The following is a 72,089-nucleotide window of genomic DNA, read 5'->3' as shown; positions in this document are numbered from 1 at the left end:
TAATGGATAGAGGATCGGTTAACGGACAGAAAATAGAATAAGGATAAACGGGTCATTTTCAGGTTGGCAGGCTGTAACGAATGAGGTCCCTGATGAATCGGTGATTGGGCCTCAGCTATTTATAATCTATATCAATGACTTCGATGAAGGGACTGAGTGTATTGTATCGACTTTGCTGATGATACAAAGCTGCGTGGGAAAGTAAGCTGTGAAGAGGATACAAAGAGTCAGCAAAGGGATATAGACAGGCTAAGTGAATGGTCAAGAAGGTGGCAGGTGGACTATAATGTGGGGAAAGGTGAGGTTATTCACTTCGGTAGGAAGAATAGAAAATCAGAATGTTTTCATATGGTGAGAAACTATTAAATGTTGGTGTTCAGAGAAAATTGGGTGTCCTGGAACAAGAAACACAAAAAAGTGAGTGTGCAGGTGCAGCAAGCAATTCGGAAGGCAAATTGTATGTTGCCGTTTATTGCAAGGGGGTTGGAGTACAACAGTAAAGAAGTCTTACTACAGTTGTACGGGACATTGGTGAGACCTCACCTGGAGTACTGCGAAAGTTTTGGTCTCCTTATCTAAGGAAGGATATACTTGCCTTAGAGGCGGTGTATGAAGGTTCACCAGATTAATTTCTGGGATGAGAGGATTCTCCTGTGAGGAGAGATTCAGTAGAATGGGACTATACTCTGGATTTTATAAGAATGTGAGGTGATTTCATTGAAACATATAACATTCTGAGGTTGCTAGACAGGGTTGATGCTGAGAGGCTGTTTTCCCCACTGGAGAGTCTGGAACGAGGGAGCATAGTCTCAGGGTAAGGGGTTGGCCATTCAAGACTGAGATCAGGAGGAATTTCTTCACTCGGAGGGTTGTGAACCTTTGGAATTCTTTACCCTAGAGGTCTTTCTGGATGCTGATTCATTCAATATATTCAAGACTGAGATCGATCGATTTTTGGACTGTCGGGGAATCAAGGGATATGGGGATCGGGCGGGAAAGTGGCGTTGAGGTCGAATGTCAGCCATGATATTATTGAATGGCGGAGCAGGCTCGAGGTGCCGGATGGCTTACTCCTGCTCCTGTTTCTTATGTTCCTATGTTGTTCGATACTCTATTTTTCAAATGTTAAAGAAGGGTGTTATTTCCCAAACAGAATTAAAACGATGGGATTCTTGACATTCTCCAGTAATTTGAACCGGCCATTCCATATCCAGCCCCAGTGCTACCATGAGGCTATCAATGTGTGTTCATGGATTTCCAAGTGTCTTATCTTTAATTCGAGTTGGAGAGAATGGTTCTGTTACCTTTTCAGCATTGAAATCTGTTTATTCAGAGAGAGAAATCCATGTGGGACACCGGGATTCAATTCCCCGACGGGGAGGTTACGCTTTTGCTGCCTTTAAAAGTTTCACTTTCATTTCTCTTGCAATTTATCTGCAATATTGGATGCGGAAAATACACTGAAAGACAAACTCGGACCATCCCACTTTCCACAATTTAATTTCACTGATATTCCAGCGATTTTAAAAGCTGCTCTCTGCCTCACCCTTCACCTCGATATCAGAACCAACAGTTCATCTGTTTTTTGGTGGTATTGTTTGAGGAAAGATTATCGTCCAGGTTTCCAGCCATGCGCACAGCAAGGTCCCACAAACCGCAATGACAAAGTAACAGGTACATAATGCAGATGGGAAACGAGTGGAACTGAGCAGTATGAAAGTGTATCGGGATTAAATTAAAGAGCTGCCTGGAGTGGGGTTCACCCTGGTGTCACATAATTGGATCTTAAGTCCTTAACCACTCGGTCTGGTGCTTCATGACATTTTATTAAACTTTCCACGGGCCACTGGTGAAAGAAGACTGAGCGACCACTTTTCCATCTCTTTGTTGGACCATGTCCAGAGTAAAATTATGTGAGGAACGCGGGAGAGAGTGAGGGAGAGAAAGAAAGAGACAGAAACCCATTCAGAAAAACGGAGAAAATGTGAGGCCCACACACACACGGACAGACACACATCGAGTGACTCAAACAGACAGAGAGAGACAGACGATCGATCATTTGGCACTTTTTTTTCTATTTCTATCGTAGATTCCGTGAAATCTTGCAGATCAATTCCAATGAGTATAAATTTCGAGGTGTTAAAAGCCATGCATTTTTAATTCACGAAAGAATGAGTAATTCTACAAGAAGTTTGCTGCATGTTGAAACGCAGATAATGGGATCCGCAGTCGGCAGGTTCCGAACCTGCGCGGAGAGATCCCAATAGATTTTTAGTCCATCGCCTGAACCACTCGGGGACACTCACGATTCCGTCAACTCAACGGGTAGAATGGCCGCGTGGTCAAGGCATTGGATTCAAAATCCATCTGTTTCTGTAACGGGAAGGTTTCAAATCCCATTTCTGGTAAATGTTATTTTCGTCACATTTTGATACAGCTCATTGACACTCTTGTTCCATCTGCCTCATGCACCTGTCACTCTGTCATTGCTGTTTGTGTGAACTTGCTTTCCTCAAATTTCGAAACCTGGACGATAATCAACACCACCAAAAAGCAGATGAACTGGTCATCCTTTTCATTGCTGCATGTGAGATCTTTCTGATAAACCTCCTCTGCGCCCTTTCCGATGCCTGACTCTCTCTGTCCCTCAACACTACACGAACGGGTGTCCGAATAACAGGCGAGGAGACTCACCACGATACAAACGAGGAGCTGGTGTCGTCTGGTGATGAACACACTCCACAGGTGGCGTTGGACATTCTTCGAATTTCAGTGAATCTGTTTTCAGCATTTATTTGATGACAAAGAAAAGCGTAGTAGAAGTGACACTCAAGTACATTACACATAAGACGCACGTCTGGAGGGACCAGGATGGCCGATTGGTTAAGGCGTTGGATTTAAAATCCAATGGGTTTATACCCGCGTGGGTTCAAACACCACTCCTGGTAGCTGTTTTTCCCGTGACATTTTTTTTGCCGCTCATTGACTCTCCTTCCATTTGCATCACAGAATCATGGAAAGGTTGCAGCCCGGAAGGAGGCCTTGCGGCACATCGAGTCTCTCAGGATCAGTCTTTGCCTCTCTCTCCCTCTGTCTCTCCCTCTCTCCCTCCCTCTGCCTCTCTCTCCGTCTCAACCTCTGTCTCTCTCTCTCTCTCTCTCTGTCTGTTTGTCTCTCCCCCTCCCTCTCTCTAATACCCGCAGAGCTGAGAATCTCAGGGTCAAAGAAGGAAACAGATCGGAACACATTTGTGCTCTGCAACAGACGGGCCCCAAGAATTCAGTCCCCAAACAGTCTCCGCTCAATAATATTCTGAAAGTGACAATCACCTGTTTCATTCTTTTTCTGTTCTATTTTTCTCTCTCGTTTTTGAAGAAGAAGCGAGGCAAAGAAGTAAAATTTGTAGTTGACGTCTTAAAAATGCTTCCTCCCCGTCGGGGAATTAAATCCCTGGCTGAGGGGGGATATCTCACCACGATGGAGAATATCCAATTGGAAATGATTTTTCCGAAGCCTTTTCAATCGCCCCACGTCCCCGTGTCTCGCCATCTCAGGGAGGAGGTCAAACTCGCCGGAAAAACTTTGACCATTTAACGATTCTAGCGGAGCCGTTTTCCTGGGAGTCGGTTTTGAAACAGGACACAGGCTCAATTTTCTCCAATCTGTTTCCTTCTTTGACCCTGTGATTCTCAAATCTGCGGGTATTGGACAGATGGAGGGAGAGAGACTGACACAGACTCAGACAGACCGAGAGAGTCTCTTTCTGTCCCAGTGTCTCTCTCTCTTTCTGAGTGTCTCTCTTTATCACTCTTTTCCTCGCACCCTACTTCACTTTATTCTGGATCTTAACTAACAGAGAGATGGAAATGTGAACAGTGAGTCGTCTTTCAACAGTGGCCCGTGGAAAGTTCAACAAACTGTTGTCAAATAGGTCATTTCATGAAAAATTGAAGCCGTCACGGACGGGGATCGCACGGACAGACACATCACACACTCACACATAGAGGTGTCCGTGGTTGTGTGTGTGTGTGTGTGTGTGTCATGTGTCAGAGCGTGTGTGTCACTTCTTCAACGCTTCTCAGAGTTTCTCTCTGTCACACTTTCCCCGCTCCACACATCATTTCATCCTGGACTTTGACTGACAATGAAAATGAAGCAGTGAGACTCAAGTATATTACACACCAAACCAAAACGCAAAAAGACCAGGATGGCCGAGTGGTTAAGGCGTTGGACTTAAGATCCAATGGGTTTATACCCGCGTGGGTTCGAACCCCACTCCTGGTAGTTGTTGCATTTTGATACTGCTCATTTTCACTCTTCCATTTGAATGAGAGAAACATGGAAAGGTGACAGCACGGAAGGAGGCGATTCGGCCATTCGGTCCGTGCCGGCTCCATGCAAGAGCATTCCAGTTATTCCCACTCCCCCGTCCTATCCCTGTAGCCCTCCAATCTTTATCCTTTCAAGTACTTATCCAGTTCCCTTTTGAAAGCCATGATTGAATCTGCCTCCACCACCCCCTCGGGCAGTGCACTCCAGATCACAACCACTCTGTGCAAAAAAGTTTTTCCTCGTGTCACCTTTGGTTATTTTGCCAATCACCTTAAATCTATGTCCTCAGATTCTTGACCCTTCGCCAATGGGAACACTTTCTCTCTATCGACTCTGACTGGACCCTTCATTATTTTGAATTCCTCTATCGAATCTCCTCTCAACCGTCTCTGTTCCAAGGAGAGCAATCCCAGCTCCCCCAGTCTATCCACATAACTAAAGTCCCTGATCCCTGGAATCATTCCAATAAATCTCTTCTGCACCCTCTCTAAGGCCTTCACATCTTTCCTAAAGTGCGGTGCCCAGAACTGGAAACATTACTCCAGTTGAGGCCGAACCAGTGTTTAAAAAAGCTTTATCATGACTTCCATACTTTTGTTCTCCATGCCTCTATTTTAAAGCCAAAGACCCAGGATGCTTTTCTAACCACTTTCTCAACCTGCCCTGCCACCTTCAACGATTTGTGCGCATACACCCCCAGATCTCTCTGCTCCTGCACCCCTTTAGACTTTTGCCCTCTAGTTTATATTGCCTCATCTCATTCTTCCTCCCAAAATGTATGACTTCGTATTATTTTGCGTTAAATTTCACCTGCCATGTATCCGCCCATTCCACCAGCCAGTCCATATTCCCTTGAAGTCTATCACTATCCTCCTCACTCTTTACGACTCCTTCAAGTTTTGTGTTATCTGAAAATTTAGAAATTGTGCCCTGGAAATCCAAGTCCAAGTCATTAATATATATCAAGAAAAGAAGTGGTCCCAGCACCGACCCCTGGGGAACACCACTGTACACCTCCTTCCAGTGTGAAAAACAACCGTTCACCAGTTATCTCTCTTTGCTGTCCCTTAGTCAATTCTGTATCCATGTTGCTACTGCCCTCTTCATTCCAGGGGCCGCAATCTTGATGATAAGCCTACCGGCAATTTATCAAAAGCCTTTTGAAAGTCCATACGCACCACACCAACTGCATTGGTATGGGAAGAGATATCTGTGTGGAGACTTCGTTTTTGCAAGGAGGCAATCGGCCGCCTCTGTGAGATGTTACAAGAGGAGCTTCAGCCACCTTCTACTTCCTGCAGGGCCTCGTCAGTGGCATGTGGGTCAATTAAGTCACGCCCTGGTGACATGTGCAACATCACCCAGAGCCATGTGAGAGTCTGAATTCATCAGGTCACAGATACACCATTACCCAGAGCCCTGCGGGAGTCTGAATTGATCAGGTCACAGATACACCATTAGCCAGAGCCCTGCGGGAGTCTGTATTCATCAGGTCACAGATACACAATCACCCAGAGCCCTGCGAGAGTGGATTCATGAGGTCACGGGCGCGATATTCCGCGCGGTTTCCCAGTTGATCAAACTTGACATGTCCCCAGCGCGGTAAAGGGAGAGGTCGACCGTGTTCCACAGGATCGCTGGATTCCCCAATGGGAGATGTCTACCGCGTTCCACACGATCGCTGGATTCCCCAAAGGGAGAGATCTACCGTGTTCCACAGGATCGCTGATTTCCCCAAAGGGAGAGATCTACCGCGTTCCACAGGATCGCTGGATTCCCTAAAGGGAGAGGTCTACCGTGTTCCACAGGATCGCTGGATTCCCAGATTACAGGGGGCTGTCGACGGATTCCATGTGACGTTCAAGGCACCCAATGAGGCACCTGTCACTAACAACAACACGAAGGGGTTTAATTGGTTAAATGTGAGAATCCTTTGCGATGCCGACCTGTGGATCATGAGTGTAAATACAGATCACAAGGGAAGTGCCCATGATGCCTCCGTCCTTCGCCACTCAGACTTGCAATGATACCTTCACCGGAGAGCAGCAAGGATCTGGATGGATATCAGGTGACAAGGGCTACCCGCTGAAGCCGTGGCTGATGACACCCTACCACAGGACCAATAGTCCAGCTCAGGAGAGGAACAACCGTGCCCACGTGTGCTCGCGCCAAGTTGTGGAGAGGAGAATCGGGGAGCTGAAATCACGCTTTCGATACTTGGACAGGTCGGGGGATCTTTGCCGTACTCACCTGTCAAGGTGTCCAGGGTTGTGGTTGTCTGATGCGCATTGCACAACTTTACCCTGCGGGAAGGACTGACCTTTGACCAGGAAGACGAGATGCCTCTGGGAATGGATGAGATGCATGATGGCAACCCGGATGTTGCTGGGGCCATTGTTGGTCCCCCCACCCCCACCCCCGAGGAAGCCGTGGCTGCAGGAGACAGGGCAGCGAGAGAGCACCCAGTGGCTGATGCTTGCAGACATCGATGAAAATGGGTAATTGCCTCCTCGCCCCCTCCCAGGAAAGCAGATAACAGGACAAGCGAGATTGAAAGTGAAACAGTGAGCTTTAATTGCAGCATCAAAAAATTAGTGCAAAACTTTACATTAACATTTTGAGGCAGTTAATTATTGTAAAACTTTATTGTGAACATTGAGGTGTGTAGTGAAAAACTTTAAATACAAATTACGTTAACTCATTAATTTTCTTGTTTGAAAGCAATTGTGATGTTAACATGGTTTATATTCAGAAAATCTTCGAACAATTACAAATGATTTCTGATTAAGTCTGAAGGGCAGCAGCAGCAACAAAAATTATCAGACAAACAATCAGGAGAGATTCAATACATCACAAAATATCAACAAGCGAATAAAAACAAACAAACAAAACACCAACCGAACAAACAGCAATAAGATTTACAGACGCCCCCTTGCGGCATGCTCGAGGGTCGCTGTGACACTCTGAACAAGATGAGGCGAACTCTGTCCTCGAGGAGCATCCTATTTCCTCCTGGCCCCCATCCCACCCTGATATCGAGCCCCTCTTGAGCCAAGGGCACGAAATCTGTGCCTTACAAAATGGCTGTAATCAGGGAGTTCGGAGCTGGAGTGCTGCTGTTCCACGGGGACATGAATAAAAGTAGCGTCAGGTGCAGGCATACTCTGTCTGCGGCAGGAAGTGGCACGGGGTGTGTCACGGGCTTCGGGTGCAGCACAGCCGTACTCGCATTCAACTCCATGAAATGTACGAGAGCCTGGTGAATATTTGTCAGGTGGGCAATGTTCTGTCTAGTATGGGCCAGCTGGGCAATGTTCTGTCCAGTATGGGCCAGCTGGGCAATGTTCTATCCAGTATGGACCAGCTGGGCAATGTTCTGTCCAGTATGGGCATGCTGGGCAATGTTCAGTCCAGTATGGGCCAGCTTGGCGCGAATGTTGTGTCCAGCATCCTTGATCTCCTGTCTCATGGAGATGAAACAGTCACGGCACTTGTCGCTCTCATCAGCCTTCAATCGTCTCACTTGTTGACCGTTGATGTCCTCTCCCAATTCATCATCCACATGGGGGGCGAGGGGGGATGACGTCAACGTCGACTCACGGGGGACTGGGGCGCATCTACCCCAACTCGCATCGGTGCCTCACACCCCGACAGGTCGGACTCAGGGATTGTGTGTGTCTCGCACAGAGCCAGAGGAGCCTGGAGTTGGAGAGGCGGTGAGGTGAGGCTCCTCATAGTAAAGCACTCCCCCCACATCAACACCCTGAGGGTGGCAGGTGGAGTCAGGAGCTGAAACACCATCACCCTCTGCAGCCCAAACACCATCACTCTCTGCAGCACAAACACCATCACCCTCTGCAGTACAAACACCATCACTCTCTGCAGCACAAACACCATCACTCTCTGCAGCACAAACACCATCACTCTCTGCAGCACAAACACCATCACTCTCTGCAGCACAAACACCATCACCCTCTGAAGACCAAACACCATCACCCTCTGCAGCACAAACACCATCACCCTCTGCAGCACAAACACCATCACCCTCTGCAGCACAAACACCATCACCCTCTGCAGCACAAACACCAGCACCCTCTGCAGCACAAACTCCATCACGCTCTGCAGCCGCCGATTCACCACCTTCTGCAGCCCGAGTGTCCTCAGACGGCTGTGCACCTGTGGGAAGGAAGAACAAAATGTTCCACTGGTGAAGCATGTTCATCGGTCACATCACAGACGCCCACACGCTGCACGACCATGGTTAGACTCGAATCTCCTTTTCCCATCCTTCAGGCAACACGCAGGTTTTAAACATCAAGCTGGCCAATAGAGGAATGTGAAACTCACCTTTCCTCGCTCCAGTGTCTGATCGGACACCAGGCACTAAACTGGAAGTGTTGCCCTGCAGCTGAGTGGCCCTTTCTTCATTCTCGGTCATCTCCCTCATAAAGGCTGAACCGCCGCCGGTCTTCGACCTCTCACGGTTGTGAAAAGCCATTTTACTCTCCAGGATATTTAACAATAAAAATCAGTTTGTGCTTGTTTGTGAGAGAGATAAGTTGGGGGTTTGGAGACAGGGTCTAATTCACTAATTGTAATTTAACACCTCAAATCTCTGTAGTAGGGATAAAAGATCTCTAAAAGCATTTAGTGAGGCCCGTCCACAATGGCAACTGAGTTTTACGACCAGTTGCCATTAGATTGAACCTTGACCACACCACCCAGAAACAACCTGTGTTTATGCATTAGTTAAACTCAGCACATTTAAATCTGAACTTTTGAATTTCAAAAACTCTCTATACATCCTGGCCGACTGCATTAAATCATTGATTTTTTGCGGCCCTGTTCCGCTCTCCGTGACACGGTGCTGTTCGTGCTCAGAACCTGTGCCACCTCCTTCCACACCAACACGCTAACTTTCTGTGCCGCCCGAGACTTCCGTTCCCCAGAAGCCCCGAAGCCTCACCTCAACCTCATTGAGGAGTGTGGAGAGGTCTTCATCACAACATTTGTTTCACCTCTTCTCATTCATCTTTTGCTGTTCCATCATTTTTCTCAGTGTAAAAACAGCCTTTTCAAAAATAGTTCATTTTATTTTACACTCCTTTTTAAAGACTGTTTATTTAAGTTTCTACTGCTTTTTAAAAATGCATTTAAATTCGGCTTTTTATAAAAAACTTTGTTTTGAATTAACAATTACATGCTGAACACTAACTTTCAATGAGAAGTCTGTTCACCTCTTTGAGCAATGAAGGCTGGAGCTGTGGGCGTGACTTCACTTCCTGACAGATTTTGTGGGCGTGTCTTCTCCTCTCACAGACATTTCCAGCCGCGGCAACCAACGCTGCTCAGAGGCTCGGGGGACAGAGCAGGATTGGATTCATGGTCCAATTCAAACAATTCGACGCCGAAAAGCCCGCTGGAAGGAATTTCGTTAATTTAAATCGAAGGAGCGGCAATGATCGTCGATTCGACGCTCCGAGCGATTTCTGGCAAGATCTGCCTCATGGATCCTTCCTGACAATTGTATTATCAGACCCCATGTATCCTTACTGACCATTGTATTATCAGCCCCTATATATCCTTACTGACCATTGTATTATCAGCCCCCATGTATCCTTACTGACCATTGTATTATCAGCCCCAGTGTATCCTGACTGACCATTGTAATATCAGTCCCCATGTGTCCTTCCTGACCATTGTATTATCAGTCAACATGTGTCCTTACTGACCATTGTATTATCAGTCCCCATGTATCCTCACTGACCATTGTATTATCAGTCCCCATGTGCCCTGACTGATCATTGTATCATCAGTCCACATGTATCCTTACTGATCATTGTATCATCAGTCCACATGTATCCTTACTGACCATTGTATTATCAGCCACCATGTATCCTTACTGACCATTGAATTATCAGCCCCCATATATCCTTACTGACCATTGTATTATCGTAAACAATTTTACAACACCAAGTTATAGTCCAGCAATTTTATTTTAAATTCACAAGCTTTCGGAGATTCTCTCCTTCCTCAGGTAAATGTTTAAAATAAAATTGCTGGACTATAACTTGGTGTTGTAAAATTGTTTACAATTGTCAACCCCAGTCCATCACCGGCATCTCCACATCATTGTATTATCAGTCGCCATGTGTCCTTAATGATCATTGTATTATCAGTCCGCATGTACACCGACTGACCATTGTATTATCCGCCGCAGTGTATACTTACTGACCATTCTATTGTCACTCCCATGTATACTTAATGACCATTGCATTGTCAGCCCCCGTTTATACTTACTGACCATTGTATTATCAGCCCCTGTATACTTACTGACCATTGTATTATCAGCCCCTGTATACTTACTGACCATTGTATTATCAGCCCCTGTATACTTACTGCCTGTTGTATTATCGCTCCCATATATTCTGACTGACTGTTGCATTACCACCTTCATATCTTCTTACTGACCATTACATTATCTTTCCCATGTATTCTTACTCAGCATTGTATCAGCACACCACATATATCCTTACTGACAATTGTTTGTATTCTTACTGACCATTTTATTTTCATCCACATACATTCTCACTGACAACTGTATTATCTTCATCCAAGTATCTTTACTGACCATTGCACTGACACATCCCAGGTACTCTTCCTGACCATTGTATTATCCCACCACATGTATTCCTACTGACCATTGCATTATCACACAATATGTGTCCACACTGACCATTCTGTGATCACCCCATTTTTACTGACTGACCATTGTATTATCAGCCCCCATGTATCCTGACTGACCATTGTATTATCACTCCCCGTGTATCCTGACTGACCATTGTATTATCACTCCCCGTGTATCCTTACTGACCAACGGATTATCAATCCCATGTATTCTGACTGGCCATTCTATTATGAACCTTCATGTATTCTTAATGACCATTGCATTATCACTCACATGTATTCGTACTGACAATTGTAATATCTGTGTCCAAGTACCTTTACTGACCATTGTATTACCACCACCATGTGTTCTTACAGACCACTCTATTATCAGCCCCCAAATATCCTTACTGACCATTGTATTATTTGCCTAAAGTATCCTAAATAAGCATGTAAATGGCAGATCCTATGTATTCTTACTGACCATTAAATTAACGGCCCCGTGTATCCTTAATGAATATTGTATTATCAGCCCCGTGTATTTTTACTGATCATTGCATTATTACCACCGATGTATCCTTACTGCCATTGCATTATCACACCCCATGTATAATTACTGACCATTGTATTATCAATCCCATCTCTCCTTACTGACCATTACATTATCAGCCCCCAAGTATCCTTACTGCCCATTGTATTATAACCCCCATGTATCATAATTGACCATTGTATCATCTGCATCCAAGTATCCTGATCGACCATTGCATTATCACATCTCAAGTATCCGGACTCACCATTGTATTATCACCCCTACACATTATTGGTGACCATTATATTATCTGCCCCATTTACAGTTACTGACCATGGCAGTATCACACCCCATGTATCCTTACTGACCATTGTAGTATAAACCCAGGTATTCTTACTGACTACTGTATTATCATTCCGCTGTGTTCTTACTGACCATTACATTATCACACAAATGTGTTCTTCTGACCATTGCATGAGCAAACCCCGCTAATGATCATTGCATTATCTGCATTCAAGAATCCTTACAAAACATTCAGTTGTCACCCACATGTATCCGTAAAGGACATTGCATTTACACCAAATGTGTTCTTACTGACCATTGTATCATCAGCCCCCGTGTATCCTTACTGACCATTGTATTATCAGTCCCCGTGTATCCTTTCTGACCATTGTATTATCAGCCCCCATGTATCCTTGCTGACCATTGTATTATCATCCCCCATGTCTCCTTACTGACCATTGTATTATCCGCCCCCGTGTATCCTTACTGACCATTGTATTATCAGCCCAATGTATCCTTGCTGACTATTATATTTTCAGTCCCCATGTATCCTTACTGACCACTATATTATCAGTCCCAATATATACTGACTGACCATTACTTTAATCTATCCTTGTTGTCTTTTGCACTTTTGTTAACTCCACCCCAGAAAACGTATTTGAAAAATTCTGAAATTGCCGGCTGAATTCACAGAAATAATCTGAACTCTGTCAGTGAAGCTGCTCTCTCTTCACATCAGTACTGTCAGACTGCGGGATTCATATTTTCTTTTTTTACATAATTTTCTTTAAGTAATATTCAGAACTTTCGGTAGCTTCACTTCACATCAGTAAAATGCTTGTTTACCTGTAATTTTCAATATGGAGTGACGGTGTTAAGGGATTTACCTAACCTGTTTGTTTACTGACCTCAATTAATGTCAATGTGTCGTTTAATTGTCTCACTGGAGAGTTCCCTCAGGCCATAAATAGGGACTGTTTTCAAGGCGTCACATCAGAGTGTTTGATGCAGCTTTGCCTCCAGTACAAACAGTGATCATTGGATCTCAGAGATAATGAAAGAATGTTCTGTTATATTCCAATTCAGCTTCGGATTCTGTGGGCAATTATTGATGTGCAACTGATTTACTATCCGCTCCTCGCTGCTGTTGGCGTTCCTGGTAAGTCATTATTTCAGCAGTTTATTCTGTAAACCATGTTAAATTGTATTTACTGTCCTTGTCCTTTAGACCCGGTTATTAATTGTATTCAGTGTAATCCTCTTGTTCAGTGTCTGGTAATGCACCTTGTTTCCTTCATTTAACATGTGAACAGTTGCCGATTCACTGCCCCAGTTCGATGAACACCATTATCTTTTCATAACTTTCTTCAACTGATGGTCATTTTTTAGGATTTGCCTGTTATTTGAGTCTCGTACACAAGGAATGTTGGTGGAGGATTCTCTTTATTGAACAGTTTGCCGTCTGCTCTCTGCACTGAACCCTAGTATCGGATCAGAAATATGTGTTCATAGAGTAAGACAGCTGCCTGGAGCTGAATCATTGTTGGATATTGTCCAATATTACAGAGTGCATTGGTGACCTATCTGTCAGCGCTGGTTTCCACAGATCAGTGTCATTAACTATAACCAGCAGACCTTAAAACTCCTGTTACCTGTGAACAAGTAACTTGAATTGTCTTTCCCAAGGGTTTCTAACTGTTTCAGCATTGTTTTTTCCAAGTTGTTTTCTGTTGAGGTTCTGATCAGTTGTTTTGAGAACCGAAATCCAGTTCGAAGCTTTTCGAAGCTTCTGCTCATCGTTGCTTTCATTCAGATCAGTTGTTGTTGAAAGCTGAAGCTTCTCAAAGTTTCTGCACATTGCTGCCTTTGCAGTTTAAACTTACAATGTCCAAATGCAATGTCCAAAGGGGCAAAGTTAACTCTTTCATTCACGGTTCTCTCTCGTCTCCTCTTCAAATCTGCCGTCATCACCCCATCCTCAAAAATAATCCATGACCCCTCGGTCCTTGTAAATTACGGCCCCCATCTCCAACCTCCCTTTCCTCTCCTTCAACGTGTTGTCGTTTCCAAAATCTGTGCCCATCTTTCCTGCAAATGCATTAGAAACCTCTCCAATCAGGTTTCCACCGCTGCCACTGCACTGAGACGGCCCGAATCAAAGTCACAAAAGACATCCCATGTGCCTGACCGTGGAAAACTATCCCTCCTCTTCCTTCTCGGCCTGTCTGCAGCCTTTGACACCGGTGCCCACACCATCTATCTCCAACGCCTCTCGTCCGTTGTCCAACTGGGTGAGACTGCCCTCGCCTGGTTCCATTCCTATCAATCCAGGCTGAGCCAGAGAATCTCCTGCAATGATTTATCTTCCCGCCCCCGCACCGTTATCTCTGGTGTCCCAAAAGGAACAATCCTTGACCTCCTCCTATTTCACATATTCAAGCTTCCCCTCGGTGACATCATCCGAAAACACAAAGTCAGATTCCACATGTAAATGACACCCAGCTGTTTCTCACCACCGCCTCTCTCAACCCCTTCACTGCGAATCCAACAACCAGTCCTGGATGAGCAGAAATTTCATCCATTTAAACATTAGAAAGACTGAAGCCATTGTCTTCAGCCCCTATCACAAATTCCGTTCATTCACAACTGATTCCATCCCCCTCCCTGGTCACAGTCTGAGGCTGAACCGGACTAGTAGGCGTTCTATTTGACCCTGAGCTGAGCTTCTGTCCCCATGTCCTCTCCATCACCAAGATCGCCGACTTCCACCTCCCTAACATCATCGTCTCTGCCCCAGCCTCAGCCCATCTTCTGCTGAAATCCTGATCCGCGGTTTTGTTACCTCCGGACTCGACTATTCCAATGCTCTTCTCGCCGGTCTTCCCACCACGCTCCATAAACTTGAGCTCATCCAAAACTCCGCTGCCCGCATCCAAACTCGCACCTCGTCCCGTTCACCCATCACCCCTCTGCTTGCTGACCTACATTGGCTCCCGGTCGAGCGAAGCCTCAATTTAAAAATTCCTAAACTCGGGTTACATAGAATTACATAGAATTTACAGCTCACAAACAGGCCATTCGGCCCAACTGGTCCATGCCGGTGTTTACGCTCCACACGAGCCTCCTCCCATTCTACTTCATCTCACCCTATCAGCATATTCTTCCATTCCTTTCTCCCTCTTGTACTTCGTGAACTTCTCCTTAAATGCATCTATTCTATTCGCCTCAACTATTCCTTGTGGTAGCGAGCTCTACATTCTAACCAGTCCATGGGTAACTCAGTCTCTCCTGAACTGCTTATTGGATTTGTTGGTCATTATCTTATATTTATGACCACGAGTTTTGTCCCTCCACTCCACCACAAGTGAAAAAAAGGAGAGAAAAGAGTCCCAGCCTGTTCAGCCTCTCCTGATAAGTATATCCTCTCAGTTCTGGTATCATCATTGTAAATCTGTTTTGCACTCACTCCAGTGCCTTTAAACCATTGTTATTAATGGAGATCACAACGGTGCACAATACTCCAAGAGTGGACTAACCACTGGTTATAAATCACTGGTCAGGCCTCAGCTGTCCAATTTTCTCCAATTATGGGCATCACACTTCAGGAAGGATTTCAAGGCCTTGGAGAGGGTGCAGAGGAGATTTAGTAGAATGTTCCCAGGGATGAGCGACCAGGCTGCTGCTTTTACTCTCAGTCTGATGTACAATTCTCTGTTTTTCTCTTCCTTACAGTGAACTTAGTAACGATTGTGATCCTGTCTCGAGGAAGGTGCGGTCTCTCCAAATGTGTCACTCGTTACCTGGTGTCCATGGCAGCGGCGGATCTACTGGTCGTTATCACTGATCTGATATTCAGGCAAATTCCTATTCTTTATTGGACTCAGTTTCAGTTCATTTGGGGCTTTAAAGTGTGTAATATCCACGCCGTCCTGCTTTACGCAGCCACTGACTGTTGTGTCTGGTTCACAGTCACTTTCACCTTTGATCGATTTGTGGCTATTTGTTGCCAGAAGCTGAAAACAAAATATTGCACCGAGAAAACGGCGGCTGTGGTTCTGGGAACAGTGAGTGTGCTGTTCTGTGTGAAGAACACTTTCTGGTACTTTATGCTTGGAGGTGAATATTGGATTAGTAATTCTCCCTGGTTTTGTTTTGCATCAGATTATGTTCGTTATTCACAGGTGTGGACAGCAATTGAATTCCTTCATTATATTGTAACCCCATTTGTTCCATTTGTTCTGATTCTGCTGCTCAATGCTTTCACCGTCAGACACATTTTAGTGTCGAGCAGAGTCCGCAGGAAACTCCGGGCCCACAGCAGTGGGGAGAGTCCCAGTGACCCAGAGATGGAGAAGAGAAGGAAATCCATCATTTTACTGTTTGTTATATCGGGGAATTTTATCCTGTTATGGGCGGTGTTTCTGTTGTTTTCTGTATGGAAACGATTATATGTGTTCGACTTTATTCCTGTGATTCTACCTAAATTTGTACAAGAACTGGGATTTATGCTCCAACTCCTGAGTTGCTGCACCAACACGTGTATTTATGCCGTGACCCAGACTAAATTCAGAGAGGAGTTGAAGAATGTGGTGAAATATCCCTTTACTGGAATTGTTAAATTCATTAAATAATGAGAAGACTTTCCATCATCACAAGGTGTTGGTCTGGTGTTCTGCCCAATCCCCTCATCTCTGTGATCCAAACACAGTGCGGCAGGTTTTCATCTTTCACCGCCCTGATTTAGTGACGAACAGGGACGGTGGAGGTGGGGAAGTCCGCGGAGATCAGTCCCGCTTGATTCCTGCTGGTTTTTAGCCCCGTTAAGTCCTCTGGTGCGGCCTGGGGCGGGTGGATGAAGCTCCCTTCCGCCAGGCTCTTGTTTCATGTGTTTACACAAAGCGGGCGGGCGGGGCACACATGCAGCCCGTGGTGTGAGGACCAGAGAATCATATTTTAAGAATAATATTACTTCACCTTTGGAACAGAGGAACAGGAGTCGGCCATTGAAACCCTCGAGCGTGTTCCCCCATTCTATTCGATCAAGTTCGATCTGTATATTAACTCAATTTACCCACCTTGGATTTGTAACACTTAATACCCTCGACTAACAAAAATCGATCAATCTCAGTTTTGAAATTTTCAATTGATCCCCAGCCTCAACAGCTTTTTGGAGGAGAGGGTTCCAGATTTCCACTGCCCTTTGTGTGAAGAAATGCTTTCTGACATCACCCCTGAACGGACTGCCTTTAATTTTAAGGTTATGCCCCCTTGTTCTGGACTCCCCCACCAGAGGAAATAGTTTCTCTCCATCAAATCCTTTAATCATCTTAAATACGACCATTAGATCAGGCCTTATTCTTCTATATCAAGGGAATACAAGCCTGGTCTGTGCAGTCTGTCCTCATAATTTAATCTTTTTATCCCCGGTATCATTCTGATGAATCTTTGCTGTACCCCCTCCAAGGCCCATACATCCTTCCTGACGTGCGCTGCCCAGAAGTGAATTCAGTCTCCAGATGGGGTCGAACCAAAGCTCAGCACAGCTTTAACATAACTTCCACCCTTTGTGTTCCAGCCCTTTTTGATCAGGCTCAAAGTTCCATTCGATTTTCAATTATTTTTTGTACCTGTCCTTCAGCTTTTCGTGATTTCTGGACTTGGACCCTGCAATCTCTCTGCTCCTCCACAGTCCCGAGCATCTCACCATTTCGAAACCCTGATCTATCTTTCTGAGGTCGAAAGCGGATGACCTCACACTTTTCCACATTGAACTCCATCTGCCACAGTTTTGCCCGTTCATTTAATCTTTCAACGTCCCTTTGCAACTATCTGCTCCCATCTACAATATTTATTGTGCTTCCTAACTTACTGTCGTCAGAAAACTTAGATATCCGGCTCTCTATTCCTTCATCCAAGTCATTGAAAAACATAGTAAAAAGCTGAATCCCCAGTACAGATCCCTGGGGACACCACTAGTCACATCCTGCTGATTTGAGTCCATATCCATTATCCCCACACTCTGTCTCCTACCTCCTAACCAATTCCCTGTCCAAGCCAATGGGTTGTCTCCAATTCCATGCACTCTCGATTTTGTCAACAGACTCTTTTCTGGAACCTTGTCGAACGCCTTCTGGAAGTTCATATAAATAACATCCATAGACACTCCTAATCTACCACATTAATTAGCTCCTCAATAAAATCAACTAGCTTCGTTAGACATGGTAGCAGGAGAGGTCGATAAGGTGGTTGAGAAGGCAGATGGAATGCTTTTCTTTTGTTAGCTGAGGCATGGAACATGAAAGCAGGGATGTTATGCTGGAACTGTATAAAACACTAGTTAGGCCATAGCTTGAGTACTGCGCACAGTTCTGGTCAACACATTACAGGAAGGATGTAATTGCACTAGAGAGGGTGCAGAGGAGATTTACAAGGTTGTTGCCAGGATTGGAGAATTTTAGCTGTGATGACAGATTGGATAGTCTGTGGTTGTTTTCCTTGAAACAGAGGAGGCTGAGGGGTGATTTGATTGAGGTGTACAAAATTATGTAGGGCCTAGGTAGAGTGGATCAGAAGGACCTATTTCCCTGAGCGGAGGGATCAATAACCAGGTGGCATAGATTTAAAGTGATTAGTAGAAGGATTAGAGCGAAAATGAGGAAAATATTTTCAACCACAGGGCGGTGGGTGCCTGGAACTCACTGCCTGAGAGGGCGGTAGAGGCAGAAACCCTTCACTCATTTGAACAATACCTGGATGTGCACCTGAAGAGCCGTGACTTGCAGGGCTCCGGACCAAATGCAGGAAAGTGGGATGAGGCTGGGTGGCTCGTTTCTCAGCCGGCGCGGACACGATGGGCCGAATGGCCTCCTTCTGTGCCGTAATTTTTCTATAATTCTATGATTCTAAGAGGTCCAGGATCAATTTACAGCTTATTGAGTCAGACTTGTCACTGTCCCGGAAACTCCCTGTCCCTCACTATCTGTGTCCAGGGAGAAGCTGATGGATTTGTGTTACCTTCTTCAGGTGAATCTTTGTGCTCATCGAGGTGATGGATGTCAGAGCCTGGAAATGGGACATTTAATCAGTCCGAGCACCTCTTGTCAGTATCCGGGACTCCCAGGTCAGGCACAGAGCAGTTCGCATAAAGCAACGACAACTTGCATTTATGTAGCGCCTTTAACACAATAAAAGGTCCCAAGGTGTTTCACAGGAGCGATTATCAAACAAAATTTGACTCCGAGCCACAGAAGGAGATATGAGGACAGGTGACCAAAAGCTTGGTCAAAGAGGTAAGATTTAATGAGCGTCTTAAAGGAGGAGAGAGAGGCCGAGATGCGGAGAGGTTTAGGGAGGGAATTCCAGGGATTCGGGTCAAGGCAGCTGAAGGCACGGCCGCCAATGGTGGAGTGATTTAGGACAAGGGCAGAAATCTCGGAGGGTTGTAGGGCTGGAGGAGGATACAGAGATAGGGAGGGGCGAGACCATGGAAGAATTTGGAAACAAGGATGAGAACTTTAAAATCGAAATGTTCCCAGACCGACCAAAAGCAAGCACAGGGGTGATGGTTGAACAGGAATTGGTGCGCGTTGGAATACGGGGAGCAGAGTTTTGGATCAGCTCAAGTTTATGGAGGGTGGAAGATGAGAGGCCGGCCAGGAGATCATTGGAATAGTCAAGTCTAGAGGTAACAAATGCATGGATGAGGGTTTCAGCAACAGATGAGCTGAGGTGAGCTGGAGCTGCGCAATGTTACGAAGGTGGAAGGAGGCGGTCTTGGTGATGGAGAGGATATGTGAGTAAATCTCTCTCTACACTGTCCCATCAAACACTCCCAGGGCAGGTACAGCACGGGTTAGATACAGAATAAAGCTCCTTCTGCACTGTCCCATCAAACATTCCCAGGGCAACGACAGCACGGTTTACATTTTTTTTTCGTTCATAGGATGTGGGCATCGCTGGCAAGGCCAGCGTTTATTGGCCATCCCTAATTGCCCTTGAGAAGGTGGTGGTGAGCCGCCTTCTTGAACCGCTGCATTCCGTCGGGTGAAGGTTCTCCCACAGTGCTGTTAGGTCGGGAGTTCCAGGATTTTGACCCAGCGACGATGAAGGGACGGCGATATATTTCCAAGTCGGGATGGTGTGTGACTTGGAGGGGAACATGGAGGTGGTGGTGTTCCCATGTGCCTGCTGCTCTTGTCCTTCTAGGTGGTCAAGGTCGCGGGTTTGTGAGGTGCTGTCGAAGAAGCCTTGGCGAGTTGCTGCAGTGCATCCTGTGGATGGTACACACTGCAGCCACAGTGCGCCGGTGGTGAAGGAAGTGAATATTTAGGGTGGTGGATGGGGTGCCAATCAAGCGGGCTGCTTTGTCCTGGATGGTGTCGAGCTTCTTGAGTGTTGTTGGAGCTGCACTCACCCAGGCAAGTGGAGAGTATTCCATCACACTCCTGAATTGTGCTTTGTTGATGGTAGAAAGGCTTGGTGGAGTCAGAAGGTGAGACACTCGCCGCAGAATACCCAGCCTCTGACCTGCTCTTGTAGCCACAGTATTTATGTGGCTGGTCCAATTTGATTCTGGTCAACGGTGACCCCCAGGATGTTGATGGTGGGGGATTAGGCGAAGGTAATGCCGTTGAATGTTAAGGGGAGGTGGTTAGACTCTCTCTTGTTGGAAATGGTCATTGCCTAGCACTTGTCTGGCGCGAATATTACTTGCCACTTATGAGCCCAAGCCTGGATGTTGTCCAGGGCTTGCTGCATGCAGGCGCGGACTGCTTCATTATCTGAGGGGTTGTGAATGAAACTGAACACTGTGCAATCATCAGCGAACATCCCCAATTCTGACCTCATGATGGACTGTAGGGGAATCAACGGATATGGGGATCGGGCGGGAAAGTGGAGTTGAGGAAGAAGATCAGCCATGATCATATTGAATGGCGGAGCAAGCACGAGGGGCCGAATGGCCTACTCCTGCTGCTATTTCTTATGTTCTTATCTTCTTATACAAAATCACAGATGGCGTAATGAATGTTGATTTCAGACAGTAAGGACGGAGGAAGGAGGGAGAGTGTGTAGAATGGGGAATTTACAGCTGAGAATGGACAGGAGACGACCGAATATTCGACAGAAACACCAACAACTTGTATTTATACAGAGCATTTAACAAAGTAAAACATCCCAAGGTGCTTCACAGGAGTGAAATCAAATAAAATTTGATGGTAGAATTTGAAACTGGAGATATGAAACGAGAATTGTCTGTTCTGAAATTCTATCCTGTAATTAAAGTAGGAACTTTGGTAAACTCCTTTTACAGGATATTAGAAGGGGAGGATTTACAGATGGGAAACTCAAACCAAACATCACGTCAAGGTCTGACAGTCACTCGATTCATCAGGACCTGAATATCATCGGCCTTTGGATATAGAAGGAAAAATCACCAATCACAGCAGTGAGAAACTGTACACGTGTTCTGTGTGTGAACATCCTTTCAGCCAATCGTCGAGCCCATGAGACACAAACACAGACGTGCCGGGAATCAACAGTGTAAATGTGGGGACTGTGGGAAGGGGTTCAGTTGTTGGAAACTCATCGACCCAGTCACACGGGGAGAGGCCGTTCGCCAGCTGAGTGTGGGAATGGATTCACTCGCTCATCTCACCCACTGCCACACCAGAATCTTCGTAATGGGGAGAATCCGTTCACCAGCTCTGTGTGGAAAGGGATTCACTCGATCATCCCATTTACTGACACACCGGCACAGTCACACCGGAGAGAGACCGGTTAGAGAAAAAGTACGAGGTAAACTAATGGGTCTTAAGGCTGACTAGTCCCCGGGAACTGATGGCTTGCATCCAATGGTCTTAAAGGAAGTGGCTGCAGAGATAGTGGATTGGAAAACCGCAAACGTAACGCCCCTATTCAAGAAGGGAGTGAGACAGAAAGCAGGTAACTATCGACCAGTTAGCATAACATCTGTCATTGGGAAAATGCTAGATTCCATTATGAAGGAAGTAGTAGCAGGACATTTGGAGACTCATAATACAATCAAGGAGAGTCAACGTGGTTTTATGAAGGGGAAATCATGTCTGACAATTGATTAGAGTTCTTTGAGAATGTAACGAGCAGGGTGGATAAAGGGGAACCAATGGATGCAGTATATTTGGATTTCCAAAAGGCATTCGATAAGGTGCCACATAAAAGGTTACTGCACAAGATAAGAGCTCATGGTGTTGGGGGTAATATACTGGCATGGATAGAGGATTGGCTAACAAACAGAAAACAAGGATAAAAGTGTCATTTTCAAAATGGCAATCTGTAACTAGTGGGGTGCCGCAGGGCTCAATGCTGGGGCCTCAACTATTTACAATATATATCAATGACTTCAATGAAGGAACAGAGTGTCTTGTGGCCAAATTTGATGATGATACAAAGATCCGTGGAAAAGCAAGTTGAGATGAGGACACAAAGTGTCTGTAAAGGGATATTGACGGGTTAAGTGAATGGGCAAAAATTTGGCAGATGGAACATAATGTGAGAAAATGTGAAGTCATCCACTTTGGGAGGAAAAATAAAAAAACAAACGATTATTTGAATGGAGAAATACTACAGAATGCTGCGGTACAGAGGGATCTGGGTGTCCTTGTACATGAAACACAAAAAGTCAACATGCAGGTGCAGCAAGCAAACAGAAGATTGGCCTTTATTTCGAGGGGGATGGAGTATAAAAGCAGGGAAGTCATGCTACAACTGTACAGGGTGCTGGTGAGACCATACCTGGAGTACTGCGCACAGTTCTGGTGCCCTTATTTAAGGAAGGACATACTTGCATTGGAGACAGTCCAGTCTGCCAGGATAAAGAGAGAGTTTTTGAAATACAAAAGTTCAGATTTAAATGAGCTGAGTTTTACGAATGCATGAACACAGGTTGTTTCTGGGTGGTGTGGTCAAGGTTCAATCTAATGGCAACTGGTCGGAAAACTAAGTTGCCATTGTGGACGGGCCTCACTGAATGCTTTTAGAGATCTTTTATCCCAACTCCAGAGATTTGAGATGTTAAATTACAATTACTGAATTGGACCCTTTCTCCAAACCCCCAATTTATCTCTCTCACACAAACAAGCACAAACTGATTTTTATTGTTTCATGTCCTGTAGTGTAAAATGGCTTGTAACAACCGTGAGAGGTCGAAGACCGGCGGCGGTTCAGCCTTTATGAGGGAGATGACCGAGCATGAAGAAAGGGCCACTCAGCTGCAGGGCATCACTTCCAGTTTCGTGCCTGGTGCCTGATCAGACACTGGAGCGAGGAAAGGTGAGTTTCACATTCCTCTATTGGCCAGCTGCATGTTTAAAACCTGCGTGTTGTCTGAAGGATGGGAAAATGAGATTCGAGTCTGACCATGCTCGTGCAGCGTGTGGGCGTCTGTGATGTGACCGATGAACATGCTTCACCAGTGGAACATTTTGTTCTTCCTTCCCACAGGTGCACAGCCGTCTGAGGACACTCGGGCTGCAGAAGGTGGTGAGTCGGCGGCTGCAGAGCTTGATGGTGTTTGTGCTGCAGAGAATGATGGTGTTTGGGCTGCAGAGGGTGATGGTGTTTGGGCTGCAGAGGGTGATGGTGTTTTTGCTGCAGAGAGTGATGGTGTTTGTGCAGCAGAGAGTGATGGTGTTTGTGCTGCAGAGAGTGATGGTGATTGGGCTGCAGAGAGTGATGGTGTTTGTGCTGCAGAGAGTGATGGTGATTGGGCTGCAGAGAGTGATGGTGTTTGTGCTGCAGAGAGTGATGGTGTTTGTGTTGCAGAGAGTGATGGTGTTTGGGCTGCAGAGAGTGATGGTGATTGGGCTGCAGAGAGTGATGGTGTTTGTGCTGCAGAGGGTGATGGTGTTTGGGCTGCAGAGAGTGATGGTGTTTGTGCTGCAGAGAGTGATGGTGATTGGGCTGCAGAGAGTGATGGTGTTTGTGCTGCAGAGAGTGATGGTGTTTGGGCTGCAGAGAGTGATGGTGCTTGGGCTGCAGAGGGTGATGGTGTTTGAGCTGCAGAGGGTGATGGTGTTTGTGCTGCAGAGGGTGATGGTGTTTGGGCTGCAGAGGGTGATGGTGTTTGTGCTGCAGAGAGTGATGGTGTTTGTGCTGCAGAGGGTGATGGTGTTTGGGCTGCAGAGAGTGATGGTGTTTGGGCTGCAGAGAGTGATGGTGTTTGGGCTGCAGAGGGTGATGGTATTTGAGCTGCAGAGGGTGATGGTGTTTGAGCTGCAGAGAGTGATTGTGTTTGTGCTGCAGAGGGTGATGGTGTTTGAGCTGCAGAGGGTGATGGTGTTTGGGCTGCAGAGGGTGATGGTGTTTGTGCTGCAGAGGGTGATGGTGTTTGGGCTGCAGAGGGTGATGGTGTTTGTCCTGCAGAGGGTGATGGTGTTTGTGCTGCAGAGGGTGATGGTGTTTGTGCTGCAGAGGGTGATGGTGTTTGTGCTGCAGAGAGTGATGGTGTTTGGGCTGCAGAGGGTGATGGTGTTTGAGCTGCAGAGAGTGATGGTGTTTGTGCTGCAGATGGTGATGGTGTTTGAGCTGCAGAGGGTGATGGTGTTTGGGCTGCAGAGGGTGATGGTGTTTGTGCTGCAGAGGGTGATGGTGTTTGTGCTGCAGAGGGTGATGGTGTTTGGGCTGCAGAGGGTGATGGTGTTTCAGTTCCTGACTCCACCTGCCACCCTCAGGGTGTTTATGTGGGGGGAGCGCTTTACTATGAGGAGCCTCACCTCACCGCCTCTCCAACTCCCGGCCCCTCTGGCTCTGTGCGAGATACACACAATCCCTGAGTCCGACCTGTCGGGGTGTGAGGCACCGATGCGAGTTAGGGTAGATGCGCCCAAGTCCCCCGTGAGTCGACGTTGACGTAATCCCCCCTTCCCCCTCGCCCCCCATGTAGATGATGAATTGGGAGAGGACATCAACGGTCAACAAGTGAGACGATTGACGGCTGATGAGAGCGACAAGTGCCGTGACTGTTTCGTCTCCATGAGACAGGAGATCAAGGATGCTGGACACAACATTCGCGCCCAGCTGGCCCATACTGGACTGAACATTGCCCAGCTGGCCCATACTGGACTGAACATTGCCCAGCTGGCCCATACTGGACAGAACATTGCCGAGCTGACAAATATTCACAAGTCTCTCGTACATTTCATGGAGTTGAATACGAGTACGGCTATGCTGCACCCGAAGCCCGTGACACACCCCGTGCCACTTCCTGCCGCAGACAGAGTACAGGCCCAAGAGCCAGGAGCTGTTCCTGCACCTGACGCTACTTTTATTCAAGTCCCCGTGGAACAGCAGCACTCCAGCTCCGAACTCCCTGATTACAGCCATTTTGTAAGGCACAGATTTCGTGCCCTTGGCTCAAGAGGGGCTCGATCACAGGGAGGGATGGGGGCCAGGAGGAAATAGGATGCTCCTCGAGTGAAGAGTTCGCCTCATCTTGTTCAGAGAGTCACAGCGACCCTCGAGCATGCCGCAAGGGGGCGTCTGTAAATCTCATTGCTGTTTGTTCGGTTGGTGTTTTGGTTGTTTGTTTTCATTCGCTTGTTGATATTTTGTGATGTAATGAATCTCTCCTGATTGTTTGTCTGATAATTTTTGTTGGTGCTGCTGCTGCCCTTCAAACTTAATCAGAAGTCATTTGTAATTGTTCGAAGATTTTCTGAATATAAACCATTTTAACATCACAAATGCTTTCAAACAAGAAAATTAATAAGTTAACGTAATTTTTATTTAAAGTTTTGGACTACACACCTCAATGTTCACAATAAAGTTTTGCAATAACTAACGACCTCAAAATGTTAATGTAAAGTTTTGCACTAATTTTTTGATGCTGCAATTAAAGCTCACTGTTTCACTTTCAATCTCGCTTGTCCTGTTATCTGCTTTCCTGGGAGGGGGCGGGGAGACAATTACCCATTTTCATCGATGTCAAAAGCATCAGCCACTGGGTGCTCTCTCTCTGCCCTGTCCCCTGCAGCCACGGTTTCCTCGGGGGTGGCGGTGGGGGAACCAACAATGGCCCCAGCAACATCCGGGTTGTCATCCTGCATCTCATCCATTCCCAGCGGCATCTCGTCTTCCTGGTCAAAGGTCAGTCCTTCCCGCAGGGTAAAGTTGTGCAATGCGCATCAGACAACCACAACCCTGGACACCTTGACAGGTGAGTACGGCAAAGATCCCCCGACCTGTCCAAGTATCGAAAGCGTGATTTCAGCTCCCCGATTCTCCTCTCCATGACTTGGCGTGAGCACACGTGGGCACGGTTGTTCCTCTCCTGAGCTGTACTATTGGTCCTGTGGTAGGTTGTCATCAGCCACGGCTTCAGCGGGTAGCCCTTATCACCTGAAATCCATCCAGATCCTTGCTGCTCTCCGGTGAAGGTATCATTGCAAGTCTGAGTGGCGAAGGACGAAGGCATCATGGGCACTTCCCTTGTGATCTGTATTTACACTCATGATCCACAGGTCGGCATCGCAAAGGATCCTCACATTTCACCAATTAAACCCCTTCCTGTTGATGTTAGTGACAGGTGCCTCATTGGGTGCCTTCCATGTCACATGGGTTCCAACGACAGCCCGTGCGCTCTTGGGAATCCAGCGATCCAATGGAACACGGTTGACCTCTCCCTTTGGGGAATCCAGTGATCCTGTGGAACACGCTTGACCTCTCCCTTTGGGGAATCCAGCGATCCTGTGGAACACGGTAGACCTCTCCCTTTGGGGAATCCAGTGACCCCGAGGGGAATCCAGCGATCCTGTGGAACAAGGGAGACCTCTCCGTTTGCCGCGGTGGGGACATGTCAAGGTTGATGAACTGGGAAATCCTGCGGAATATCGCGCCCCTGACCTCATGAATTCACTCTCACAGGTCTCTGGGTGATGGTGTATCTGTGACCTGATGAATACAGACTCTCGCCGCGCTCTGGGTGATGTTGCACATGTCACCAGGGCCTGACTGAAATGACCCACATGCAACTGACGAGGCCCTGCAGGAAGTAGAAGGTAGCTGAAGGTCCTCTTGTAACATCTCACAGAGGCGGCCGATTGCCTCCTTCCTGAAACGAAGTCTCCACACAGATATCTCTTCCGATAACAATGTGGTTGATGTGGTGTATCTGGACTTTCAAAAGGCGTTTGATAAAGTGCCGCACGGTAGGCTTATCATCAAGACTGCGGCCCATGGAATAAAGGGGGCAGTAGCAACATGGATACAGAATTGACTGGGGAACAGAAACAGAGAGAAGTGGTAAACGGTTGTTTTTCGGGCTGGAGGAAGGTGTACAGTGATGTTCCCCAGGGTCAGTGCTGGGACCACTGCTTTTCTTGATATTTATTAATGACTTGGACTCGGGTGGACAGGGCACAATTCCAAAATTTGCAGATGACACAAAACTTGGAAGGGTCGTAAATAGTGAGGAGGACAGTGATAGACGTCAAGAGGAAACAGACAGTCTGGTGGAATGGGCGGACACGTGGCAGATGAAATTTAAAGCAGAAAAATACGAATTGATACATTTTGGTTGGTAGAATGAGAAGACGCAATGTAAACTGGAGGGCACAACGCTAAAAGGGATACAGGAACAGAGAGATCTGGGGGTTTATGTGCACAAATCGTTAAAGGTGGCAGGGTATGTTGAGAAACCGTTTAAAAAAGCAAAGGGATACTCGGGTTTATAAAAAGAGGCACAAGTACGAAAGTATGGAAGTCATGATGAACCTTTATAAAACACTGGTTTGACCACAACTGGAATATTTTGTCCAGTTCTGGGCACCGCACTTTAGGAAAGATGTGAATGCCTTAGAGAGGGCGCAGAAGAGATTTACTGGAACGATTCCAATGATGAGGGACTTTAGTTACGTGGATAGACTGGATAAGCAGGCTTTGTGGTTCTTGGAACAGAGGTGGTTGCGAGGAGATTTGATAGAGGTGTTCAAAATCATGAAGGGTCCAGACAGAGTAGATAGAGAGAAACTGTTCCCATTTTAGTGGAAGGGTCAAGAGCTAGAGGACGTAGCTTTAAGGTGATTGGCATAAGAACCAAAGGTGACGTGAGGAAAAACTTTTTTACACAGCGAGTGGTTGTGATCTGGAATGCACTGACTGAGGGGGTGGTGGAGGCAGATTCAATCATGGTTTCAAAAGGGAACTGGATAATTACTTGAAAGGAAAAAAATGCAGGGCTACAAGGAAAGGGACGAGCTGGAATGAACTTGCACAGACGAGGCACAGACTCGATGGGCCGAATGGCCTCATTTCGTGCTGTCACCTTTCTCTGACGGTCTGATGAAAATGGGAGAAGAGTGAAAATGAGTCAAAATACGACCGAAATGACAAGTACCTGGAGTGGGGGTCGAGCCCACGCTGGTATAAACTCATTGGATTTTATATCTAAATTCATAACCACTCGGCCATCCCGCGTTTTGAATTTGTATGTAATGTGCCTGAGTGTCATTTCTTTCATATCTTCGTCAGTCAAGGTCCAGAATGAAATGATGTCGGGAGTGGAGAAAGAGGAACAGAGAGGCAATTTGAAAAGCGTTGAAGAAGTGACACACGCACACAGACAGATCCACACATGTGTTGGTTGAAACACTCGATGGAAGCTTTGAGAAAGAAAGCTCTGAACCGGAGTCAGCAGGCTTCAAACCTGCGCGGGGAGACCCCAATGGATTTCCAGTCGATCGCCTCAACCACTTGTCTGCGACTACTGGATTTCAGTTAAATGCTGCTCACTTAAAATTGTAACGATCCTTCCGTGCGGTAACTTTTCTGTGATGCCAATGGAAGACGAGTGACAATGAGCAGGATCAAAATGTAACCGAAGTAACAGCTGCGAGGAGTGGGGTTCGGAAACACGCGGGGATAAATCCACTGGATCTTAAATCCAAAGCCTGAACCACTCGGTCATCCTGGTCCTTCCAGCACGACCGCTCGTCTTTAGCTTTTTCCATTCCAACAGAAGCTTTTAGAGTCCGTTCTGTTTCTTGCTAGTTGACTCTCATTTTCTATTTTCCCTCTTTATCAATTTCTTGATCCTCCTTTGTTGAATTCTAAAATGCTCCCAATCCTCAGGCTTACTGCTTTTTCTGGCAACTTTATTTGCCTCTTCCTTTGATTTTATACTATCTTTAATTTATCTTGTTAGCCACGGTTGGATCACTTTTCCTGTTGGGTTTTTGTGCCTTAAGGAATATATATTTGTTGCAGTCTATCACTGTCCTCCTCACTGTTCACTGCACTTCCAAGTTTTGTGTCATCTGCAATTTTTAACATTTTGCCCTGTACACCCAAGTCCAAGTTATTAATATATGTCAAAAAAGCAATGGTCCCAATACCGAACCCGAGGGAACACCACTGTACACCTCCCTCCGTCCGAAAAACTTTCACTTGCAATTGATCTCCAATATTTGATGTAGAAAATACACTGAACGTCGAACTCGGACCATCCGACTTTCCACAATTTAATTTCACTGACATTCCAGCGATTTTAAAACCTGCTCTCTGACTCACTCTTCACCTCGATTTCAGAACACTAATAATGTGCAAGTTATGAATACGCAGAATCGAGCTGTTTGAAGACCCGGGCTAATTCAGCCGCTCGAAACAGAGAGAGAGAGAGACAGAAAGAAATTTATTTCCAATATTTGATGTGGAAAATAGATTGAAAGACTAACTCGGACCATCCCAGTTTCCAAAATTTAATTTCACTGATATTCCAACGATTTGAAAACTGTTTATTAAGGTCTCTCTCCCTGTCTCTTTCTCCCCGTGTCTATCTCTCTCTCTCTGTCTCTTTCTATCTCTCTCTGTGACTCTTTCCACAATAGCCCGTTAAATGAACTGTCATGAAATTATGAGTTAAGGCGGAATAGCAGAAATCCATTGGTCCTCAATCAGTCGATTGTCGCAATCAGTTGCAAAAACCTGTTGATCTGACTTCACCCGCTGAAGAACATTATCATCCGCTTTTTAATCATGAGGTGCGGTGGCCAAGTGGAAAGGCGTCGGTCTCGTAAACCGAAGAGCGCGGGTTCGATCCCCGTCCGTACCTGCTTCGCGTTTCAATTTTTAATGAAATGACCTATTTGATGACAGTTTGTTTAACTTTCCACGGGCCACTGTTGAAAGAAGATTCACCTTTCAAATTTCCATCTCTCTGTTAATTAAGATTCAGAATAAAGTGATGTGGGGTGCGAGGAAAAGAGTGATAAAGAGAGACACTCAGAAAGAGAGAGAGACACTGGGACAGGAAGAGACTCTCTCGGTCTGTCTGAGTCTGTGTCAGTCTCTCTCCCTCCATCTGTCCAATACCCGCAGATTTGAGAATCGCAGGGTCAAAGAAGGAAACAGATTGGAACACATTGAGCCTGTGTCCTGTTTCAAAACCGACTCCCAGGAAAACGGCTCCGCTAGAATCGTTAAATGGTCAAAGTTTTTCCGGCGAGTTTGACCTCCTCCCTGAGATGGGGAGACACGGGGACGTGGGGCGATTAAAAGGCTTCAGAAAAACCAGTTCCAATTGGATATTCTCCATCGTGGTGAGATATCCCCCCTCAGCCAGGGATTCAATTCCCCGACGGGGAGGAAGCATTTTTAAGAGGCCAACTACAAATTTTACTTCTTTGCCTCGCTTCTTCTTCAAAAACGACAGAGAGAAATAGAACAGAAAAAGAATGAAACAGGTGATTGTCACTTTCAGAATATTATTGAGCGGAGACTGTTTGGGGACTGAATTCTTGGGGCCCGTCTGTTGCAGAGCCCAAATGTGTTCCGATCTGTTTCCTCCTTTGACCCTGTGATTCTCAGATATGCGGGTAGTAGAGAGAGGGAGGGGAGAGACAAACTGACAGAGAGAGAGAGCGAGAGGGAGATATAGAGAAACAGAGACTGTGAGAGAGAGAGAGAGAGAAAGAGAGAATCAGAAAGAGAGAGAGAGAGAGAGAGAGACATAGACTGATCCTGAGACACACATTGAAACATAGAGGGAGGGGGCGAGAGAGGTTTAACGATTTTGCCTCTGTGTATAATGTGCCTAAGTGTGTGTGTGTGTGTCTCACTTGTTCTAAGATTTCTGAGTGAATCTCTGTTTCTCTGTCGTTCTCTCTCTGTCACTCTCTCCCGCTCTCCCCACATTACTTTATTCTGGACTTTGACTAACATCGAGATGGAAATGTGAAAGGTCAGTCTTCTTTCAACAGTGGCCCGTGGAAACCAGGGTTCAATTTCCCGACCGGGAGGTTACAGTTTTATTGCCTTTAAAAGCTTCACTTTCATTTCTCTTGCAATTTATCTCCAAGTGGGGGTTTACCAGAAAGATCCCACATACAACAATGAAATGGATGGGCAGTTAACCTGCTTTTTGTTGGTGTTAGCAAGGTCACATTAATAGCAATGACAAAATACCAGGTACATAATGCAGGTGTAAAAAGAGTGTCACTGAACAGTATGAAAGTGTAAATTAAAAAGCTACAAGGAGTGGGCTTCAAACCGCAGAACTGCTCGAGGTGTCAGCAGTCGCTCAGTGGGCAGCACTCTCGGCAGCCAGCACACAATCTGCTGAAAGAAGACTTGTCTTTCACATTTCCATCTCTTTGTCAGTGAGGATGAAATAATGTGGGGAGCGGGGGAAAGAGAGACAGAGAGAAAGAAAGACAGAGAGACACTCTGAAAAGCGTTGTGAAAGTGAGACACACACATAACACACAAAAGCAGACACACACACACACACACACACACACACAGACTCGTGTAGGTTGAAACGCAGAGATGAAAGTTTCGAAAAGAAAGCTCTGAGCTGCAGTCGGCAGGATTCGAAGCTGCGTGGGGAAACCCCAATTGATTTCCAGTCAACGACTTGACTTGCTCCAAACGCTGCTCACAGTTAAATTACAAAGATCCATCGCTCTCTAACAGACGAGCATTAAGAATCAGGATGCCTGTGTGGGTAATGTACCTGTATTTTTGTGTCTCACTTTTTCAAAGCTTTTCTGAGTGGGTTTCCGTTTCTCTGCCTTTCTCTCTCTCTCTCACTCTCTCCCGCTCCCCACATCACTTCATTCTGGACCTTGAGGAACAAAGAGATGGAAATGTGAAAAGTAAGTCTTCTTTCAACAGTTGCCCGTGGAAAGTCAAGCAAATTGTTAGCAAATAAATGGTTAAAATAGATTAAGTGAAACTTGAATTGTGTGTAACGCCATCTGTGGTGAGTGTCCTGGAGCAGCGCACTTCAGCTCCTCGTTAGTACAGTGGTGAGTTTCCCCACATATCACACTCGAGGCCGGGACTCAATGACCCGATAGAAAAAATCAACTTCTGCTGCTTTTAAAAGCTTCACTTTAATTTATCTGCAACGTTGGATGCGTTATCAGCCGTCGCTCAGTGGGCAGCACTCTCGGCAACCCGCACACAAACTGTTTAAAGAAGGCATGTCTTTCACACATTCCATCTCTTTGTTAGTCAAAGTCCAGAATGAAATGATGTGAGGAGCGGGGGAAAGAGTGACAGAGAGACACTCTGAAAAGCGTTGAAGAAGTGAGATACACACGCACAGACACAATATACACACACACTGACACAGCAGACACTGATACACATGCAGACTCTCACACACACAGGTGCACCACTGACAGACAGATATACACGTGTACGTTGAAAGGCAGACGTGAAGGGTCTGAAAATAAAGCTCTAAACCATAGTCGGCAAGGCTCGAACCTGCCCGGGGAGAGCCCAATTAAATTGTTTATCCATCGCCCGAAACAACCCCCGCCACGACTGTTTGAGTTTAGCGAAATGCTGCTAACTTAAAATTGCCACGATCCATCGCTCTGCAACAGACGGGCACCAAGAACGACCATGCCTCTGTGTGTAATGTGTGTGTGACTCACTTTTCCTAAGCTTTTCTGTGTGAGTGTCCGTTTCTCTGTCTTTCTCTCAATAGTTCAATATTCAGTTTGCCTTCTGGATTACCTGCTGCACCTGTATGTTGACTTTTTGTGTTTCATGTACGAGGACACCCAGATCCCTCTGTACTGCAGCATTTTGTAGTATTTCTCCATTCAAATAATATTTTGCTTTTTTATTTTTCCTGCCAAAGTGGATGAATTCACATTTTCCCACATTATATTCCATCTGTCAAATTTTGCCCACTCGCTTAACCTGTCAATATCCCTTTGCAGACACTTTGTGTCACTCTCGCAACTTGCTTTTCCACCGATCTTCGTATCATCAGCAAATTTGGCCACATCCTTCATCCAAGTCATTGATATATATTGTAAATAGTTGAGGCCCGAGCACTGATCCCTGCGGCACCCACTAGTGACAGATTGCCATTTTGAAAATGAACCTTTTATCCCAACTCTTTGTTTTCTGTCAGCCAATCCTCAATCTATGAGCTCTTATCTTGTGCCTGTTATTCTCTGCGAGGTAAAGGCCAGAAGCAGTGGCTGCAGCGTGGCAGGAAGCGGCAGAAGGCACGGGTGGGTGCAAGTGTGGAGAATAACAAGCAGCAGGGATACCAACTTTTATGTGGCATCTCATCGAATGCCTTTTGTAAATCCAAATATACTGCATCCATTGGTTCCCCTTTATCCACCCTGCTCGTTACTTCCTCAAAGAACTCTAATAAAATTGTCAGGCACGATTTCCCATTCATAAAACTATGCTGACAATTTAGATTGTATTGTGAGTCCGCGAATGTCCTGCTGGATTCGAGCATTTTCATTTCACACACACGAAAATGTTGAAACGCGGTGGTGAAAGGTCTGAAAAGTGAAATCTAGACCGTAGTCGGCAGGATTCGAACCTGCGCGGGGCGACCCCAATGGATTTCTAGTCCATCGCCTTAACCACTCGGCCACGACTACTTGGCTCCAATACAACGCTGCTCCCTTAAAATAGCAATAATCCAGCACTCTGCGACACAGAACCGCAGAACTGGTCCAGGTATCAGCCGTCGCTCAGGGGGTCGGATGTTCACGCTCGTTCCTCGTCAGTACGGTGGTGACTATCCCTGGCGATTACACGGTGGACCTGGGTTTAAGTACACCTGGACGATGAACTTCTTCTACCTTTAAAGATATAATTTATTTCCAACATTGGACGTGTGAAAAAACACTGATAAACGAACTCGGACAATCCCACTTTCCACAATATAATTCAACTGATATTTCAGCGATTTTATATCTTGCTCTCTGCGTCACCTCGATGTCAGAACCACAATAATGAGCAAGAAATTAAAGGCAGAGTCGCGTTGTGAACAGACCCGGGCTAATTCAGCATCCCGAGTGGCTGATGGAGGCAGATTCAATCATGACTTTCAAAACGGAACAGGATAAGTCCTTGAAAGGAAAAAAATGCAGTGCTCCGGGGATAGGGCTGGGGAGTGGGCCGAGCTGGGTTGGTCTTGCATCGAGCCGGCACGGACACGATGGGCCAAAAGGCCTCCTTCCGTGGTGTGACCTTTCTATGATTCTGTGATGCAAATGGCAAAAGAGAGTCAATGAGCAATATCGAAATGTAACGGAAATAAAACCTACCAGGAGTGGGGGTCGAACCCACGCGGGTATAAACCCATTGGATCTTAAGTCCAACGCCTTAACCACTCGGCCATCCTGGTCTTTCTGCAATTTTGTTCTATGTGTAATGTGCTTGATTGTCATTTCTTCTACGCTTTTCTTTGTCATTAAATACATGGTTCGAATCGATTCACTGAAACTTGAAGCGTGTCCAACGCTATCTGTGCGGAATATCCATCAGTGGCTCACGCTAGTTCCTCGTTCGTGTAGAGTTTAGTATCCCCATCTGTCAAGCGGTTGATTATGGTTCAATTCGCCAATGTCGAAGTCCCATTGTTGTTGCCTTTAAAATCTTCACTATTTCATGTGGAAAATACACTGAATGTCGAACTCGGACCATCCCACTTTCCACAATTTAATTTCACTGATATTCCAGCGATTTTGGAACCTGCTCTCTGCATCACTCTTCACCTCGATGTCAGAATCGAGCTGTGAGCAGACCCGGGCGAATTCAGCAGCCCGAAACAGAGAGAGAGAGAGAGACGGAGAGTAAGAGAGGCCCTAATAATGGCGCAGAGGAACTTTTCCAGAAATATCCCACATACAACAATGAAATTAATGGCCAGTTAATCTCCGTTTTGGTGGTGTTAGTTGAAGAAGGAAGTTTCGCAAATTGTCATCAAATAAAAGTTTAAAATAGATTCACTGAAATTTAAAGGGTGTCTCACGCCACCTGTGGTGTGTCTCCATCACCAGACTGCACCAGCTCCTCGTTACTTTCCTGGTGAGAATCCTCGCCTGTCACTCAGGCACCCGCGGTTCAATTCCCCAAGCGGAAGTGGAACTTTTGCTGCCTTCAAAAGCTTCACTTTCCGTCCTTTTCCAGTTCCTCGTTAGTGTCGTGGTGAGGGACAGAGAGAGAAAGGCATCGGAAGGGGCGGAGAGGAGTTTTACCAGAAAGATCTCACATACAGCAATGAAAAGGATGACCAGTTTATCTGCTTTTTGGTGGTGATGATTATCGTCCAGGTTTGGAAATTTGCGATCAGCAAGGTCCCACAAACAGCAATGACAGAGTAACAGGTCCATGAGGCAGATGGAACAAGAGTGTCAATGAGCAGTATCAAAATGTAAGAGAAATAACAGCTGTCAGAAGTGCGTTTCGAACCCCCCGCGGGTAAAAAGCCGTTATATTTTGAGTCCAATGTTTTAACCACGCTGCTATCCTAGTCGCTAAGTGTTTATGGCGGTGAGTATTCCCGAGTGGTTAAGGCGATGGACTAGAACTCCATTCTCCACGCAGATTCGGATCCTGACGACTGGGGATCCCATTATCTGCGTTTGAATTGCAGCAAACTTCTTGTAGAATTACTAATTCTTCAGTGAATTAAAAATGCACGGCTTTTAACACCTCGAGTTTTACGCTCATTGGAACTGATCTGCAAGATTTCATGAAATCTAAGATAGAAATAGAACAAAGAATGTGCCAATTGACCGACAGTCTGTCTCTCTCTGGATGTTTGAGTCACTCTGTGTGTATTTGTACGTGTGTATGTGTGTGCGCGCGCCTCACATTTTCTCCGTTTTTCTGAATGGGTTTCTGTCTCTTTCTTTCTCTCCCTCACTCTCTTCCGCGTTCCTCACATAATTTGACTCTGGACATGATCCAACAAAGAGATGGAAAAGTGGCCGCTCAGTCTTCTTTCACCAGTGGCCCGTGGAAAGTTAAATAAAGTGTCATTAAGCACCAGGCCGAGTGGTTAAGGACTTAAGATCCAATTGGTTTACACCCGGGTGAACCCCACTCCCGGTAGCTCTTTAATTTAATCCCGTTACACTTTCATACTGCTCAGTTCCACTCGTTTTACATCTGTATTATGTACCTGTTACTTTGTAATTGCGGTTTGTGGGACTTTGCTTTGCGCATGGCTGGAAACCTGGACGATAATCTTTCCTCAAACGACACCACAAAAAAAAAACAGATGAACTGTTGGTTCTGATATCGAGGTGAAGAGTGAGGCAGGGAGCAGCTTTTAAAATCGCTGGAATATCAGTGAAATTAAATTGTGGGAAGTGGGATGGTCCGAGTTTGTCTTTCAGTGTATTTCCCGCATCCAATATTGCGGATAAATTACAAGAGAAATGAAAGTGAATCTATTAAAGACAGCAAAAGTGTAACCTCCCTGTCGGGGAATTGAATCCCGGTGTCCCACATGGATTCTTCTCTCAGAATAAATAGACTTCAATGCTGAAAACGAAACATGAACATTCTCTCCAACTCGAATTTGATAAAAAGCACAGTTGGAAATCCATGAACAGACATTGATAGCCTCATGGTAGCACTGGGTCTGGATATGGAATGGTCGCTTCAAATCACTGCAGAATGACAAGAATCCCATCGTTTAATGCTGTTTGGGAAACAAATCCTTCTTTTTATTTTTTAAAATATAGCATTGAGCAATATAAGAACATAAGAACGTAAAATAGGAGCAGAAGTCGGCCATACGGCCCCTCGAGCCCGCTCCGTCATTCAATCAGATCATGGCTGATCTTCGACCTCAACTCCACTTTCCTTCCCGATTCCCATATCCCTTGATTCCCCGAGAGTCCAAAAAATTATCGATCTCAGTCTTCAATACATTGAATGACTCAGCATCCACAGCCATCTGGGGTGAAGAATTCCAAAGATTCTCAACCCTCTGCGTGAAGAAATTCCTCCTCATCTCAGTCTTGAATGGCCGACCGCTTACCCGGATAATATGCCCCCTAGTTCAAGACTCCCCAGCCAGGGAAAACAGCCTCTCAGCATTTACCCTGTCAAGCCCTCTCGGAATCAAATATGTTTCAATGAAATCATCTCTCATTTTTCTAAATTCCAGAGAGGATATCCCCATTCTACACAACCTCTCTTCATAGGACAATCCTCTCATCCCAGGAATTAATCTAATGAACCTTCATTGCACCGCCTCGAAGGCAAGTTTTTCCTTCCTTAGGTAAGGAGACCAAAACTGTATGCAGTACTCCAGGTGAGGTCTCACCGATGCCTTGTACAATTGTAGGAAGATTTCTTTACTCTTATACTCCAAGCCCCTTACAATAAACGCCAGCATCCGATTTTCCTTCAGAATTGTTTGCTGCACCTGCATACTCATTTTTTCTGTTTCTTTTACGAGAACACCCCATTCTCCCTGAACACCAACATTGAAAAGTTTCTCACCATTTAAAAATACTCGGTTTTTCTATTCTTCCTACCTAAGTGAATAACCTCACATTTCCCCACATTATACTCCACCTGCCACCTTCTTGCCCATTCACTGAGCCTGTCTATATCCCTTTGCAGACTCTTTGTATCCTCCTCACAGCTTACTTTCACACCTAGCTTTGTATCATCAGCAAAATGGATACATTATACTCGGTCCCTTTATCAAAGTCATTAATATAGATTGTACATAGGTGAGGCCCAAGCACCGATCCATACGGGACCCCACGAGTTACAGCCTGCCAACCCGAAAATGACCCGTTTATCGTTGCTCTATTTTCTGTCCCTCAATCAATCCTCTATCCGGGCTAATATGTTACCCCGTCGCCATGAATCCTTACATTGTGTAACAACCTTCAATGTGGCACCTTATCGAATGCCTTTTGAAAATTCAAATATACGACATCCATTGGTTCCCCTTTATCTATCCTGCTAGTTGCATTCTCAAAAAACTCTGATAAATTGGCAAACACGGCTTCCCTTTCATAAAACCATGTTGACTCTGCCTAATTATATTGTGATGTTCTAAGTGCCCTGTTGCCACTTCCTTAATAATGGATTCCACCATTTTCCCAACGGCAGAGGTCAGGTTAACTGGCCTGTAGTTCCCTATTGTCTCTCTCCCTCCCTTCTTGAACAGCGGGATAACATTTGCGATCTTCCAATCCACTGGGACCGTTCCAGAATCTGGAGAATTTTGGAAGATCATAACCAATGCATCCACTATCTCTGCAGCCACCTCTTTTAGAACACTTGGATGTAGGCTATCAGGCCCAGGGGATTTATTGGCTTTTACTCCTTTAACTTATCCAGTACTTTTTCTCTAGTGATATTAATTGTTTAAAGTTGCTCCCTCTCATTTACCCCTTGGTTCCCCATTATTTTTGGTATGATTTTTGTGTCTTCGACTGTGAAGACAAAGAAACAATATTTGTTTAACGCATCTGCAATTTCCTGATTCCCCCTCATAATTTCTCCTGTCTCAGCCTCTAAGAGTCTAACGTTTTCTTTTGCTAATCTATTCCTTTTTACAAAAAACATGGAAAATAGGAGCAGGAGTAGGCCATTCAGCCCTTCGAGACTGCTCCACCACTCAATATGATCATGGCTGATCCTCTATCTCAGTACCATATTCCCGCTCTCTCCCCACACCCCTTGATGCCTTTTGTGTCTAGAAATCTTTCTAACTCCTTCTTAAATATATTCAGTGACTTGGCCTCCACAGCCTTCTGTGGTAGAGAATTCCACAGGTTCAACACCCTCTGAGTGATAAAATTTCTCCTCATCTCAGTCCTAAATGTCCTCCCTCGTATCCAAAGACGGTGACCCCTCGTTCCAGACCCCCCATCCAGGAGAAACATCGTCCTTGCATCCAGTCAGTCTAGTCCTGTCAGAGTTTTATACATTTCAATGAGATCCCCTCTTATTCTTCAAACTCACGTGAAAACAGACATAGTCGATCCAATCACTCCTCATACGACATTCCTGCCATCCCAGGAATCAGTCTGGTGAACCTTCGCTGCACTCCCTCTATGACAAGGATATCCTTTCTTAAAGAGACAAAAACTGCACTGAATACTTCAGGTGTGGTCTCACCAAGGCCCTGTATAACTGCAGTAAGACATCCCTGCTCTTGTACTGAAATCCTCTTGCAATGAAGGCCAACATATCATTTGCCTTCCTAACTGCTTGCTGCACCTGCATGTTTGATTTCAGTCACTGGTGTACAAGGACACCCAGGTCCCTTCGTACATCAACATTTCCCAATCTATCAACATTTCAATAATACTCTGCCTTTCTGTTTTTCCTTCCGTAGTGGATAACTTCACATTTATCCACATTACACTGCACCTGCCATGTGTTTTCCCACTCACTCAACTTGTCTAAATCGCCTTGATGCCTCTTTGCATCATCCTCACAACTCACCATCCCACCGAGTTTTGTATCGTCAGCAAACTTGGAAATATTACATTTGGTTCACTCATCCAAATCATTGATATAAATTGTGAATAGCTGGGGCCCAAGCACTGATCCCTGTGGTACCACACTAGTCACCGCCTGGCAGCCCAAAAAAGACTCTTTTATTCCTATTCTCCGCTTCCTGTTTCCTTGCCAGCATATTACCCCCAATCCAATGTGCTTTACTATTGCACACTAACCTATCATGTGGGACTTTATCAAAGGCCTTCTGAAAATCCAAATGTACCACATCCACTGGTTCTCCCTTATCTATTCTAACATTTACATCATCAAAAATCTCCAGTTGGTTTGTCAAACACGATTTCCCTTTCATAAATTCATGTTGACTTTGTCTAATCCCGTTGATATTTTCGAAGTGCCCTGTTATCACAGCCATTATAATGGACTCCAGTATTTTCCCCACTACTGATGTTAGGCTCACCGGTCTGTTCTTCCCTGTCTTCACTCTCCCTCCTTTTTCAAATAGTGGGATTACATTTGCCACTCTCCAATCAGTAGGAACTGTTCCATCATCTATACAATATTGGACGATGACAATCAATGCATCCGCTATTTCCATGGCTACCTCTTTTAGTGCTGTGGGATGCAGATTATCAGTTCCTGTGGATTTATCGGCTTTCAGTCCCATTAATTTCTCTAACACTATTTTTTTTTACGAATACTAATTTCCTTTAATACCTCCTTCTCACCAGACCCTTGGTTCCCCAGCAATTCTGGGAAGTTATTTGTGTTCTCCTCCGTGAAGGCAGAACCAAAGTATTTGTTTAATTGCTCTATCATTTCCTTGTTGCCCATTATAAATTCTCCCTCTTCTGAATGTAAGGGACCAACTTTTGTCTCCACTAATCTTTGCCTTTTTACATACTTGTAGAAGCGTTCACAATCTGCTTTGATGTTCCTTAAAGTTTACTCTCATACTCTATTAATCCCTTATCAATCAATCTCTTGGTGCTTTTTTGCTGAATTGTAAACTCTTTCCAATCCTCAGGCTTGCTACTTTTTCTGGCAACTTTATATGACTCCTCTTTGGATCTCATACTATCCTTAATTTCTTTTGTTCGCCATGGTTGGGCCGCTTTTCTTTTTGTGTTTTTGCTCCAGAAGGGAATGTACAACTGTTGCAATTCATGCATTCGTTCCTGAAATGTTAGCCATTGCCTATCAACCGTCATGTCTTTTAATGAAGCTCCCCAACCTATGATAGCCAACTGACTCCTCATACCTTCGTAGTTTCCTTTGTTTAGATCCCGCACAATAAGATTATTAATTAACCCCTTCTATTGCACAATACCCAATCTAGGATAGCCTGTCCCCGAGTTGGCTCCTCAACGTAATGGCCTAAAAAAGCATCTGGTACACACTCCAGGAATTCAACCTCCACTGTATTTTTGCTAATTTGGTTTGGCCAGTCGAGATGTAGATTAAAGTCACCCATGATTACTGTAGAACTCTTTTTACATGCATCTCTAATTTCCTGTTTTATGCTGCCCCTACATTACCACTATTGGCATTGATTCATGTTATTATGAAGAGTCTTTTTTTGTTTTGATTTTATTCCGTTCACCTTCTTTTTATGGACACTGTACAATTGGTGGATGAAAATAAAATCAGCAATCATTTTAAGAGAATTGTTGGAACCTGGAGTCCAAGTTACACAAAGTGGTGTCTGATTGCTGGAGGCTTAACTTTAATATATTGATTGGTAAACTTTATTTAACCAAGTCATGGTCCTTGCCTGGGCACAGTTTACACTCCAGGGATTTGTGCAGAAAATCTAGGCTGACACTTCAGTGCTGTATTGAGGGAGCTCTTCACTGTCGGAGATGCCGTCTTTAGGATGAGACATTAAACTGAGGACCCCTCAAGTGGATGCAAAATATCCCGTGGTCCTATTCGAAGAAGAGCAGTGGAGTTCTCCCCGATGTCCTGGCCAACATTTATCACTCAATCAACACCTAAAACAGATTATCCAATCATTTTCTTCATTGCTGTTTATGGGAGCTTGCTGTGCTCAAATTGGCTGCCTGCATTACAACAGTGAGTACAGCTAAAAGTATTTCATTGATTATAAAACGTGTTGGGACAACCTGACACTGTGAAATGCGCTTTAGACATGCGAGATTTTCTATCTTTCTTCTTCTGCGTGGGGTTATTTGACTGAGATAATCTCATCCACCCCTCTACCCATGATTCTTCTATTGCTTTGCATTGTTTGCATACATAAATCGAGATTGTTTCATATCGATAGTTGGAGATATCCCCGCCTATTTTCCTGCTTGGATGACTATGTCTGTGTCTTCAATTTTTGGTGAACAAGATTCTCCACGCCCGAAACGATAACCTTTGTTCTTTCAGATTCGGAGTATTTTGCTTTTTGTCACAGTGATGTGGGACTCTGTCCAGTTTACTAACACAACAGAAGGGGTAAGAGTACAAGCTGATTTAATACAGAATACAGCAGGTCACTGGGAAAGTTACACACTGTACAGAGCAGCTGGTAAAACTCCTGCTGTAAATAAAGGGCAGGGTCAGTTACACAAGACTGAGTGACTTTATTGTGCAGCCTCCAGGCATCATCTTTACAACTGTCAAAATTAAACCCAAAATCTGTTCCCCCAGAACAGACATTAACTGGCTCGCCTGCTTCATCTGCTGCTGTTCTGCTTCTGCACTCACCCACTCCAAACTGATTACAATGAGTTGTTTTATGATTATTTCATGCTCTCTGTGTGTTAATCACATTCCTGTCTCTACCTTGCTGTTTTTTTTGTATCTGTGTCTTTCATTGGTTCTGTCTCTCTGTGAATATATTTATCTTTCTCAGCCTCATTTCTGGCATTTTTCTGTCTTGTTACTTCACCCTCTTTTAATTTCTGTCTCTGTATCACTGTTCCATCTCTATACTTTTTCTCTGTCACCCTTTACTTCACTCTTTGTATCTCGATGTTTTTGTCTTTCATCTTTATCTCTTCTTTCCATTTGCCTCGCTGTCCCTCTCGCTCGTTCTCTCCCCACTCTCTCTGTCTATTTCTGTCTTTTTTGCCTTCTCACCCCCTTTTCAACTCTTTCTCTCTTTCGCTCTGCCTTTCACTCTCTCTGTTCTGTCTCTCCTTTTCTGCATTTCTCTCTTCACTTTCTCCGCCTCTTTCTTTTTTATGAATTCACAATCAATTTTAATTTCGTTGTACGCAGACTACGTAAATGTATCATTAATTCTTGCACATTAGTCCAACATTATCTTTTATACAAATAAAGAAAAAATAACAGTACAATTGGATATTTGCAAATCAACATAAACACACCCATTTCTTCTGTTCAGACACATACATAGTAATTATATTCATTTACACGTGTGTTTACATAGCTGTCTCTGCAGCTCAGAAGTAATTCATTGTGTAAAGTGTTTTGAGATGTGTTAATATAAAGGGCACTGCACAAATTCCGCTTTAATGAATTACATTGTCCATTTGTAGACCAGCAAATATCCGCCTCTTTCTTTTGTTGTCTCACTTTGTCTCTTTTGCAGTCTGTCTCTCTCCTGCACTGAATCTTTATGTGTCTCCAGTTCTCATTGCTTCACCTCTTTTGTTTCTATCGCCTTGTTTCAATCTCTCTTTGTAATTTTCCTTGTGTGCCTCTCACTTTCTGTCTAACTTTCCATCTGCACTTCTGAGTTTCTTTCTCCATTTGTCGACCAGTTTCTCTCAAATTTCTCTCGCTAGTAAACTCCCTCTCTTTCTCTTAATCTGTGTTATTCATTCCCTGTCTCTGTTTTCTAATGTATACATGCTCCTTTCCTGTCTGTGCTTTTTCTCCCTGTATTTCTTTCTCATTATATATTCTCCTTCCATGTTTCTCCATCTCTCTTGTCTTTTCTATTTATCTTCCTGCCCCCTCTCTGTTTCTGCACTTTATTCTTTCTCTCTCTCTTGCACCCTTTTCTGGTTATTTCATTTTTTTGATTGTCTCCAGCTGTTTCTCCATCGAAATCTCTTAAGCTGTTTCTTTACGTCTTTCTTTAACTTGTTAACTGTCCTTTTCTCTCTGCCCCTTTCTGCCCTTCAGTCACTTTCACTTTCTATTTCTCTACGTCTTCCTTTCTTTCACTTTCTTCACGATTTCTTTCTCAATTATCAGCTTTTCTCTCTGTTTATGGCTCGAACTGTCTCTCATTTCCCCTTTCTATCTGCCTCTATATGTAATGTTATCTCTATGTATAACCCTGTCTCTTCCTCTCCATGCCTTTATCTATCTATCTATCTATCTATCTATCTATCTATCTATCTATCTATCTATCTATCTATCTATCTATCTATCTATCTATCTATCTAACTATCTATCTATCTGTTTGTTGGTCTGTCTGTCTGTCTATCTCTCTCTGTCATCCTATCTCTCCATTTATGTGGAGTGCACTCATTCTGATCAGGCCCACAGCAACTAATTTGATTGACAAGTTTGCCCATTTTGCAGGGCGGCCGTTTAGTTGAAGTCCAGCTGAGCTCTTTCGTGCCGCTTGTTTGAACAACAATTCACGTGTTGTCTGCAGAGCGAATCACGCCTCAATAGGTCGGATTATCAATATAATGTAATGTTAGAATCAGATTTAAGAATATTTCAGCTGATATAAAATGTACTTTCCATCCAGTGGGAAGTGCAATGGGTGGAGTATGAAATGGCTAGAAAAATTCTAGTGCTTGAAACCTTTCAGCTCTTTCTATGATTTCACTAATTTAACAATTAGATTGAATGGGTATTTCACCGCGTTCTTCAGCTCCTCTCTGAATTTAGCCTGGGTCAGGACATAAATACACGTGTTTGTGCAGGAACTGAGAAGCTGCAGCATTACTGATGTGGATTCTGTGATATAACGAGGGTCAGTGTAGGAATTATAATACCGAGTGTCTGTCATTCGCCGATAAATGTTATTTACAACCTGGGTCACCCATAATAGGATAAAACTGCCCGATATACTGAAGAGTAAAATGATGGATTTCTTTCGGTTCTCCATCTCTGAATCCTTGTGATTCTCTCCATTGCTGCGGCCCCGGAGTCCCCTGCGGACTCGACTGGCTGCTAAAATACGCCTGACCGTCACAAAATTGAGCAGCAAAATCAGAAAGAACGGGACACAAGGGGTTAAAATGAGGTGAAATAACTCAAATGCGGCCCACACTGGGGAAGTGCGGAAGTTCAGTTTAAAGACACAATACCGGGGAACATTATCAATTATAAGGTAAGGTTGATATATAAAGTACCAGGGAACACTCTCTAAACAGCCCAACACACTCACTGTTCCTATAACTGCAGCCGCCATTTTCTCGGTGCAATATTTTGTTTTAAGATTCTCACAACAAATGGCCACAAATCGATCAAAGGTGAAAGCGACTGTGAGCCAGACAGAAACCACCGTGGCTGCATAACCCAAGAACATAATGGGACGACACACGGGAGTAATGAACAAAAATGAATCTGGGAAATAAATTCCACCAACCCGTGTCAATATCAGATCAGTGATAACGACCAGGAGATCGGCCGCTGCCATTCCCAGCAGGTAGCGACTGATACACTTGGAGAGCCCGCAATTTCCACGGGACAGGATCACAATCGCCAACAAGTTTACTGTAAGTGAGAGAAAAGGAAGCAGAGAAATTACTGATCAGACCTGGAGCCAAAGCAGCAATTTGACAGGATCTGAGGTTAAGTTTCCAGCTTTGTTGCTGCATCGAACGGTGCAAACTGATTCATTGACCTGGGCAGCGCTTTCAGGCAGAGAAATGTTTTTAAACTCAATTATCAATTATGAATTGTGAGAGCGATAAAGAAAGTGAATAAATGAGCACTGGATCCACTGGAAGGGCCGAGTGAGAGCGCAGTGCCGGTGGGGAAGGGAGACGGAGTTTTACCGAGCTGGTATCCAACGGGTTAAAGCCGGATTTGGGCTCCAGACTGACGGGAAAGAGAGCGAAGGCCAGAAAGGTGAGGGGACAGGGTGGGGGGTGCAGCTGGTTTGTTTCTCTGGGTTCAGAGCGCCGACAGGGGCTGGCACAAAACAAGGAAAGGTCGAGAGTCGCGGCGGTGAGTTTGAGGCTTTGGATCGGATTGGAAGAGTCAGCTGGAGACCGAGGCAATGAGTGAGATCGGAGAGAGACAAGGAAAAGGACATGTCGGAGCAGGAGGGGAGTCAGGAGCAGGTTGTTTGAGAAAGTGGATAAACTGAAGCAATGGATGAGGAGACAGAGGATTCACTGTGGTGGTGGGAGAGGCTGGGATTCACAGGGAGAGACTGCAGCAGAGTGTGAGAGGAAATCTAATCTATAGACCCCACTAACACAATCCAACTAATAAATTCAACACTTCACTTCAGTGGTTATTGGTGTCAGTGAACAGCTCATCGGGTATAAAATGTGTTCATTAAATTTACTTTGCACATTCAATTAAAATTAAATTGAAATGTATGAATTAAATCCACCTCGTTCTTCATTGAATTCCGCCGATACCGAGTTTTTAGAATACACTATCTTAATAATTCATTAGGATCAAGAAATCACTGATTCTATTCTTTAAATACATTTGAATTATGTTTATTTATTCATTCAGTGAATAAGGAAAAGTAACATTCACCAAAACAGACTGAGGCGCTGAGGATGTTGGGATTGTATCGGATGTGAAAAGGGGCATTGAGAAAGAGAGTAGAGATGGCAGAATAATAGATAGAGGGCGGTAGAGACAGAGACTGAGAGGGAAATCGAGAGGAGGGGTTAGGAGGAGCGCGAGAAGAGAAAGAGAGACATAGAGATAGAGAGAGACATCGGGAGAGAGAGAGAGAGTGAGAGGGAGAGACAGAGAGCGAGAGAGACGGGGATAGAGATGGAGAGAGACAGGTAGAGAGAGGGAGAGAGTGGCAGCAGGGTGAATCATTCATCGGAATGAACTGCTGAAACTTCCAGTACAAATATGAAGAAGTAAAGTGACTTGAAGATGTTAATAGGAAGTTGTCAGATTGCGAGAGTTTTATTGCACTCTCGCTCCTCTATCTATTATTCTGCCATCTCTACTCTTTCTCAATGCCCCTTTTCACATCCGATTCAATCCTAACATCCTGCCCCGACATTCTGTTCACCAGCCCCGTGTTCCACCGATCCTATTCTCAGTGTCAGTTTATTAAATAGTGAAGCCTCTGTGGAATAGTTTAATTTTACTACAGATCATCCAAGTTTCCTCCTGTTCGCCTACACTGTTCACTTCATCTGCAAATCATGAAAGAAACAGAATCAAATGCCTCTTCCAGACAGACTGCACAATAATTGAAATTCCTTCTCCTGTAATTATAAAGTACACCATTAGATGGCGGTGTTGTTCAATTAACAAAACGCCAACGTCACCGCTTCGAATCCATAGACAAAGAGAGGGCTCTGGATTCCAACAGACTCAGTGCAAACTGACACAGCATAACACCAAAACATTGTATTTTAGAATGAATCCATCCACAGTGAAGTAGAGAAGGAGATGTGAAAGATTCAGCAGCAAACTCAGTTCAGTAACCAGACCTCTGGAGCTGCGCCAGATACAAACAATGAAATAACATTTTATAAGTGATAACCAAAAAAAACACTGAAACCCCTGTTAAACTGCACCATGTTATTGGGGAGGGGGGACATTGCGCTGCCTCCTTGTAACACTGAGACCGTGAGCTGTCCCATTATCTATCACTGAAAACACATTAATGAAAAAATATTCCAGGGCACGTTCGTTCCACAACATGAAACTGTTAACAGCTCCTGATGGTCTGATACCAGCTCTTAGCCCTGACACCTGATTCCAATCCATTCAGTACAGAGAATAATCCCGGAACAATGCCAGTTTGGAATATACAAAGGCCACGACAGATATAATGGAATTGCGACAAGACCGAACGTTTCGAAGTTTAGGAGATACCATTATTGAACAGGACATTCAGTACAGAGTAGTTTACATTCAGTACACCCAGTAACAATGCCAGGTTTGTATTTACAAAGTTCATTACAGACCAGCTCCTACAAGACCAACTTAACACATTCCATCATTCAACTGGTAGAACACAACAAGCCACTGTGTAAAACATGCAGGGAGAAAAGATATTTCGCCAAGTACAGCAGCACAGTTAACACCGATTTATACCATTAACAACTGAGATAACAGCTTACCCGGCACTCCAACGGCTGAAAGGGCAGGATAGTAAATGTCTTCAATCTGAAACATTACTGGATATCCCATTACTGTGAGAAGCGGTCACTTCTGTTGGTCTGGTAAACATAACTCCGGCAGGCACTCTGAGCTGATACATTCCAATGAACCCTGATTTATACACGGGATAAGACTCCACTGACACGGTTATACCCGTGATCATTGCTATTAGTTACAGTCACTTGAACAAACACATTACATCAGCAGCTTTGACTCTGATATAAATAATGTGGTGGATATAACACAAACATCTCAAAGTCCAGGACATTATCTTAATGAGGCCTCTCTCATGAATAAAGTTAAAACCTGTGCTCATACAGGACTGATCCAACAATAATGAGCGGCTTCATTTACAGTTTTCATATAATTGTATTGGCCATGTTCACTCTTGGCGATTCATTTATAATGTATACCGATTTATCCGCAGTGCACATTGAATCCAGGGACTCAACCAGACCCGTTTCACTCTGTTCCTGCAGTTTTCCAATCAAAATCTGAATTTTGATTCCTTAACACGCGGAGAGCTAAAGGGCAGGTTGAGGATTGCAGCCTAGAAATGACTGTGGGTGATATTAGGGGACGGAGACTGAAAGTGCCCCATTGAGATTCCACTCTCCGCTATTTTACTTCAGATGTTTACCCGTTTATTCTGCATTGGTTAACGTGTCCAGTAAAGTTAGCCCCGTGTAACGCCGAGCTGAGCTCATGACCTGATTTGACCTCCATCACAAAGGCCCCCTGTTTCCCTCACCCGCCTCCTTTCCTTCCTCTGCCCATTGCCATTGAAACCCTCATCCATGCCTCTGTCCCTTCCAGACTCCATTCCTCCAATACAGTCCTGGCCGGCCACCGATCCTCCACCTTCCATAAACCTGAGCTCGTCCAAAACTCTGTTGCCTGTGACCAACCAGCACCAGGTCCCGCTCGGCCTCACTGACCCTCACTGGCTCCCACTCCCATATCCCTGAAATTTAGAATCCTCATCCTTGAATTTAAATCCGTCCATGACCCACCCCTCTGCATCCCCCTCGTCTCCTCCACAAATAAAATCATAGAATTTGATGGAGGCCATTCGACCCATCGTGCTTGTGCCGGCTCTTTGAATGAACTATCCAATTCGTCCCACCCGCCTGCTCTTTCCCCATAGCCCTGCACATTTCCCTATGCACCGACAGCAAATCCACTCATGACCTCCTCGCTCATCAGACTTTGGCCTCTTTTGGTGGGACGACCCTCGCTTGTTTCCACTCACCTATCTGATCGTAACCAGGAGAAGCTTCTCTTCCCACCCGATCACCGTTACCTCTGACGTCTCTAAAGGTTCAATCCTTGGCTCCCTCCTTGTCCTCATCTACATGCTGCCCCTTTGGTGACTTCGTCCACAAACATGGACCTCCTTTCAGATGAACACTGACAAAACAACCTCCTCCCTCGATCCTTGCAATGTCTTTGTGTTATCAGATCGACATCCTGTTTTAAATTTCCTCCAATTTCATTGGAATGTCATGATCTTTGGTCGCACAATCTCCACATCCTCGGCACTGATTCCATCCCCATGCCTGGCTTTAGTCTGAGGCTGAATCTGAATGTTCGTAACTTTTACGTCCCATTCGACCCCGTGCTGAGCTTCTGACCCCATATCCTCTCCATCACAAAGACCGCCGACTTCCAGGTCCTTAATAACGCCCGTTCCACTCACCCTGCTAAGCTTCTAAAACCCTTAGCCATGCCTTTCTACCCTCTATGGCCTTTCTTCTCCTCTCTGGCATCTCGAAAAACTTCAACTCATCCAAAGCTTTGCTCCCTGTAACGTATCCCTCATTAACTCCTTCACCAATCTTCCAATCCCCGACTCATCTGCATTGGCTTCCAGTCTCCTAAGTCTTTATTTTTTTTTCTTTCTTACGCTGAAATACATAAAAGCCTCACCCCTCCCTATCTCTGCAATCTCCTCCATCTTTACAGCCCCTCGCCCTTCTCGTCCACCTCTGGCTGCTTGTGTATCCACAGTCTCTTTGCCCTACTTTTGGCAGCTGATCGTTAAGCCACATCCACGCCCCAGAATGTGCTCCCTAAGCCGCTCCATCTACATTACTCCCTTTCAATGTCAGCTGTGATTCAGTGGGTGGCACTCTTGCCAGACTCAGAATTCATATTATAACTGGGAAACTGCAGGAAAAGAGTGGAACGGGTCTGGTTGAGACCCTGGATTTGATGGACACGGCGGATAAATCGGTATAAATTATAAATGAATCGCTAAGAGTGAACATGGCCAATACAATTATATGAAAACTGTAAATGAAGCCGCTCATTATTGTTGGATCAGTCCTGTATGAGCACAGATTTTAACTTTATTCCTGAGAGAGGTCTCATTAAGATAATGTCCTGGACTTTGAGATTTTTGTGTTATATCCACCACATTATTTATATCAGAGTCAAAGCTGCTGATGTAATGTGTTTGTTTAAGTGACTGTAACTAATAGCAATGATCACGAGTATAACCGTGTCAGTGAAGTCTTGTCCCCTGTATAAATCAGGGTTCATTGGAATGTATCAGCTCAGAGTACCTGCCAGAGTTATGGTTTCCAGAACAACGGAAGTGACTGCTTCTCACAGAAATGGAATATCCAATAATTTATCAGATAGAAGATATTTACTATCCTGCCCTTGCAGTAATTGGAGTGCCGGGTAAGCTGTTATCTCAGCTGTTAATGGTGTAAATCGGTGTTAACTGTGCTGCTGTACTTGGCAAAATATTTTTGCTCCCTGAATGTCTCACACAGTCGCCTGTTCTGTTCTACCAGTTAACTGATGGAGTCTCCGCTCTTTCAGTTACAGGACTGAGCAGTAATGATCTTTGTGTATCCAACCCTGACCTTGTTACTGGATAATTGTCTGCACTAAGTGTACTGTTCAATAATGGCATCTCTTAAATTGTAAACTTTCGGTCTTGCAGCAATTCCATTATATCTGTAATGAACGTTTTATGTCCAACCCTGGCATTGTCACTGAATTATTCTCTGTGCTAAATGTATTGGAATCAGGTGTCTGGGCTAAGAGCTGGTATCAGACCATCAGGAGCTCGGAACAGTTTCATGTTGTGGAACGAACGTGTCCTGCAGTATTTTTTCAAAAATGTGTTTTGAATGATTGATGACGAGACAGCTCACGGTCTCAGTGTTACAAGGAGGCAGCGCAATGTCCCTCCTCCCCAATAACATGGTTCAGCTTAACTGGGATTTCAATGTATTTATTGGTTCTCACTCTTATGAAATATTATTTCATTGTGTGTATCTGGCGCAGCTCCAAAGTTCTGGCTATTGAAATGAGTTTGCTGCTGAATCTTTCACATCTCCTTCTCTGTGTCACGGTGGATGAGTTCATTGTAAAATGCAATGTTTTGAGGGTATGATAAACCAGTTTGCACTTTATCCATTGGAATCCTGAGCCCTTCTATTTATCTGTCGATTCTTTGCAGCAGCGGTGATGTTGGCGTTTTGTGAATTGAACAACAGCTCCATCTAATGGTGTACTTTATAATTACAGGAGAAGGAATTTCAATTATTGTGAGGTCTGTCTGGAAGGGGCATTTGATTCTGTTTCTTCCATGATTTGCAGATGAAGTTAACAGTGTAGGTGAACAGGTGGAGACTTGGATCTTCTGTAGTAACATTAAACTATTCCATAGAGGATTCACAATTTTACAAACTGACACTGAGAATAGGATCCGTGGAACACCGCGCTGGTGAACAGAATGTGCTGCAGGATGTTAGGATTGAATCGGATGTGAAAAGGGGCATTGAGAAAGAGTAGAGAGGGCAGAATAATAGATAGAGAAGCGATAGAGACAGAGACGGAGACGGAAAACGAGAGGGAGGGGGAGAAAGAACGTGAGAAGAGAGAGAGAAAGAGAGAAAGAGAATGGGAGAGAGACAGAGATAAAGCGGCCATGCGGTGAATCATTCATCGGAATGAACTGTTGAAGCTTCCAGTACAATTATGAAGAGGAAATGTGACTTGAGGATGTCAACAGGAAGTTGTCAGATTGTGAGAGTTTTATTGCACTCTCGCTGGGTGTGTTTATCGCTATCAGGGCCTCAGTCTGTTTTGGTGATTGTTACTTTTCCTTATTCACTGACTGAATAAATAAACATAATTCAAATGTATTTAAAGAATAGAATTCGTGATTTCTTGATCCTAATGAATTATTAGGATACTGTATTCAAAAACTCAGAATCAGCAGAATTCACTGAAGAACGTGGTTGATTTAATTCATATATTTTAATTTAGTTTTAATTGAATGTGCAAAGTAAATTTAATGAATACATTTTATATCCAACCAGCTGTTCCCTGACACCAATAACCACTGAAGTGAACCGTTCAGTGTATTAGTTGGATTGTGTTAGTGGGACCGATAGATTAGATTTCCTCTCACACTCTGCTGCAGTCTCTCCCTGTGAATCCCAGCCTCTCCAACCACCACATTGAATCCTCTGTCTCCTCATCCATTGCTTCAGTTTATCCGCTTTCTCAAACAATCTACTCCTAACTCCCCTCCTGCTCCGACATGTCCTTTTCCTTGTCCACCTCCCAATCTCACTCATTGCCTCTGTCTCCAGCTGCCTCTTCCAATCCGATCCGAAGCCTCAAACTCACGGCCACCGCTTTCGGTCTTATCCCGTTTTGTGTCAGCCTCTGTCGGTTCTCTTAATCCAGGGCAACAAACCCGCTGCTCCTCCCCCTGTCCCCTTACCTTTCCGGCCTTCGCTCTCTTTCCCGTCAGTCTGGAGCCCAAATTCGGCTTTAACCCGGATTCCCGCTCGCTAAAACTCCTTCTCTCTTCCCCACCGGCACTGCGCTCTCACTCGGCCCTTCCAGTGGATCCAGTGCTCATTTATTCACTTTCTTTATCGCTCTCACAATTCGTTATTGATAATTGAGTTTATAAACATTTCTCTGCCCGAGAGCGCTGCCCAGGTGAATGAATCAGTTTCCACCGTTCGATGCAGCAACAAAGCTGGAAATTTAACCCCAGATCCTGTCAAATTGCTGCTTTGGCTCCAGGTCTGATCAGTAATTTCTCTGCTTCCTTTTCTCTCTCTTACAGTTAACTTGTTGGCGATTGTGATCCTGTCCCGAGGAAAGTGCGGGCTCTCCAAGTGCATCAGTCGCTACCTGCTGGGAATGGCAGCGGCCGATCTCCTGGTCGTTATCACTGATCTGATATTGACACGGGTTGGTCTAAGTTATTTCCCCAATTCATTCTTGTTCATTACTCCCGTGTGTCGTCCCATTATGTTCTTTGGTTCTGCAGCCACAGTGGTTTCTGTCTGGCTCACAGTCGCTTTCACCTTTAATCGATTTTTGGCCATTTGTTGTGAGAATCTTAAAACAAAATATTGCACCGAGAAAATGGCGGCTGTAGTTATAGGAACAGTGAGTGTGTTGGGCTGTTTAGAGAGCGTTCCCTGGTACTTCATATATCAACCTTACCTTATAATTGATAATGTTCCCCGGGATTGTGTCTTTAAACTGAACTTCCGCACTTCCCCAGTGTGGGCCGCATATGAGTTCGTTCACCTAATTTTAACCCCTTGTGTCCCGTTCTTTCTGATTTTGCTGCTCAATGTTCTGACGGTCAGACGTATTTTAGTGGCCAGTCGAGTCAGCAGGGGACTCCGGGGCCGCAGCAATGAAGAGAATCAGAAGGATCCAGAGATGGAGAACCGAAATAAATCCATCATTTTACTCTTCAGTATATCGGGCAGTTTTATCCTATTATGGGTGACCCAGGTTGTAAATAACATTTATCGGCGAATTACACTCACTCGGTATTATAATTCCTACACTGACCCTCGTTATATCACAGAAGCCACATCAGGAATGCTGCAGCTTCTCAGTTCCTGCACAAACACGTGTATTTATGTCCTGACCCAGTCTAAATTCAGAGAGGAGCTGAAGAACGCGGTGAAATACCCACTCAATCTAATTGTTAAATTCGTTAAATCGTAGAAAGGGCTGAAGGGTTTCAAGCACAATAACTATTTAAAGCCATTTCATACTCCACCCCCTGCACAACCCACCGGATGGAAAGTACATTTTATATTCGCTGAAATAATTTTACATCTGATTCTGATGTTACATTATATTGATAATCTGCCCCATTGAGGCGTGATTCGCTCTGCAGACAACACATGAATTGTTGCTCCAACAGGCGGCACGAAAGAGCTCAACTGGACTTCAACGAAATGGCCGCCCTGCAAAATGGGCAAACCTGTCAATGAAAGTAGCGACTGTGGGCCTGATCGGAATGGGTGCACTCCACATAAATGGAGAGATAGAATGACAGAGAGAGATAGACAGACAGACAGACCAACAAACAGATAGATAGATAGTTAGATAGATAGATAGACAGATAGATGGATAGATAGATAGATAGATAGATAGATAGATAGATAGATAGATAGATAGATAGATAGATAGATAGATAGATAGATAGATAGATAGATAGATAGATAGATAGATAAAGGCATGGAGAGGAAGAGACAGGGTTACACATAGAGATAAACTTACATATAGAGGCAGATAGAAAGGGGAAATGAGAGACAGTTAGAGCCATAAACAGAGAGAAAAGCAGATCATTGAGAAAGAACGAGTGAAGAAAGAGATAGAAAGGAAGGCGTAGAGAAAAAGAAAGTGAAAGTGACCGAAGAGCAGAAAGCGGCAGAGAGAAAAGGACAGTTAACAAGTTAAAGAAAGACGGAAAGAAACAGAGTAAGAGATTTGGATGGAGAAACAGCTCGAGACAATCAGAAAGAAAAAGAAATAAACAGAAAAGAGGGAGAGAGGGAGAAAGAATAAAGTGCAGAAACAGAGAGGGGACAGGAAGATAAATAGAAAAGACACGAGAGATGGAAAAACATGAAAGGAGAAAAATACAATGAGAAAGAAATACAGGGAGAAAAGGCACAAACAGGAAAGGAGCATCTTTCCATCAGAAAACAGAGACAGGAAATGAATAACACAGATTAAGAGAAAGAGAGGGAATTTACCAGCGAGAGCGAGTTGAGAGAAACAGGTGGACAAATGGAGAAAGAAACTCAGAGGTGCAGAAGGAAAGTGGACAGAAAGTGAGAGGGACACAGGGAAAATTGCAAAGAGAGATTGAAACAGGGCGATAGAGACAAAAGAAGTGAAACAAAGAGAACTGGAGACACAGAAAGAATCAGTGCAGGAGAGCGACAGACAGCAAAAGAGACAAAGTGAGACAACAAAAGAAAGAGGCGGATATTTGCTGGTCTACAAATGGACAATGTAATTCATTAAAACGGAATTTGTACAGTGCCCTTTATATTAACACATCTCAAAACACTTTACACAATGAATTAATACTGAACTGCGGAGACAGCTATGTAAATAAATATGTTTATGAATATAATTACTACGTATGTATCTGAACAGAAGAAATGGGTATTTTTATGTTGAAAAAAACATCCAATTTTACTGTTACTTTTTCTTCATTTGTATAAAAGATAATGTTGGACTAATGTGCAAGAATTAATGATGCATTTACGTAGTCTGCGTACAACCAAATTAAAGTTGATTGCGAATTCATAAAAAAGAAGGAGATGGAGAAAGTGAAGAGAGAAATAAAGAAAAGGAGAGACAGAACAGAGAGAGTGAAAGGCAGAGCGAAAGAGAGAGAAAGAGTTGAAAAGGGGGTGAGAAGGCAAAAAAGACAGAGATAGACAGAGAGAGTGGGGAGAGAACGAGCGAGAGGGACAGCGAGGCAAATGGAAAGAAGAGATAAAGATGGAAGACAGAAACATAGAGATATAAAGAGAGAAGCAAAGGGTCACAGAGAAAAAATGTAGAAATGGAACAGGAATACAGAGATAGAAATTAAAAGAGGGTGAAGTAACAAGACAGAAAAATGCCAGAAAGAAGACTGAGAAAGATAAATATATTGACAGAGAGACAGAACCAGTGAAAGGCAGACAGATAAAAAAAACAGCAAGGTAGAGACAGGAATGTGATTAACACACAGAGAGCACGAAATAATCATAAAACAACTCATTGTAATCAGCTTGGAGTGGGTGAGTGCAGAAGCAGAACAGCAGCAGATGAAGCAGGCGAGCCAGTTAATGTCTGTTCTGGGGAACAGATTTTGGGTTTAATTTTGACAGTTGTAAAGATGATGCCTGGAGGCTGCACAATAAAGTCGCTCAGTCTTGTGTAACTGACCCTGCCCTTTATTTACAGCAGGAGTTTTATCAGCTGCACTGTACAGTGTGTAACTTTCCCAGTGACCTGCTGTATTCTGTATTAAATCAGCCTGTACTCTTACCCCTTCTGTTATGTTAGTAAACTGGACAGAGTCCCACAGCACTGCAACAAAAAGCAAAATATTCTAAATCTGAAAGAACAAAGGTTATCGTTTCGGGCGTGGAGAATCTTCTTCATCAAAATTCTTCCAATCAGAAAAATAGACGTGGGCAATCTACACGTACATACATTAAAAAAACAATATTTATGTATGCAAAAAGCACAAATCAAGAGAGGAATCATGGGTAGAGGGGTGTATCAGATTATCTCAGTCAAATGACCCCATGCAGAATGAGAAAGATAGAAAGTCTTGCATGTCTATAGCGCCTTTCCCAGTGTCACGTTGTCCCAAAGCGCTTTACAATCAATGACATACTTTTAACTGTACTCACGGTTGTAATGCCGGCAGCCAATTTGAGCACAGCAGGCTCCCATAAACAGCAATGAAGAACATGATGAGATAATCTGTTTCGATGTTGGTTGAGTGATAAATATTGGCCAGGACATCGGGGAGAACTCCACTGCTCTTCTTCGAATAGTACCATGGGATCTTTTACATCCACCTATGAGGTCCTCAGTTAAACGACTCATCCGAAAGACGGCATCTACAACAGTGCAGCGCTCCCTCAGTACTGCACTGGAGTGTCAGCCGAGATTTTCTGCTTAAATCCCTGGAGTGCAAACTGTGCCCAGGCAAGGACCATTTTTTACCAATCAATATTTGAAAGTTAAGCGTCCAGCAATCAGGCATCAGCTCATGTAACCTGAACTCCAGGTTAGAACAATTCTCTCAAAATGATTGCTGATTTTATTTTCATCCGCCATTTGTGCAGTGTCCATAAAATAAGGTAAACGGAATGAAATGAAAAAAAAAAGATTCTTCATGATAACATGAATCAATACCAGTGGTGGTAATGTAGGGAACGGCATCAAACAGGAAATGAGAGATGCATGTTACAAGGGTACTGTAGTAATCATGGGTGATTGTAATCTACATATTGACTTGGCCAAACCAAATTGGTAATAATACTGTGGAGGATGAATTCCTGGAGTGAGTCTGAGATGGTTTTTTAGACCAGTACGTTGAGGAGACAACTCGGGAACAGGCTATCCCTAATTGGATATTGTGCAATGAGAAGGGGTTAATTAATGATCTTGTTTGCGTGGTCCTTTTGGAAAGAATGGCCATAACATGATAGAATTCTTCATTAAGATGGAAAGTGAAATAGTCCAATCGAAACTAGGGTCCCAAATCTCAACAAAGGAAACTACGAAGAATGAGGAGTGAGTTGGCTGTGATAGATTGGTGATTACCATGATGGTGGATAGGCAATGGTTAACATTTAAGGAACGAATGCATGAACTGCATCAATTATACATTCCTTTCTGGCGCAAAAACACAAAAGGAAAAGCGGCCCAACCATGGCTAACAAAATAAATTAAGCATAATTTTAGATCCAAAGAGGAGTCATATGAAGTTGCCAGAAAATGTAGCAAGACTGAGGATTGGGATCAGTTTTTAATTCAGCAAAAAAGATTAAAAGGGGAAAATAGAGCACGAGAGTAAACTTGCAAGGTACATAAAAGCAGACTGTTAAAGCTTCTACAAGTATGTAACAAGAAAAAGATTAGTGAAGACAAATGCAGGTGCCTTGCAGTCAGAAACGGGATAATTTATAATGGGGAACAAGGAAATGGCAGAGCAATTAAACAAATACTTTGGTTCTGTCTTCAAGGAAGAGGACACAAACAACTTCACAGATATGCTCGGGAACCAAGGGTCTCGTGAGAAGGAGGTGTTAAAGGAAATTAGTGTTTGTAAAAAAATAGTGCTGGAGAAATTATTGGGACTGAAAGCCGATAAATCCCCACGGCCTGATAATCTGCATCCCAGAGTATTAAAATAATTTGCTATGGAAATAGTGGATGCATTGGTTGTCATCTTCAAAAATTGTATAGTTTTTGGAGAAATGCCTGCAGATTGGAGGGTGGCAAAGGTAACAAAACTATTTAGAAAAGGGGGGAGAGAGAAAACAGGGAACTACATACCGGTTAGCCTAACATCAGTAGCAGGGAAAATGCTCGAGTCGATTGTAAAGGATGTAATAACAGGACACTTCGAAAATATCAATGGGATTCGACAAAGTCAACATGGATTTATGAAAGGGAAATCTTGTTTGACAAACCTACTGGAGGTTTTTGAGGGTGTAACTGGTAGGATAGATAAGAGGGAACCAGTGGATATGGTGTATTATGATTTTCAGAAGGCCTTTGAGAAACTCCCACATAAGAAGTTCGTGTACAAACTTAAATCACATGGGGTTGGGATTAATATACTGGCATGGATTGAAAATTGGTTAGCAGACAGGAAACAGAGAGTAGGAATAAATGGGTTCTTTTTCGGGGATGCAGGTGGTAACTAGTGGGGTACCGCAAGGATCTGTGCTTTGGCCCCCTGATTTGGATGAGGCAACCAAATGTAATATTTCCAAGTTTGCTGATGATACAAAACTAGGTGGGATGGTGAGTTGTGAGGATGATGCCAAGAGGCTTCAAGGCGATTTAGACAAGTTGAGTGAGTGGGCAAATACATGGCAGATGCAGTATAACGTGGATAAATGTGAAGTTATCCACTTCGGATGGAAAAACAGAAAGGCAGAGTATTATTTAAATAGTGATAGATTGGGAAACGTTGATGTACAAAAGGACCTGGGTGTCCTTGTACACCAATCACTGAAAGCAAGCATGCAGGTGCAGCAAGCAGTTAGGAAGGCAAATGGTATGTTGGCCTTCATTGCAAGTGGATTTGAGTACAGGAGAAAAGAAGTCTCACTGCAGTTTTCAGCGCCTTGGTGAGACCACACCTGTTTGTATGCAGTTTTGGCCTCCTTACCGAAGAAAGGATAAACTTGGCATGGAGGGAGTGCAGCGAAGTTTCACCAGATTGATTCTTGGGATAGCAGCACTGTCGTATGAGGAGATATTCGGTCGACTCAGCCTGTATTCACCAGAGTTTAGAAGAAAAAGAGGGGATCTCATTGAAACGTATTAAGCTCTGACAGGGCTAGACAGGCTGGATGCAAGGAGGATGTTTCCCCTGGTTGGGGAGTCCAGAACGAGGGGTCACAGGCTATGAAACGGAGCAGGACATTTAGGACTGAGATGAGGAGAAATTTCTTCATTCAGAGGGTGGTGAACCAATGGAATTCTCTACCCAGAAGGCTGTGGAGGCCATGTCACTGAAAATATTTAAGAAGGACATTGAGAGATTTCGAGACACAGAAGGCATGAAGGGGTATGGGGAGAGAGCGGGAATATGGTATTGAGATAAAGAATCAGCCATGATCATATTGAATGGCGGAGCAGGCTCGAAGGGCCGAATGGTCTACTCCTGCTCCTATTTTCTTTGTTTCTATGTTTCGATGTAAAAAGGAAGAGAGTAGCAAAAGTAAACGTTGGTCCCTTGCAGGCTGAGACAGGAGAAATTATAATAGGTAATCAGGAGGTAGCAGATACGTTAAACAAATATTTTTTTTCTCTGTTTTCACAGTGGAAGAGACTAAAAGCATAACAAAAATAATGGGGAACCAGGGGGTAAATGAGAGGAAGGAGCTTAATATAATTAATATCACTGGAGAAAAAGTACTGGACAAACTAATGGGACTAAAAGCCGACAAATCCCCTGAAACTGATGGCCAACATCCGTGAGTTCGAAAAGAGGTGGCTGCAGAGATAGTGGATGCATCGGTTATGATCTTCCCAAATTCTCTAGATTCTGGAATGGTCCCAGTGGATTGGAATGCAGCAAATGTTATGCCGCTATTCAAGAAGGGAGGGGGAGAAAAAACAAGGAACGACAGGCCAATTAGCCTGACCTCTTGCCGTCGGGAATATGCTGGAATCCATTATTAAGGAAGTGGTAACAGGGCACTTAGAACATCATAATATGATTCGGCAGAGTCAACATGGTTTAATGAAAGGGGAATCGTGTTTGACAAATTTATTCGAGTTTTTTGAGGATGCAACGAGCAGGATAGATAAAGGGGAACCAATGGATGTCGTACATTTGGATTTTCAAAAGACGTTCGATAAGATGCCACATGAAAGGTTGTTGCACAATGTAATGGTTCATGGAGTTGGGATAATCCATTAGCACGGATAGAGGATTGGTTAACGGACAGAAAATAGAGTGCGGATAAATGGGTCATTTTCAGGTTGGCAGGCTGTAACTGGTGGGGTGCCGCAAGGATCGGAGCTTGGGCCTCAGCTATTTACAATCTATATCAATGGCTTCGATGAGCAGACCGAGTTTGCTGGTGATACAAAGCTTGGTGGGAAAGTAAGCTGTGAGGAGGACACAAAGAGTCTGCAAAGGATACAGACAGGCCAATTGAATGGGTAAGAAGGTGCCAGGTGGAGTATGATGTGGGGAAATGTGAGGTTTTACAATTCGGTAAGAAAAATAGAAAAGCAGAATATTTTTATATGTTGAGAAATTAGTAAAATTTGGTGTTCAGGGAGAATTGGGTGTCCTCGTACAAGAAACACAAAAAGTGATTATGCAGGTGCAGCAAGCAATGAGGAAGGGAAACGGCATGTTGGCGTTTATTGCAAGGGGGTTGGAGTACAACAGTAGGGAAGTCTTACTACAGTTGTACAGGGCATTGGTGAGACCTCACCAAGAGTACTGCGCAGAGTTTTGGTCTCCTTATCTAAGGAAGGATATACTTGCCTTTGAGGCGGTGCAACGAAGGTTCACTAGATTAATTCCTTGGGTGAGAGGTTTGTCCTATGAAGAGAGGTTGAGTAGAATGGAACTATACTTTCTGGAGTTTAGAAGAATGAGAGGTGATTTCATTGGAACATAGAAGGTTATGAGGGTGCTTGACAGGGTACATGCCGAGAGGCTGATTTCTCTGGCTGGAGAGTCGAGAACGAGGGGGCATAGTCTCAGGGTAAGGGGTCGGCCATTCAAGACTGAGATGAGGAGGAATTTCTTCACGCAGAGGGTTGTGAATCTTAGGAATTCTCAACCCCAGAGGGCTGTGGATGCTGAGTCATTCAATATATTCAAGGCTGAGATCGATAATTTTTTCGACTCTCGGGGAATCAAGGGATATGGGGATCGGGCGGGAAGTGGAGTTGAGGTCGAAGATCAGCAATGATCTTATTGAATGGCGGTGCAGGTTCGAGGGGCCGAGTGGCCTACTCCTGCTCCTATTTTATGTTCTTATGCTCTTATATTGCTTAATGCTTTATTTAAAAAATTTAAATAAGTGATTTGATTCCCAAACAGAATTAAAACGATGGGATTCTTGTCATTATCCAGTGATTTGAACCGGCCATACCAAATCCAGACCCAGTGCTACCATGAGGCTATCAATGTCTGTTCATGGATTTCCAAGTGTCTTATATATAATTCGTGTTGGAGAGAATGTTCATGTCACGGTTTCAACATTGGAATCTGTGTATTCAGAGAGAAAAATCCACGCGGAAGACCAGGATTCAATTCCCCGACAGGGAGGTTACACTTTTGTTGTCTTTAATAGATTCACTTTCATTTCTCTTGTAATTTACCTGCAATATTGGATGCGGAAAATACACTGAAAGACAAACTCGGACCATCCCGCTTTCCACAATTTAATTTCACTGATATTCCAGCGATTTTAAAAGCTGCTCTCTGCCTCACCCTTCACCTCGATATCAGAACCAACAGTTCATCTGTTTTTTGGTGGTATTGTTTGAGGAAAGATTATCGTCCAGGTTTCCAGCCATGCGCACAGCAAGGTCCCACAAACCGCAATGACAAAGTAACAGGTACATAATGCAGATGGGAAACGAGTGGAACTGAGCAGTATGAAAGTGTAACGGGATTAAATTAAAGAGCTGCCTGGAATGGGGTTCACCCGGTTGTGAACCAATTGGATCTTAAGTCTTTAACCACTCGGCCTGGTGCTTAATGTTACTTTATTTATCTTTCCACGGGCCACTGGTGAAAGAAGATGAACGGCCACTTTTCCATCTCTTTGTTGGATCATGTCCAGAGTCAAATTATGTGAGGAACGCGGGAGAGAGTGAGGGAGAGAAAGAAAGAGACAGAGACCCCTTCAGAAAAACGGAGAAAATGTGTGGCGCGCGCACACACCAACACACACACACAAACAGACAGAAACACATCGGGTGACTCAAACACACAGAGAGAGACAGACTATCGGTCATTTGGCACATTCTTTGTTCTATTTCTGTCGTCGATTTCGTGAAATCTTGCAGATCAATTCCAACGAGCATAAAACTCGAAGTGTTCAAAGCCGTGCATTTTTAATTCACTGAAGAATGAGAAGTTTGCTGCATGTTAAACCGCTGATAATGGCATCCGCAGTCGGCAGGATCCGTACCTTCGCGGAAAGATCCCAATGGATTTCCAATCCATCGCTTTAACCACTCGGGGATACTCAGCACCATCTCAACACATCGACAAGCATGGAGGCGTGGGGTTAAAATATTAGACTAAAAATCCAACGGGTTTATACCCGCGTGGGTTCGAAACCCATTTCTGATAACTGTTATTTCCGTTCCATTTTGATGTTGCTCATTGAAACTCTTGTTCCATCTGCCTCATGCACCTGTTACTCTGTCATTGCTGTTTGTGGGGCCTTGCTGGTCGCAAATTTCCAAACCTGGACGATAATGAACACCACCAAAAAGCAGATGAACTGACCATCCTTTTCATTGCTGGATGTGAGATCTTTCTGGTTCATCTCCTCTCCGCCCTTTCCGATGTCTTTGTCTCTCTGTCTCTCCCTGTCCTTCACCACAACACGAACGAGGAACTGGCACAGGACGGAAAGTGAAGCTTTTGAAGGAAGCAAAAGTTCCACTTTCAGTCGGGGAATTGAACCGCGGGTGCCCGAGTTACAGGCGAGGATACTCACCACAATACTAACGAGGAGTTGGTGTAATCTGGTGATGGACACTCACCACAGATGGCGTTGGACACCCTTCAAATTTCAGTGAATCTATTTTGAACATTTATTTGATGACAATTTGCGAAACTTCCTTCTTCAACTAACACCACCAAAACGCAGATTAACTGGCCATTCATTTCATTGTTGTATGTGGGATATTTCTCGTAAACCTCCTCTGCGCCCTGATCAGGGCCTCTCTCACTCTCCGTCTCTCTTCCTGTGTCTCGCTCTCTGTTTCTCTTTCTTTCTCTCTCTCTCTCTGTTGCGGGCTGCTGAATCAGCCCGGGATTGCTCACAGCTCGATTCTGCGTCTTCATTTCTTGCACATTATTCGGGTTCTGCCATCGAGGTGAAGAGTGAGGCAGAGAGCAGGTTTTAAAATCGCTGGAATATCAGTGAAATTAAATTGTGGAAAGTGGGATGGTCGGAGTTCGACTTTCAGTGTATTTTCCACATCAAATATTGGAGATAAATGAAAGTGAAGCTTTTAAAGGCAGAAACACCGGGACTTCGACATTGGAGAATTGAACCCTGATCAACCGCGTGACAGATGGGGATATTCAGCACGACACCAACGTGGAACTGGCGTGAGCAGTTGATGGACACTCCCCACAGATGGCGTCAGACACGCTTCAAATTTCATTGAATCCATTCCAACCATTAATTTGATGACAAAGAAAAGCGTAGAAGAAGTGACACTCAAGTACATTACATATAGCGTAAGATTCTGAAACGACCAGGATGGCCGAGTGGTTAAGGCGTTGGACTTAAGATCCAATGGGTTTATCCCCCCGTGGGTTCGAGCCCCACTCCTGGTAGTTGTTACATTTTGATACTGATCATTGACTCTCTTTTGCAATTTGCATCACAGAATCAGAGAAAGGTGACAGCACGGAAGGAGGCCTTTTGGCCCATCGTGTCCGTGCCGCCTCCATGCAAGACCAATCCAGCTGGTCCCACTACCCGCCCTATCCCCCTTGCAATGCACTTTTTTTTCCGTTCAAGTACTTATCCCTTTCCGTTTTGAAAGCCATCATTGAATCTGCCTCTGTCAGCCACTTCGGGATGCTGAATTAGACCGGGTCTCTTCACAACGCGACTCTGCTTTTCATTTCTTGCTCATTATTGTGGTTCTGACTTCGAGGTGACGCGGAGAGTGAGATTTAAAATCGCTGAAATATCAGTGAAATTATATTGTGGAAAGTGGGATTGTCCGAGTTCGTTTATCAGTCTTTTTATCACAAGTCCAATGTTCGAGATAAATGATATCTTTAAAGGCAGAAGAAGTTCACCGTCCAGGTGTATTTGAAGCCAGGTCCACCATGTAATAGGTCGGGATACCCACCACGATCCAAACGAGCAACGAGCGTGAACAACCGACCCCCTCACCGACGGTTGATACCCACACCAGTTCTGCGGCTCGGTGTCGCAGAGCGCTGGATTATTACGATTTTAAGTGAGCAGCATTGTGCTTTTAGCAAGTAGTCGTGGCCGAGTGGTTAAGGCGATGGACTAGAAATCCATTGGGGTTTCCCCACGCAGGTTCGAAGCCTGCCGACTACGGTTGAGAGTTACCATGTTGTCATTTAATCTCTGCGTTTCAACCGATCCGAGTGTGTGCAAAATGAAAATCCATTGTCAAGAAGTCGGAGCAGGACATTCGCGGACTCATAATACAATCTCGAATAGTCAACATGGTTTTATGAATGGGAAATCGTGTCTGACAATTTTATTAGAGTTATTTGAGGAAGTAACGATCAGGGTGGATAAAGGGTAACCAATGGATGCAGTATATTTGGATTTCCAAAAGGCATTCGATAAGGTGCCACATAAAAGGTGATATCCCTGCTGCTTGTTGTTCTCCACGCTTGCACACACCCGTGCCTTCTGCCGCTTCCTGCCACTGCTTCTGACCTTTACCACGCAGAGAATAACAGGCACAAGATAAGAGCCCATAGATTGGGGATTTGCCAACTCACAGAAAACAAAGAGTCGGGATTAAAGGTCATTTTCAAAATGGCATTCGGTAACTGATGGATGCCGCAGGGATCAGTGCTCGGGCCTCAACTATTTACAATATGTATCAATGACTTGGATGAAGGGACAGAGCGCATTGTGGCCAAATTTGCTGATGATACGAAAATATGTGGAAAAGCAAGTTGCGAGGGTGACACAAAGTATCTACAAAGGGATATTGACAGGTTAAGCGAATGGGCAAACATTTGGCAAATGGAATATAAGGTGGGAAAAAGTGAATTCATCCACTTTGGCAGGAAAAATAAAAATGCAAAATATTATTTCAATGGAGAAATACTACAAAATGCTGCAGTACTGAGGGATCTGGGTGTCATCGTACATGAAACACAAAAAGTCACCATGCAGGTGCAGCAGGTAATCCAGATGGCGAACGAAATATTGGACTATTGAGAGAAAGAAGAAGAAAATATTGACCATTTAATGATTCAACCGGAGCCGTTTTCCTGGGAGTCGGTTTTGAAAAAGGACACAGGCTCAATTTGTTCCAATCTGTTTCCTTCTTTGACCCTGTGATTCTCAAATCTGCGGGTATTGGACAGATAGAGGGAGAGAGACTGACACAGACTCAGACAGACCGAGAGAGTCTCTTTCTGTCCCAGTGTCTCTCTCTCTTTCTGAGTGTCTCTCTTTCCCACTCTTTTCTTCGCACCTCACATCACTTTATTCTGGATCTTAACTAACAGAGAGATGGAAATGTGAACAGTGAGTCTTCTTTCAACAGTGGCCCGTGGAAAGTGAAACAAACTGTCATCAAATAGGTCATTTCATTAAAAGTTAAAGCTGGAAACAGGTACGGACGGGGATCGAGCTCGCGCTTTTCTATTATAATGAGACCAACGCTTTTCCAATTGGCCACCGCACCCCACGAGCCAAAAACGGATGATAATGTTCTTCATCGGGTGAAGTCAGATCAACAGCTTTTAGCAACTGATTGCGACAATCGACTGATTGAGGAGCATTGGATTTCGACTATTCCGCCTGAACTAATAATTTCATGACAGTTCATTTCACGGGCCATTGTGGAAAGATTCACAGAGAGAGAGATCGAAAGAGACAGAGAGAAAACGAGGGAGAGAGATGGAGACATGGGGAGAGAGAGATAGAGAGACCTTAACAGAGAGTTTTAAAATCGTTGGAGTATCAGTGAGATTAAATTTTGGAAAGTGGGATGGTCCGAGTTAGTCTTTCAATGTTTTTTCCACATCAAATATTGGAAATAAATTCCTTTCTGTATGTCTCTCTCTCTCTATTTTGAGCGGCTGAATTAGCCCGGGTCTGCAAACAGCTCGATTCTGCGGATTTATAACTTGCACATTATTAGTGTTCTGAAATCGAGGTGAAGAGTGAGGCAGAGAGCAGGTTTTAAAATCGCTGGAATATCAGTGAAATTAAATTGTGGAAAGTCGGATGGTCCGAGTTCGACTTTCAGTGTATTTTCCACATCAAATAGTGGAGATCAATGAAAGTGAAGCTTTTAAAGGCAACAACACCGGGATTTCGACATTGGAGAATTGAACGCTGATCAACCGCGTGACAGATGGGGATATTCAGCACAACACGAAGGAGGAACTGGCGTGAACAGTTGATGGACACTCCCCACTGTTGGCGTTGGACACGCTTCAAATTTCATTGAATCCATTCCAACCATTTATTTGATGACAAACAAAACCGTAGAAGAAGTGACTCTCAAGCACATTACACATAAAGCAACATTATGAAAGGACTAGGATGGCCGAGTGGTTAAGGCGTTGGATTTAAGATCCGATGATTTTATACCCGCGTGGGGTCCGAACCCCACTCCTGGTCGGTGCGGTTTGCGTTCCATTTTGATACTGATCATTGACTCTCTTTTGCCATTTGCATCACAGAATCAGAGAAAGGTGACAGCACGGAAGGAGGCCTTTTGGCCCATCGTGTCCGTGCCGGCTTTGTGCAAGACCAATCCAGCTAGTCCCACTCACCCGCGCTATCCCTCTAGCACTGCAACCTTTTTCCTTTCAAGTACTTATCCCGTTCCGTTTTGAAAGCCATCATTGAATCTGCCTCCATCAGCCACTCGGGATGCTGAATTAGCCCGGGTCTCTTCACAACGCGACTCTGCCTTTCATTTCTTGCTCATTATTGTGGTTCTGACATCGAGGTGACGCGGAGAGTGAGATTTAAAATCGCTGAAATATCAGTGAAATTATATTGTGGAAAGTGGGATTGTCCGAGTTCGTTCATCAGTCTTTTTATCACACGTCCAATGTTCGAGATAAATGATATCTTTGAAGGCAGAAGAAATTCATCGTCCAGGTGTATTTGAAGCCAGGTCGACCATGTAATAGGTAGGGATACCCACCACAATACAAACGAGCAACGAGCGTGAACAACCGACCCCCTCACCGACGGTTGATCCCCACACCAGTTCTGCGGCTCGGTGTCGCAGAGCGCTGGATTATTACGATTTTAAGTGAGCAACATTGTGCTTTTTGCAAGTAGTCGTGGCCGAGTGGTTAAGGCGATGGACTAGAAGTCCATTGGGGTTTCCCCGCGTAGGTTCGAATCCTGCCGACTACGGTTTAAAGTTATCATTTTATCCTTTTATCTCTGCGTTTCAACCGATCCGAGTGTGTGCAAAATGAAAATCCATTGTCAAGAAGTCGGAGCAGGACATTCGTGGACTCATCATGCAATCTAGAATAGTCAACGTGGTTTTATGAATGGGAAATCGTGTCTGACAATTTTATTCGAGTTATTTGAGGAAGTAGCGATCAGGGTGGATAAAGGGGAACCAATGGATGCAGTATATTTGGATTTCCAAAAGGCATTCGATAAGGTGCCACATAAAAGGTGATATCCCTGCTGCTTGTTATTCTCCACGCTTACACACACCCGTGCCTTCTGCCGCTTCCTGCCACTGCTTCTGACCTTTACCACGCAGAGAATAACAGGCACAAGATAAGAGCTCATAGATTGGGGGTTTGCTCACTAACAGAAAACAAAGAGTTGGGATTAAAGGGTCATTTTCAAAATGGCAATCGGTAACTGATGGGTGCCGCAGGGCTCAGTGTGGGGGCCTCAAGTATTTACAATATATATCAATGACTTGGATGAAGGGACAGAGTGCATTGTGGCCAAATTTGCTGATGATACGAAAATAGGTGGAAAAGCAAGTTGCGAGGGTGACACACAGTATCTACAAAGGGATATTGACAGTTTTAGCGAATGGGCAAAAATTTGGCAGATGGAATATAAGGTGGGAAAATGTGAATTCATCCACTTTGGCTGGAAAAATAAAAAAGCAAAATATTATTTCAATGGAGAAATACTACAAAATGCTGCAGTACTGAGGGATCTGGGTATCATCGTGCATGAAACACAAAAATTCAAAATACAGGTGCAGCAGGTGATCCAGAAGGCAAACGGAATATTGAGAGAAAGACAGAGAAACCATTGACCATTTTACGATTCAACCGGAGCCGTTTTCCTGGGAGTCGGTTTTGAAACAGGACACAGGGACAATGTGTTCCAATCTGTTTCCTTCTTTGACCCTGTGATTTTCAAATCTGCGGGGATTGGACAGATGGAGGGAGAGAGAGTGACACAGACTCAGACAGACCGAGAGAATCTCTTTCTGAGTGTCTCTCTTGATCATTCTTTTCCTCGCACCCCACATCACTTCATTCTGGATCTCAACGAACAGAGAGATGAAAATGTGAACAGTGAGTCTTCTTTCAACAGTGGCCCGTGGAAAGTGAAACAAACTGTCAACAAATTGATCATTTCATTAATATTTGAAGCTGAAAACAGGTACGGACGCGGATCGAACCCGCGCGGTTTTGTTTAGCAAACCGATGCTTCGTCACTTGGCCACCGCACCCCTCGATCGACAACGGGATAATAATGCTCTTCATCGGCTGAAGTCAGATCAACAGCTTTCAGCAACTGATTGCGACAATCGACTGATTGAGGAGCAATGGATTTCGACTTTTCCGCCTGAAGGAATAATTTCATGACAGTTCATTCAACGGGCCATTGTGGAAAGATTCACAGAGAGAGAGATGGAAAGAGACAGAGAGAGAAAACGAGGGAGAGAGATGGAGACATGGGGAGAGAGATATAGAGAGACCTTAATAGAGAGTTTTAAAATCGTTGGAGTATCAGTGAGATTAAATTTTGGAAAGTGGGATGGTCCGAGTTAGTCTTTCAATGTTTTTTCCACATCAAATATTCGAATATAAATTCCTTTCTGTATGTCTCTCTCTCTCTATTTAGAGCGGCTGAATTAGCCCGGGTCTGCAAACAGCTCGATTCTGCGTATTCATAACTTGCACATTATTAGTGTTCTGAAATCGAGGTGAAGAGTGAGGCAGAGAGCAGGTTTTAAAATCGCTGGAATATCAGTGAAATTAAATTGTGGAAAGTCGGATGGTCCGAGTTTGACTTTCAGTGTATTTTCCACATCAAATAGTGGAGATCAATGAAAGTGAAGCTTTTAAAGGCAGAAACACCGGGACTTCGATATTGGAGAATTGAACCCTGATCAACCGCATGAAAGATGGGGATATTCAGCACAACACGAAGGAGGAACTGGCGTGAGCAGTTGATGGACACTCCCCACAGATGGCGTTGGACACGCTTCAAATTTCATTGAATCCATTCCAACCATTTATTTGATGACAAACAAAACCGTAGAAGAAGTGACTCTCAAGCACATTACACATAAAGCAACATTATGAAAGGACCAGGATGGCCGAGTGGTTAAGGCGTTGGATTTAAGATCCGATGGTTTTATACCCGCGTGGGGTCCGAACCCCACTCCTGGTAGGTGCGGTTTGCGTTACATTTTGATACTGATCATTGACTCTCTTTTGCCATTTGCATCACAGAATCAGAGAAAGGTGACAGCACGGAAGGAGGCCTTTTGGCCCATCGTGTCCGTGCCGGCTTTATGCAAGACCAATCCAGCTAGTCCCACTCCTCCGCGCGATCCCTCTAGCACTGCAACCTTTTTCCTTTCAAGTACTTATCCCGTTCCGTTTTGAAAGCCATCATTGAATCTGCCTCCATCAGCCACTTCGGGATGCTGAATTAGCCCGGGTCTCTTCACAACGCGACTCTGCCTTTCATTTCTTGCTCATTATTGTGGTTCTGACATCGAGGTAACGCGGAGAGTGAGATTTAAAATCGCTGAAATATCAGTGAAATTAGATTGTGGAAAGTGGGATTGTCCGAGTTCGTTCATCAGTGTTTTTTCACACGTCCAATTTTGGAGATAAATGAAAACTTTAAATGTCGAAGAAGTTCATCGTCCAGGTGCATTTTAAGCCAGGTCGACCATGTAATAGGTCAGGATACCCACCACGAAACAAACGAGTAACTTGGGTGAACAATCGACACCCTGACCGACGGCTGACACCGACACCAGTTCTGCTGTTCTGTGTCGCAGAGCGCTGGATTATTGCGATTTTAAGTGAGCAGCATTGTGCTTTTAGCAAGTAGTCGTGGCCGAGTGGTTAAGGCGATGGACTAGAAATCCATTGGGGTCTCCCCGCGCAAGTTCGAATCCTGCCGACTACGGTTCAGAGTTTTCTTTTCCGACCTTTCATCTCTGCGTTTCAACCGATCCGAGTGTGTGTCAAATGAAAATGCTCGAATCCATTATTCGGAAGGAGTAGCAGGACATTCGCGGACTCATGATACAATCTCGAATCGTCAACATGGTTTTATGAATGGGAAATCGTGTCTGAAAATTTTATTGGATTTCTTTGAGGAAGTAACGATCAGGGTGGATAAAGGGGAACCAATGGATGCAGTATATTTGGAGTTCCAAAAGGCATTCGAAAACGTGCCATATAAAAGGTGGTATCCCTGCTGCTTGTTATTCTCCACGCTTGCACACACCCGTGCCTTCTGCCGCTTCCTGCCACTGCTTCTGACCTTTACCTCGCAGAGAATAACAGGCACAAGATACGAGCTCATCGATTGGGGATTTGCTAACTTACAGAAAACAAAGAGTCGGGATTGAAGGGTCATTTTCAAAATGGCAATCGGTAACCGATGGGTGCCGCAGGGATCAGTGCTGGGGCCTCAACTATTTACAATATATATCAATGACTTGCATGAAGGCACAGAGTGTATTTTTGCCAAATTTGCTGATGATACGAAAATAGGTGGAAAAGCAAGTTGCGAGGGTGACACAAAGGGATATTGACAGGTTCAGCGAATGGGCAAAAATTTGTCAGATGGAATATAAGGTGGGAAAATGTGAAGTCATCCACTTTGGCAGGAACAATAAAAAAGCAAAATATTATTTCAACGGAGAAATACTACAAAATGCTGCAGTACAGAGGGATCTGGGTGTCATCGTACATGAAACACAAAAAGTTACCATGCGGGTGCAGCAAGTAATCCAGAAGGCAAACGGAATATTGGACGATTGAGAGAAAGACAGAGAAACGGACACTCACACAGAAAAGCTGAGAAAAAATGAGACACACACACATTACACCCAGAGGCACGGTCGTTCTTGGTGCCCGTCTGTTGCAGCGCGATGGATGGTTGCAATTTTAAGTGAGCAGCATTTAGCTGAGCTCTCGCAGACGTGGCCGAGTTGTTTCGGGCGATGGATAAAAAATTCAATGGGATCTCCCCGTGCAGGTTCAGAGCTTTGTTTTCAGACCCTTCACGTCTGCGTTTCAACCGACATGTGTGTGTCTGTCTGTCAGTGTGTGTACCTGTGTGTTTGAGTATCTATCTGTGTATCAGTGTCTGCTGAGTCAGTGTGTGTGAATTGTGTCTGTCCGTGTGTGTCTCACTTATTCAACGCTTTTCAGAGTGTCTCTCTGTCACTCTTTTCCCCGCTCCCCACATCATTTCATTCTGGACTTTGACTAACAAAGAGATGGAATATGTGAAAGACAAGCCTTCTTTCAACACATTGTGAGCTCGTTGCCAAGACTGAT

At 44.5% G+C, this 72,089-nt stretch overlaps 10 non-coding genes across 10 annotated transcripts; 8 read left to right on the top strand and 2 right to left on the bottom strand.

Moving 5' to 3' along the window:
* The first annotated feature begins 2,865 nt into the window (after positions 1-2,865).
* trnal-uaa (transfer RNA leucine (anticodon UAA)) lies at positions 2,866-2,948 on the top strand. The gene has a single exon. It is a non-coding gene; the product is annotated as a tRNA-Leu (tRNA).
* A 1,253-nt stretch (positions 2,949-4,201) lies between these two features.
* On the top strand, positions 4,202-4,284 carry trnal-uaa (transfer RNA leucine (anticodon UAA)). Its single transcript has one exon. It is a non-coding gene; the product is annotated as a tRNA-Leu (tRNA).
* Positions 4,285-29,819: 25,535 nt separating this feature from the next.
* Positions 29,820-29,891, top strand: trnat-cgu (transfer RNA threonine (anticodon CGU)). Its single transcript has one exon. It is a non-coding gene; the product is annotated as a tRNA-Thr (tRNA).
* A 3,729-nt stretch (positions 29,892-33,620) lies between these two features.
* Positions 33,621-33,702, bottom strand: trnas-aga (transfer RNA serine (anticodon AGA)). Its single transcript has one exon. It is a non-coding gene; the product is annotated as a tRNA-Ser (tRNA).
* A 669-nt stretch (positions 33,703-34,371) lies between these two features.
* Positions 34,372-34,454, bottom strand: trnal-uaa (transfer RNA leucine (anticodon UAA)). Its single transcript has one exon. It is a non-coding gene; the product is annotated as a tRNA-Leu (tRNA).
* A 29,386-nt stretch (positions 34,455-63,840) lies between these two features.
* trnal-uaa (transfer RNA leucine (anticodon UAA)) lies at positions 63,841-63,923 on the top strand. Its single transcript has one exon. It is a non-coding gene; the product is annotated as a tRNA-Leu (tRNA).
* A 663-nt stretch (positions 63,924-64,586) lies between these two features.
* On the top strand, positions 64,587-64,668 carry trnas-aga (transfer RNA serine (anticodon AGA)). The gene has a single exon. It is a non-coding gene; the product is annotated as a tRNA-Ser (tRNA).
* A 2,951-nt stretch (positions 64,669-67,619) lies between these two features.
* trnas-aga (transfer RNA serine (anticodon AGA)) lies at positions 67,620-67,701 on the top strand. The gene has a single exon. It is a non-coding gene; the product is annotated as a tRNA-Ser (tRNA).
* A 2,166-nt stretch (positions 67,702-69,867) lies between these two features.
* trnal-uaa (transfer RNA leucine (anticodon UAA)) lies at positions 69,868-69,951 on the top strand. The gene has a single exon. It is a non-coding gene; the product is annotated as a tRNA-Leu (tRNA).
* A 671-nt stretch (positions 69,952-70,622) lies between these two features.
* trnas-aga (transfer RNA serine (anticodon AGA)) lies at positions 70,623-70,704 on the top strand. The gene has a single exon. It is a non-coding gene; the product is annotated as a tRNA-Ser (tRNA).
* Positions 70,705-72,089: the final 1,385 nt, after the last annotated feature.

This window comes from Heptranchias perlo, unplaced genomic scaffold (genome assembly GCF_035084215.1).
Source record: "Heptranchias perlo isolate sHepPer1 unplaced genomic scaffold, sHepPer1.hap1 HAP1_SCAFFOLD_56, whole genome shotgun sequence".
NCBI classification, from domain to species: Eukaryota; Metazoa; Chordata; class Chondrichthyes; order Hexanchiformes; family Hexanchidae; genus Heptranchias; species Heptranchias perlo.
Note: the sequence above shows the minus strand (reverse complement) of the source record. Positions and strands in the feature narration are given on the sequence as shown.